Genomic DNA, 70,155 nt, shown 5'->3' with positions numbered 1-70,155 from the left:
CACATACCCACCCAAATACACAGACATGCACACGACAAAACACACACACAGACACATGGTGCACAGGCACGTGAGAGGGCGCACACCCGCACACACACTTTCCGCCTGCTTGCCATCGGTTCTCGGTTTTGTTTCCTGTCTGGGTTCCAGGCAGCTGCTCTCACAGCCCTAGAAGGGGCTGTCCAGCTATCTTTTCTGATGCTGACTTCTCTCATAATGGCCTCTCTTATTAATGGCTTCACGGTCATGCTAGTAAAAAGATCCATTATTGCTTTAACCAAGACGGTTACATTACAGGTCGCTAGACAGCTGGCTGTGAGCCACGAGCTGCGACGGGCAAGAACAGATTAGACAACAGAGCAATAAAGGCGGAGGGGAAACCGTTGGCTTCAGGCCACTTATTCAATTTCTGCCTGAGAGTGTGTGCAAATCTCCCAGTAACATTAGAGAAAAACCTTTGCCTTAAGGTAAAAGCAGAAGGATTCTGAACAAAGAGCAAAAAATAAACCACTCCAAACCTGACGCGAACTGGAAAAGAGTTGGGTGCTATCTCTGAAGCTTGCGCATTTGTATGGCTGACCTGGCTTTTCGACTCCTAGGCGGACACCCAGAAGAAACTCCTGCACTGGCACCTTAACAGATTGACAAGAATGTTCAAGAAGCAATGTCTACAAAAGCCAAGCCCAAATGTTTGTCAGAGGGGAGGGAGAGCCCCAGGAATGAGTCACAAACACTGACAAGCAGACGCGCACTGCAGCACGGGTGGGTCCCAGCACAGTGATGTTAGGCACAAAGTACGTCCAAAAGGTACCTGAAGCATGACGTCTCTTTTTATAAAGCCTTAAAAACAATAAAAATTACATCTTTTAGAAACATACGTGTCTGCTACAAAGCTCTATACGTGGGCTCTGCACCAGGGTCCCAGATGGCAGTTACCTCTTGGCAATCAGGTGATGGGACGGGTTCGTATGGTTAGGAGTCAGTGTGTCCATGGACGTTATAAAGAACAAAATAACCAGATGGGCCACCCCAGACCACGGCAGGTGTGCGGCCAGAGCCAGCATCAGGACCAACACAAACCTGCGCATCAAGGAGAGAAAGATGGAGAAACTCCGTGACGAGGAATGGCGCGGCGGGAACAAGAGCTGCAAGCAACCATGCACACCAGCAGCGACCCTGCAAGCCAGCTCATTCTGAAACGCAAATACAGTGTGACCCCATGGCTCCACGTGAGTAGGACGATGCACGGGCTTGCTGCCTGCCATCAGACAAGCACGCATGTGACCTCAGCCTCTGAGAACCTCCTCATTCCCACTTGGGACTGGAGCCAGGCTGATGAAGCCGCCCTGACAGGCTGGCTGCCCCCAGGGAGCATCTCTGGGCGCCCGGGCAGGGCCCCTCCATGCCTGGTATCTGAGGGCCTCCATCACCTCGGCAGGCACCGGGTCCCTGTTCCCAAGGCAGACAGGCAGTGCCTGAGGAGCGCAGTCCCTGAGCTCTGCCGCCCGCGACAAACAGCCTCAGAGAGCTAGCTGTTCACACTCGGGTGAAGCTTCCACGAGGAATCAAACAGCTCACCTTTTGTTTCTTTTCTTTCAAACATAAAACAATATATACAAATTAAGAAAATTTCGTTGGGTTATGATGGAGAGTATCATGGATATTTTTTAAAATGGAGGCTCCTGTTCCATACGTGCACAATGCTCATTAACTGTGGATGCCTTCCGAACAGGGGCAGCTTACCCCTGAATTACAAACATGACAGCAGAGCCATCATTTCTAGCCCGGCTGGCGGTAGCGCGGCACAAGCAATCTGAGACCAGGCTTCCCAGGAGCGGGGGCTGCTCATTGGCATTCGGCGCCCGCTCTGCCAGGAGCTGTAAATCTGGATCTGCTGACAGTTAATCTCACACATCTCGAGCTTCCAGACCCAGAGCTGGGCAGGCGAGGTCCCTGGTGACCCAGACCCATCTCCAGGATCCAATGGGGACCAGGGACACCTGGTGCGGTCAGCTCAGAGGACTCCAGCAAGCAGCAGCACTGTCCCATGGTGACTCGGAGTCAGGGAGGACACTCCAGCCAGAATGGGGCTGACCACACAGTGGGGACTTGGTCTAGCCAAGCAGAAGGGATTTAATCAAAAAGAGGAAGAGTTCTTTACAACCAGAGGTGGGAGGAGACAGGGATGGACGACCACATGCAAAAAATGTGCTTCAACTGAAAACACGCACTACATGCAAAAATAACTAAAATGGATCGGGGATATAAATGTAAGATATAAAACCACACAATTCTAGAAGGAACCATGGGAAAAAATATTCGTGACTTTGAATCAGGCAAAGGCCAACAAGAAATGCACAATCCATTACACAAAAAGTTGATAAGTTAGACTTCATCAAAATTAAGAACTTCTCTTCAAAAGATACTCGTAAGAGAATAAAAAGACAAAAGAGAGATCTGGAGAATATACTTTTGGATCATATAGCCAATCAAGTGTGTACCTGGAATACATAAATAAGTCTTAAAACTCAATAAGTAAAAAGTAAACAATCTAATTCAAAAATGAGCAAAAGATTTGAACAGATACTTGACCAAAGAAGACATATGGATGCACAAAATCAACACATAAAAAGATGTCCGGGGGCCGGCCTGGTGGCGCAGCGGTTAAGTTTGCATGTTCCACTTTGGTGGCCTGGGGTTCACCGGTTTGGATTCCGGGTGCGGACATGGCACTGTGTGGCAAGCCATGCTGTGGTAGGCGTCCCACATAGAAAGTAGAGGAAGATGGGCATGGATGTTAGCTCAGGGCCAGTCTTCCTCAGAAAAAAAGAAAAAGGAGGATTGGCAGCAGTTAGCTCAGGGCTAATCGTCCTCAAAAAAATAAAATAAAAAAAGATGTCCAACATTACTAGACAGACGTAAATTAAAACCAAAATAATATACCACTACACCCCCATTAGAATGGACATTAAAAAAGACAGGTGCTGGCCCGGTGGCGCAGTGGTTAAGTTTACACATTCTGCTTTGGTGCCCTAGGGTTCGCCGGTTTGGATCCCGGGTGCGGACATGGCACCACTTGGCAAGCCATGCTGTGGTTAGCGTCCCACATATAAAGTGGAGGAAGATGGGCATGGATGTTAGCTCAGGGCCAGTCTTCCTCAGCAAAAAGAGAAGGATTGGCAGCAGATGTTAACTCAGGACTAATCTTCCTCAAAAAAAAAAAAAAAAAAGACAGACCCTATCAAATATCGGTGAGGATGCAGAGCAACGGGAACTGTCATACATGGCTGGTGGGAATGCAAAATGTACAGCCGCTTTGGACAATAGTTTCTTATAAAATTAACACACACTTACCAATCCTGGGTATTTACCCAAGAGAAATGAAAACTTGTATTTATACAAAACCTGTACATGAAGGTTTATGGCAGTTGCACTCACGAATGAGAAACAAGCAGATGTCCTTTGAGACTGGGTAAACTGTGGCACGCCCATGCAACAGAAACGACTCAGCAACAAAAGGAGCGAACCACAGAAACAGAGAGAATCTTCCGTGCACTTTGCTAAGCGAACAAAGCCAAACCCCCAAGCTACATGTTCTGTGTACACATCGGCTGTTCCACTTACATGACTCAGAAATCCAGGGAAACAGACCAGCGTGGCCAGGGGGTAGAGGGTGGGGTGACCACAAAGGGCGACAAGAGGGAGTTGGGGGCGAGGACACCGTCCCATGTGGTGACGGTGGTGGACTCATGCCTGTGTCAAAATCCAGAGAACTGGGCACCACACACCGTGACCTTTACTGTGTGTGAATTAAAAAAAAAAACAATCTGTGTGGGCAGTCCATATGGAACCCAAGCTGTAACCAACGAACCTACCGGAGGGGGCGGGAAACAGCAGCACCAATCCGAGTTGTTCTGGAAGAGTGTTTTGACTGGACACTCTGAGGCTGAAGATAAAAGGAAATGCACACAAACGTACCCAGGTTGTGTGTTGTTCCTCACAGGGCATGTGGCTCAGCGATTCTGAAACTACTCTGTGTGGATACCAGGGGTGAGCAAGTAAGAACGTGTAGTGTGGACAGGGAGAGGCACGTCTCCACGCTGCCAAAGAAAGGAGAACACGGGAAGGCTGGAGTGAAGCTCGCGTTGTCAGCCCAGAACTCAGGGGTCCTTCTGGACTCACGGTTTCACAAGAGACACGCGATAGATAGACAGCCAGATAGATAGATGGAATGGATGGTAGACAGACGATAGATAAAGGATTGATAGATAGACGATAAATAGATGATTGATAGATGATAACTAGATGGGTGCAGAAATAAACAAAGCAGCATGGGCCAGCACGTGTTAGCACACACACGTACATTTCTAACGTCACCCGGCAGCAGTGAGCACACCCAGCCCCCAGAGAGGCTGGTCCTAAGCCCCACTCTCCAAGCAGAGGAACCAGGCTCCTTGGAGAAGGGGCTGATTTCAGGCCTGGGGCGGGGAAAGTGCAAGATGACCTTGAGAAACCTGTGGTGACAGAAAGCAAGAAAGCGCTCAAAAAAATGGAAGAGGGCATGTCAAAAGGACACAGGAGCTAATGGGAAAGAAGGCTCAGGGGCTTAAGCTGGGACAACTACATCAAGAAAATAATTAATGATGTTGTTGGACTAAAACCCATAAAATAAATTAAATATCCATGCGTCCTTACTGATATAAATAACTGGATAAAGAAAGAAATGAAAGAAAAATTCTAATAGAACAGAAGAAATGTGGGGAGCAGAACGTCACAGCTAGAACAGGACAGCGATCACGGTCGCAGGAAAGACCCACGCATGGCCGCTAACACGAGTGGACAAAGCTCAAGGAGAAACAGGCTTTTTGCACGGTCTCAGAGTATCTTCCCCAAGGTATTTCCTAATTACAAACGACAGCTTTTTGTGGAGAGCTTGCAGGCGCCGCCTCAACCTGGTGAACAAGGCTGACATCGCCTGTGATAAAACGTTGCGACACTGTGCAGCCCGGATAGGACGCACTCAGAAGGGCGCGCTGCTCCTGGGGTCATCTCGACAAAGACGCACAGCCTCCACCTGATCATGAGAAAACACCAGACACATCCGACCGAAGGACAGGCCACCCAGTGACTGACCAGTTCCTGTTAGTGTCAAGGTCAAGAAGGACGAGGAGAAGCTGGGAAACTGTCACGGACCGGGAGGGATCAGGGAAACAGATGACTAAGTGCAGTGTGGGATCCTGGAACAGAAACAGGACATCTGCCAGTAGAAAAACTGGTGGGATCTGAGCGAAGCCTGTGGACTGGGGGAGTTTCGAAAGTGTGCGATGATTATGCAAGATACGAGACCAGGGGAAGCTGGGGAAGAGTCTATGAGAACTTTATACTATTTTTGCAACTTTTCTTTAAATCTAAAATTATTTCATAATAAAAGTTTTAAAAATTTTTAAATGCTTGACGTGGAAGCACGGTGGCTCCCGTATCGCAGGTACTGCCGCAGTGGGTGCGTGAAGCAGCGGTTCACAAAGACGCCCGCAGCGTAGAGAAAGCCCCACAGCCCTGACTGTTGCTCCCAGTGACAGGGGCTCCTTGCTCTCCACGGGCGATGGGGTCGGCGGTCCTGGGCTGGGAGGGGGATGACAGCACAAAAGACCCCTTGCTGGCTGCAACTTAAGATGGCAGGTCTTTCCTGATGTCCTCAAACCCACCCTGGAGACGGACCAGCTAGAATGTGGTGGGAGGGAGGCCCTGAAAGGGTCAGCAGAGTCCCGTTCCGCTGTGGCCGTAGCCCGACGGCCCCCAGCTCTGTGCCAAACTGCCTCCCCACAGGCAGCCTCAGGGGCTCTCTGTTCTCTTGCCACTTGACTGACAAATTCAAAGTGGCACTGTGGTCTTAGCTGTCAGTCTCCCATTACAGGGAGTTACCGGGCCGCAGGGACGTCCCTCACTGACCGCCCAGGGCTGCTATTTCTACATGGTGTGACAGGACGGCTTGGTGCCAACTGTTTCACGCATTTTTTTCCTACTCTGGCCAGGGTTCAAGAACTCTCTGCCTGATTCCTGGAGGCCGGCAGCTGGGCGGAGGGGCAAACGGGCTTCTCCCATGAGGCTTTGTGTCAAAAACCTTTGAGAGGGTCTGACCCCGGCAACGAGGCTGCTGTGCAACGCATCCTGGCACGTGCCACCACTCCTCGCCAGCCCTGAGCTGAGACGTGAGTACAGCTCTGTGCCTGCCTCAGTGATGCCCGCTGCCCTCCACCCTGACTGCCCCAATGGGAGCACCCTGGGAACAGGAGCTGGTCCAAGTCACCCTGGGTCTCCACACTCACGAAAGGGCTCTGCACAACAAGCCATCCATGTTGGGTCCTAAGGTCACCAGGGATGGGGGGGCGGGGAGTGGTAGGAGGGACCCTTGCCCCAGAGAGGCTGTGCCTGTCCAGCGCCCCCAGCCCCACTCTCGTGCTCCCAGCCCTCCTTACCTGGCCCTGGCTCCCCTCCACAGGTGAGACATGCTCAGGGCTCAGGGGGCACGGAGTGGCCTTCCAAATCCTGGTAGGTCTCCCCTGCCCCGCACACTGTAGAGCCAACAATGGCCACAGGCAGGCTCACCGGGGAAGGCTGCCAGGAATGATGCTGACAAGGCAGAAGCAACTCTGCCCACCGCGGTGGCCTATCTGGGGACTCTGGGCAGTGCACCTCCACACAGGTGTGGGCGGCTGTGACGTACAGCGTTGATGGTCCTTCACGCTGACACAGGTGACCTTGGAGGCCAGGCCATGCCTGTGGACTGTCCCCGCCAAGCAACTAGGAGTGCAACAGCGGTGCGTTCGGCAGTTTCCTGAGTGTGATCGGGCACAGCCTGGGGACTCTGGTGAAAGTCCTGGAAGGCGACCCCACATATGGCCCTTGGGCGTCTCTGGGACCAGAGGGCGACCAGGTAGGTTCTCGTTGGTTCCAGAATAAGCCTCTAGAGTGACCTTCCTAGCCAAAGGCTGTGCTGTGCACCCCTGGGGGACACAGGGGCTAGATCCCGCCTGGGCCTGGGGTCCTGTATCAGGCCCACCACACACAAGATGTGCCTCTTGAAAGGAGCAGGCACCCAGATGTGCTGCGTGAGCAATGAAGAGAATGCAAAACAGCAGAGGCGGCCTCTCCCCTCCTCCCCGCTCCACCTTGGCCTGCCTCAGCTCTTGCTCCCTTCCTGCAGGCCCTGTGGCTCCTGGGGGACCCCTGCAGCTCTGCTGCTTGAGGATAGGAGGCTCGTGGATGGGGAGGGGCGGGAGAGGCACCCGTGGGCCCACCATCACCACCCTACAGATCCAAAGAACAGAACCTGCTCAGCTCCTGCAGAGCCTCGCCACACCCCACAGAAACACCCCCCACTAGGAAATCCTGCTTGGAAAGAAAAGCTCAACAATGGAGTGCCCGCCCCCCATCCTCCTCCCTGCTGGGAGCCCTGCCTCCCCAGGGAATGCATGGGTGGGCCACCTGAGGGCCCTGGGGGCAGAAGGAGAGGCAATGTGGGCGAGGTGGCCCTCATGACTTTAGGGGGCCGTAAGGGAAGCCTCTCCCTCCGAGCTGGGAGCCCGTCAGAGGGGGAGTGTTCCACAAGACAAGATAGGAAGTGTTCTCTTTCTGGAGTTTCTGGGGCCAGCAAGACGGGACATGGGTGGAGAAGGCCGATGGCCTTGGCAGCGGCTGGAGCCCGTGTTGGCGGAAATGGCCGAGTGCCTTTGAAAAGTTCTTCCCTGCTGAGAGGGAGCTGAGGCCGTCCTGGTGGCTCCAGGATAGTCTCCATGGTAGGTTCACAGGTGGCTTGGGGAGGGCTCAGCTGGCCTCAGGGGGACTGTCCTGGGTCTGGGCTGAGAAGGCCCACAAGGGGGTCAGCACGTGAAGGGCCAGAGAGGAGCCCACAGACAGACGCCCACAGGGAGCCGCCTCTGGTCTAGAGGTGGAGGTGGGAGGTGAGCCACCCCACCTCTCCCCACCCGCCCGTATAGACACCCGGGGGAGGGTCTCAGCACATGGAACCACATTTTAAACGGGCCACACTGGACAAAGCGGAATTAGATGAGGTGGAATCCAGCACATGAGGAGGAGGAGTGCCAGCACCCTGCTAGGGCCCTGAAGAGGGCAGAGGGAAAGCTCCATCTCTGATGGACGGATGACAGCGCCTTACCTGCTCGCCACCTGGGCGTCGGGCTCCCTTCTCACATCTGCAGGACCACAGGGACATTGCTGGCCCCTCGCTGGGCACTGCCCCTTGAGTGCAAAGGCTGCAGCTCCGGCTGGGCAGCTCGGCCACGCTTGGCCCCCTGCAGCCGTGGGCCTCGGGGCTGTGGGTGCCGGGCGCCCAGGGCCCCGTGGGGTCGGGGGCTGCATTGCCAGAGGTGGCCTCTGGCCTCCGCGATCTCTGAGAAGGTCAGGCCCCTTTCCAGTTGGCCCATCCCTCTCTCGTCCACCTCCTATTATCATGTCCCTAACCCTCCCTGTGGTCAGTCCCACCACATTCCTTGGTGGTGGCTCAGGGCCGGACTTTGGCCTTCCTGTCTTGGGCAGGGTAGGAGGCGGAGGGTTGACAGCATGGAGCAGTGAAGCAGCCACGCTCTCGTCTGTTCCCACGGAGTGATGGAGTCACAATCAAGGGAGGGCATCGGGACGTGGCCATCAGTAAGTGCTCAGGACCCGAGCGAGCGAGTCACAGCATAGCCGTGGCCCACCAGAGGTGTCACGGGGAAACCATCTTCAGGACATCCCTGACAAACCATCCAGTTTCCCTGAACGAAGGTCACCCCTGCAGCCACAGCTGCCGTGCTGTCATCTCGTGGGGTGCCCGCGCTGTTTCCGAGAGTCCTCCTCTGAGGCACATGTTGCGGCTGAGGGAACCGAGAGGTGAGTCCAGGGCCAGGTTCGCTCGCGCTCCTGCACAGAAGCGGCTCTCTGCACCTGCTCAGCAGGGAACTCGCACATCCCTGTAGCCGGGATGGAGGCTGCGTCCGAGGAGGGACCCAGGGTCCAGCAGCCAAGACCAGGCCTCTTGCAGAGGGGCCCAGTCAGAAAGCTAGTTCTAATTCTGGCTCATCAAAGGGGGCAGCTGCCCGCCCAGAGGTGCTCAAAGCCCCCCTTTCTCCCTCTTCCTCGTCAGGAGGGGGTCCGCAGAGACCAGACCCTCTTGGATCTTCAGAGGTGAGACGGGGCACCTCGTCTGGCTGCCTGGGAACCCCCTGCTCTCTGGTCCAGCTGGAGGCACGGGATCCAGCTGCTCTGGGGGCTGGAAGAAAAAAGACGCAGGACACACGTCAGGGAGGCTGCCTGGCGAGAGGGAAGGGGCTGGAGGGAGGAGGGCCTCTGGGAAAGGATGATCACTGCTCTCACAGGGAGGGCCCTCTCCCCCGCGTGTGAGGGAAACCTCGACATTTCTGGCTGGACGTCCACTGTAACCCACGCTTGTACTCAATACTAACTCCAGAAAGTCCTGCTGCACCAGACAGCTTCCAGGGACGCCCCAGAGGCAGGAGCCTGGAGGCATCAACAGAAGGCACATGTCCCCTCCTGGGGCAGGTCCTGTGGGAGGGAGGCAGTCCTCTGCCCTCCTTCCTTCTCAGGAAAGGCAAGCGCCCTTCGCCCCCTCTAACTGTGGCGACCCCTCTGAACCCTGACCCCGGGCAGGCACTGAGGTCTGAAGGCTGCGGGCAGCTCTGGAACAGCCCTTGGAGAGCCCTGGGTGTCGCCCCCTCCCAGAACAGCAGGCAGCAGCTCCCCAGGCGGTGCGGGGACCCTCCTGGTGCCCCGGGAAGCAGAGCGGGACCCGGCTGGGAAACCCAGTTGATGAAACACTCACCACGTCGGGGTGCCCAGGAGAGCTATGACCACAGAATGAAGGCTAAGGAGAAAAATAAGAACAGAAATAGAAACTGAAAAGGAAGGGGGGGGTGGGGACGTGGAGGGAAAGAAAGAGAAAAGAGAGTTGGTAGGGCTTCTGGCAGGAAATAACGTGTGACCACAGACAGAGCAAGACGGGGCTGCCAGCAAATCCTGGCGTGCTGGCGCCCAGCGGTTAAGGGGCGTGCTGCCAGGGGCTGTGAGGATGCCCTGGCTCTGAAGCCACCGCCTAGAGACACATTCTGGGGACCTTGCCCCAACCAGAGGCTGGGCTAGGGGCAATGGTCAGGAGGCCTCACGTCCAGAGTGTCCCCAGCACAAGCGAGCCTCTGCTGGTCACATCGCCTCTCGCCTCTTCCTCTGTAGGGTGGGACCAACCACCTGCACCTGTCTCCGGGTGATGGTGAGACCACTATCTGGCTAGTAATAATGATGGAAGTCTCGTGCGTGGAAAGACACTCCCAGCGCCAGGCATACACGAGAGCTCTCAGACAATGTTTTGGTCTCAGTCCCATCACAAAAGATAAAGCACAACCAGCATCCTGAATGGACTTCACATGTGGAGCCTCATTTGGGGTTGGGGGGAACGGGACCAGGCCAATTCAGACACAAGAGAAAATCTGGCAGTGGTACAATTGATTGGAAATGCAGAGTTGCTTTAGTGAGAGTAAAAGAATAAACACCCAATTTAAAAAATTCTAGTATTTGGGGCTGGCCCCGTGGCCGAGTGGTTAAGTTCGTGCGCTCTGCTGTAGGCGGCCCAGTGTTTCGTTAGTTTGAATCCTGGGCGCGGACATGGCACTGCTCATCAGACCACGCTGAGGCAGCGTCCCACATGCCACAACTAGAAGAACCCACAACGAAGAATACACAACTATGTACCGGGGGCTTTGGGGAGAAAAAGGAAAAAAAAAAAAAATTCTAGTATTTAATACAAACAAATGCTCTCGCTTTAAGATGCAAAGGGAGAAAGACATTCATCTGGGGGGAGAGAATGTGCCCACTGTGAGGCCAGAGCCCCGAGAACAGCGTGTCCCCTCCCAGCCTCCTTATTTCCCAGGTGGCGGGCGCCCACGGGGCAGGCAAGTCCTGGTCGGCACGTTGTGCCCTGCACGGTTCTAGGCACCGGACAGAAGCACCGGCACAGTGGATGTGCACGTTTACTGTGACAATTGGCAGTAAAGGGCCCAGGGGAAGGTGGGCTGCTGTCATTGATGGGGGGTAGCCAGGGCAGGTGGGCGGTGGGAGACCAGCTGTAGGAGGACAGCTCTGGGGAGGAGCCTCATGTCCTGCCTCCGCTGGCTGTTCCTGGGGCCAGGCTGAGGACCTGCAGCCCACAAGGGTCCCATCCAAACACAGGCCTCTTGTTCTCTCTGGAAGGGACGAGCCAGGGAGGTGGATCCCACTGGCTGCCTCACTCAGTGCTCGGGGGCGGCAGTCATAGAGTGAGACCCACCCCACAGGCAGGACCAGCCGAAAGAACTGAACAGTCTGACCCCTAGAGACCAGTGAAGCATCCCTAAATCACATAAAAAGAGCTGCCCTAAAACTAAGCAAAACCCCTAGGAGGAGCCGGGTTCTCTCCGGGTGCGCTCTGTGCACCTTGATTTGGGGAGCACCAACTCGGGCTGTTGCCGTGAGTAGACAGAGTGCCCAGGACCCCACGCCTCACAGAGCCAGGGGTCCAGGAAAAGAGCCAGACAGTCCTCCTGGGGCCTGAACCAAGTGCCCCAAACTAACGACCTGGCAGCACCCGGAGTTTCCTAAACCTGGAAGCTATGTCTTTAAGAACCAAAGCTAAGAGACCCTTGTTCACCGACAGCCCGCCCTCAAGAGGAGAATTCCGGTGCTCAGGGACCTGGCTTCTGGACCAATGTGCTCGGTGAGCTTGGAAGAGGACTCAAGTGCTCCAGCACAGCCGTCAGCACTAAAGGGACCCCAGGTTGCTGCTCTGGCACACTGGGGAAACTGAGGCTGAGAGAGACACAGCCCTCTGGGGTCACATGGCTGGGTCATCGCAGAGGCGGTGTTCCCAGACCCTGGCTCCCAGCTCCTGGTCCAGATCAGATGCCACCCTGAAACCTCGTTCTGTTTGACCGTGCCCCAATCTCAGACCTCACGCTAAATGACACCCGGGGAGTTATCGTCCTTCTCTTTACAGAAGCTCCCAGAACAAAAGAAGCCCAGAAATGTGCATTCATTTTACCTTTTCCTCCAGTTCCTTTATTTGTCTCTTCTGAGCTTCTATTCTTTCTTCTAACTCTTTAATCCTCTGCAATGTTAAAAGCAGGAAAAGCTTCAATAACCAGAGCATTTGGGAAAAAGCCTGTCTGAATCTTCACTCATGCACCTGTTGGACCCACAGCCACAGAGCAGCAGCCGTGTGGGCAGGGCCCGGGAAGCCGTGGCTGACCACATTTTCACCACTGTCTGAGTCTTATCTGCACCGTGAGGGGCCCAGGAGCCTCGGTCTGTCCTCTCTCTGTGGACTTCGGCTAAGGAGAGGGCTGCGCTTCCTCGGTTTCCCTTACAGACATAGCCTTTCTCAATCTGCTGCTTTGCTCCAACAGAAGAGTGGACAGCCCTCCCCCTGGCCACACCTCCCGTGGCAGGAACGATACCCTCCCGCCTCCTGCAACTTCAGCCCATGAGCCACAATGCTAGCAGTCCAAGGGAATAGTACGGAATCAATTCAGTCCTTCTTAAACACCATGACAGCAAAGTGACAAGCAGCAGGAGGTCACAAAGCCAGTCACAGGGACTTTCCTTGCAGAATGACATCACGTTTTGAACCCACGGTCTTCACTTTGGTAGGCAATGCAATGCTAATTAGATGCAAATTTGCGTGTCCAGGCTGGGTGTGGATCCTGCGCCTGGATGCTGGAACCAGCTAAGCTCTGAGCACAGCCTGTCTGATGACCACCGTCCTCAGACTGACACAGATCTGGCGGTGGGTGTCCTGGGAGCTGACTAATCCTCTGGTCAGACAGCAGCCCACTAACATCCACAGCAAACCCTGCCTTACTTGTTTATCTGACTTTGCAAGTTGAGTCTGGCATATGGGGTGGACACATCTGGAAAGGCCCCTGCAGGTCACGGCGGCATGCACGGGGGTGGAGACATGCCTTCACACCAAGGCTGTCCACTCTGCCAGGGCGCCTCACCTTCTGTTAGAAATGGACTGGCCGGACTGACCTGAGGTCCCCAAGCGCCCCTAGGCCAAGAGAAGGCCAGGGGCCGCTTCCTGAATGCTGCCTTCACTGTGCCCTTCCATTGAGGGAAGAGTCATGGACGAGACTGGGCAGTCAGGGCCCCAGCAGACAGGACATGCGCCCAGAGAGCTGGGCAGTACGACCCTTGAGGCTGGTCAGCAGAGGCTGCAGTCAGCCAGGAGGGCTAGGTGGGGCGCGGCCATGGGAGGGCATGGCCACCGGCAGGCACCGAGGTTGCAGTGTGTGGTTATTGGAAAGCACAGCCACAGGAAGCCGGGCCTGAACCGCCCCAGCGCCCCCCAGGCCCCACACCTGCTGCGCCAGCTGCAGTAGCTCCATGCGCTCCCGCAGGATCTGGGCGTCCCGCTCGCGCAGCTCGCTCATGACCTGGCGCTTCCACTGCTCCACGGCCACCTTGAGCTTCTCGCGCTCCTCCTCCGACAGCAACTGGGCCACCTTGGCCCCGGCCTCCTGCTGCAGGGCGTCGTACAGCATGGCTTCCAGCTCCAGGATGTGCTGGGGGCAGGAGGGGAGAGTTAGCCCTCGCCTTCTCCCCGAGGGACTGCCAGGCCTGAGGGGGGCCTGGGGCACCCCGAGAGCCCTCGGGGTTACAACGTCTCCAAGCCTCTCCACAGAGGGGACTGTTTTCTTCTCCACCAGCTTGAATGATGTTCTTTGAGTGGAAACACGGTTGGGGCAATTATTTCAAGATCACTCCCTTCTACGGGATTTTTAACCTGCAACGAAAGTTCAGCGGCAGAATTCTTACATCGTGTTAACATCGGGGAAAACGTGGTCAGCAGGTATTTGAGACCAGAACAGGATGATGGCAGCAGGGGCGGGTGGGGTGGGCAGAGGTCCCTTGAGGGAAGAACAGAGTCTCCCTTTGCCCACAACCTTCTCACACCCTGGGTCTGTGAGTGCCAACGGAGGGAGGGCACGCTCACAAGGGTTTGTCTGAAGTTATAACAGAAGGGGGCAAGTCCCTGACTTCCCAGCCACCCCCCCAAGGCCAGGCCACTGTGGGGCTCAATTCCATCCGGTGAATCGTGTCCCCAAAAAGATTCATTCAAGACCTAACTCCGGAACCTATGGATGTGGCCTTATTTGGATATACGGCTCTGCAGATGTAATCAAGTTAGGACGAGGTCATGCTGGGTTAATGTGGGCCCTAATCCAGTGACTTCTGTCCTTAGAAGAAGAGGGAAATTTGGAGACCATCACAGAAGACAAGGGGAGAAGTCATGTGATGACAGAGGCAGAAATTGGGGTGATGTGGCCACAAATCAAGGAGTGCCTGGAGCCACCAGGAGCTGGAAGAGGCTAGAAGGAACCTCAGAGACACCTGGATTTCCAACTCTGGACCCCTGGCTGTGGGGCAGTTCTGTCTCTCGGCTGCTCCCTGCTGTCTCAAACATGCCCTCACCTCTTCTTGGCATCAAGGCCCCACATGCCTGGCCTCTGCCCGTCTCCCAGCTTCATCACCTCCACTCTCCCGGATGAAAAGCCTGAGGATGCCCACAGCCACGGCGCCTGGTAAGACTTCACCTCTGCGATGTTCGTCAGCCCCTTCCATGAAGTAGGAGCTCTCATTAGGTCCAGTTCACAGATAGGGAAAGTGAGTCACGCTGATGAGACAACTTGGGGTGAACAACTCGCACAGGGTCCTGCTGGGGGCAGAGCTGGGGTCTGGACCCTGCAGGGGACTCCAGAGTCCACGGTCCTCACACTGTGGGGGCTCCGACATGGCGAGCCCACCACGCTGCTGGTCCCAAACACGCGTGACACCCCACGCTTCCCAGACCGTGCTCATGATGTCCCTCTGCCTGAAGCCTGACGAACTCCTTTTCATCCTTCAGAACCCACCTTTCTGGCCCAACCTGCTCTGCCTGTGAGCCCCTCTCCTTTGACAGCAATCCTGCCCTCCTTTTCGACTGCTGGTTAATTCTCTCTGCTGCCAGGCTGAGGGGTCTGTCGCCCTCCTCGATGCAGTCCCAGCACAGAGCCCACTCATAAGCAGACACTACACGTCTACTGAATGACAGATAAATGAATGAACACAACCCTACCGGGAGAGGCTTCTGATGTGTTAGAACCATTCACACCTAGCATAAATTGATGCCATTTACTGAATCAGGTAAATTTATGAAATAATTACATCATCTGTGAAATCAGGTAAGACATCACAGGCAGTAATCAGCTGATCACCTTAATTCAAGAAGAAACAGAGCTCTGGGGCCTTGATGCCCCCAGTGAAAGGTCCGAGGCCGGCGCAGCTCAGCCCTCGGGCCGGAGCACTTTCCCTTTTGGGGCGAGCAAACGGACCCTTCTCCCTCTCCTGCTGTCAGGAGGCCCCGAGAGGGAGCTGTTGATGGGGGACGGGTGGGAGGACAGGCAGATGTTTAACCAGGACACTGTCAATGGCATGTGGTCAAGCTGAGTGACGAGAAGAGACTCACGTCAGCGAGAATTCCAGAGGTGATCACCAGAGCGGCGCCCACAGAAAACAGACCCCGCGGGCCCACCACCGGTCGGTCCGAGGAGTGGACGGCCAGTGAGGGACAGTCACCAGAAGCTGTGGGAGAGACGCTGGGCGCCACCCTGGCCCTGGGGTGCAGACTGGGGGTGCCTCCAGCCCTGAGGGGTCGCCCAGGTCCACCAGCTGACCTCGCTGGCGGCTGCACCACCCAGCAGCTCCGGAGCCCTCAGGAGCTCTGCGCACAGGCCTTGTTTGGTGGACGGCTCGGGTCTGAGTGCCGACCAGGCCTTTCAGGAGGAGCCACAGAGGCTGGGCTCCCCACCAACTAGAGAGAAGGAGGACAGGGGACAGTGCTCACCACGGATCTCAGGGGAAGAGCCCAGAGCCCAAACCCCTACCCATGAGAAGACCTGAGAGGGGCAGAGAGCCCGACCAGGCTCAGTGGGAGCCAGGCCCTGGAGTCCCCAGGTCGGGGCCATGCCGAAGGAGGCGGGCAGGACTGAGGGGAGGCTGGAGCTGGTGGGCAGCGAGGGCCCGGGGTGGGCCGTGTGCGGGGACGCAGCGAGATGGGAAGAGCTGAGCAGGGCATGCTCGGCCCCTATGCTGCCTTCCAGAAATCCAATTCGTGACCCAGAAACTACCATGCAAAATGATCCCATTGCTATCACTTAGCAGCCAAAACACATACCTCGTTATAAATTCCTAAGGATTTAGCAATTTGATCTGAAGTACTTTTAAAGCTTTTTCCTCGGAAGATTTTATTGATACACTTTGAAAAAACCAAATTCTCAAACTACAGAAACTCATAAAAAATGTAATATCTTTAGAAATAAACATTTCCTTTTCTTTAGGCAAAATGATTAAGAAAAGTCCTTTGGCTTAGTAGACATTTTAGGAAAGGGGAAAAAAAAAAACACTTTTGGACCTCACTTACATTTTATTGTTCTTGACAGCCACAAAATAAACTGTCCCCAGCTGTCACAACCAGCTCACACCCCATGTCAACTGCCGCTTCTTAGAGCAAAAGAGCTTAGTGTGTTTAAGATAAGCTCCAGCATTTAAAAATAAACGGGCTGAGCTTGGGGCTTAGAATTAACATCACAATGGCTTCACAGGAACCTGGGAACCGGGATGTCCCCGACCTTCCCCACACGCGTGGGCACAAGCGATGGGCCACCTGCAGGACTGTCTGCGCACGCCCTTCTCCCCAGCCTGTCCGGGTCAGCAGGTCTGCTGGCAGCTTCCCAGACAGCCATCATCCCATCCTAGGGACCATCCTCACCTTCCAAAGCCCAGCTGTGGCTCTGTGCTCACAGAGCAGGGAGGGTGTGAAACCCGGCAGGGGCCCACAGGCTGCAGCCCCCAGGGCAGCCCGGGCCAATAGGTGCCACCCTCTGCACAGGGTTTCCTGAAGGACAGATTCGACGGCTGATGGCCCAGAGGAAAGTGCGAGCTGGCACAGTGATAAGGAAACGAGAGTGAGATGGCCAAACTCGGGTCTTTCCTGTTGGAATGGGAGGAACGGACCCCCAGTCATCACCCAGGGAGGTGTCCCCAACAGCCGCACACAGTGAGGCAGGGCAGGACCAGCCACCTGCTCCCCCTGGGCAACGTTTCTCTAGCATTTCTATAGTGTATAGGGCTGTGTGTGTACACATCTGTGTTATAAAGCCGTCTCTCTGACACCATCTCAGTGACTCATCTTTTTCGCACTGACGTCATGTAATAAATTCCCGTGGTGCGGCTGTCTCCAGGATAATGCCCGGGTGCTAGCAGCAAGCTTCCTCCTCCCGGAGCGTGCCCAGGACGCAGGAGCAGAGCACAGGCAGCAGCAGTGCAGGGGCTGGGAGCTGCCTGGCTGCCCCCACATACTGTGAACACCCGGCACCTGAGTGAACTGGAAACACGGGCCTCAGCACGTATTTCTGAGGAGGTCCATCTGTGCCAATTCAGCTCTCCCTGAGGCCACCTCCTCTGTGGCTGCTCCTGCAGGCGTCAGACAAGGACTGGCAGGTCAGTGGGCCATCCTCACCATCATCACCCAGCAGAGGGAGCACTGCCCTGACCCTCAGGAAGCCCGCCCGCCCTCTGATGGGCACAAAGAAGCATCCAGCTGCTAGCTTCCGAGCCGGGCAGCAACAGCTGCCACTGAACACGCCGTTGTGACAATCTTATACTGTCCACGAGGGGCCGAGTCACAGGGGTAGGCTGACCAGCTGGCGGTGGGGCAAATTCCAGACCCCACGCCTGCTTTTGGCCAATCCTCGGGCTCCCTCGTGTGGGCCACTCGACGGCTTATCCTGAACTGGAGCGACAATGTGCTCTAACTTCAAGGATTCACAGTCTGGGGGGAGACAAAGGCACACCCAGGCAGGAAGGACCGTTCTCCAGGGGACGTTAATTTACAGGTGTAACTGATGGCCAGAAAGGCAGCACGGGCCTCGCTCCCCTGGGAAGTCCCCAGCAGGTGCCTCTGCTGAGCTCGTCTGAGGAGCTACGATGCAGTCCTTGATTTGGGGTCACCCCTTGACATGGAAAGGCTGCCTGAAGTTCAAGTGAAGTTTCTGTTCGGGGTCTCAAACAACCTCAGTGAGGACTGACTCACAGACAGAGGTGATGGCTACAGGTCCTCCAGATCTCGGCGTTCACCCCACGTGGGGACAGCCCCTAGGTTGACTGGGGGGAAACCGCCCCGTGGGGAAGCAGATGTGCAAAGGACGGGCGGACTGGCTTTTCTCGAGTGTTACTTACACTCAACTGCGTTCACTTAATTCGTAAATGCATAGTTTTCAATGAATTCTCTTTTCTCAACTCATTTCAAATATCCGATTGAGTTCTGCTTGTGTGCCTGCATTCACAGGGAAAAGGGTTTGCAGACAGGGTGGTAAGGCCTCCTGTGAGCTCACCAAGCCGGGCGTCTCCAGAGGGAGAAATGCAGAGAGTGACCCCACACCAGCCACGCAGGGCCCAGGCTCTTCCCGGGCGGGGGTCTGAGGCCCAGCCCGCACAGACCCCGAGACACACCACTGGACGTGTGAACAACTTTCCCTGTTTCTACCCCAAAGCCCCCACCCCCTCGGGGGTTCCGGCAACTGTATTTCTCTTACTTTGTGAGCTTGGTCCAAGGACTGCTTCCTGTAGTCCAGCTCCTCATCCAGGTAGCCCTTCTGTTTACTGAACAGCTCCTGAAACACAAGAGGACCCACGTCTTGGCCTCGGGTGCCGGACCGGGTGACGCGGTGATGCAGGGCCGCATGGCGAGATGCCCACCTACCTTCTCGCTCTCCAGGTCCACCATCTTCCGCTGCAGAGCTGACTCCGTCTCTTCAATCTGCTGGAGCCACTGGACACACACAGGAAGAGCAGGTGACTGTGACCTCTCAGGTCACCACACAGGCACCAAAGCCATCCATGGAGACAGCCTGGGAGAGGAGGGAGGGAGGCCTGGCCCCTCTCCACCCTTCCCATTCTTCCTCCAGTGGGCGAGAGCCCAGCCCTTGCTGGGAGTCAGGGCTGGGATGGCATCGTGAGCTCCGTGTGCCCAGCGTGCAGGCCAGGTCCAGGTTCCACCCCACACCCTGCCTGGCGTCCAGGAAGTCTGTCCCCCACCCTTCACCAGGGAGGGGAGGGTCATTAGCTGGGGTGCAGCAGGGGCAGCTGCACCTGAGAGCTCTGCCAGGAGATACTGGGAGGGCAGCCTGTTCTCTCTCAGTCCCCTCCCTGAAGCCCCATTCACTGGAACACCCCTTCCACTTCCTGCTGGAGGACCACAGGAGGGAGTGCTGACAGCAGGTTCTGGCTATGGGGGTGGGACCAGGAGCAGCCTGGCAGCCCTGGGAGCAGGGAAGCTGGGGGGCGAGGGAGCCCAGGTGGGTTGGGGGACGCCCAGGGAAGGGTCCTGACAGGTCAAACAGAATAATGACAGTTTTACAGACCCACCACATCTCCTGGCTTTGGGAGTAAACCCAGGCAGAGTTGGCCTTAGGGCAAGTTCTGGCTGAATCTGTCATTTGAAAACACGCGTGGTGGGTATTTTGACCTCCGCCTGTACCAGACCTCCCACGGCAGACAGGATTAGTGGACCCCCTGCTCCCCATGGCCCCTCCTCCCAGGGAGAGCATCTTCTCTGAGCTGAGCACGGAAAGGGAGACCTGCGGGGAGCTGGACCCTCTCCCAAGAGCATCCACGCAGTCACTGTTACCTTTTCAGCCAAGGTTAGGACCGTCCTGGCTTGTATGATGACTACTTGCTCCTCATTGGTCAGATTCTGCACCCAAAAGCAGAATACACATATAGTCAGGGGCAATGCCTTCAGGGCGGCCAGGCTGAATGATGGGTGCTTGGTGGTCGGAGTGAATGATGGGTACTGGGTGGTGGGGCTGGATGATGGATGCTTGGTGGTGGGGCTGGATGATGGATGCTTGGTGGTGGGACTGAATGATGGGTACTGGGTGGTGGGGCTGAACGATAGGTGCTCGGTGGTGGGACTGAATGATGGGTGCACGGCAGTGGGGGTAAATGGTGGGTGCTTGGTGGTGAGGCTCAGTGATGCCTATTGGGAGGGGCTGAATGATGAGTGCTTGGTGGAGGGGCTGAGTTATGGGTACTAGGTATAGGGCTGATGGGACAGGCATGGGGGACCTGGGGCCACAGTTAAAGGTCAATTTTACTAAAACCCTGTCCCAAGTCTGACACCCCCTACTCTTGACCCTGTTCACTTGGGGTGCACCCTCTCTTGGTCCCCTCTTGTCCTCTCGCCGACAATAACCGTGTAACAAGCAGGCGGGCAGTGATAAATACATCCCCACTCTCTGTCTCTGTGTCCATCTTTGTTTAAAGCCAGCTCGCTGCATATACAGCCGTGAGTTACTAAAACACCACTTATGAATATAGAGCGAAGATCAAATATCCATGGCTGTGGAATAGTTCCAATTCCAGGGGGTTTGTCTTTTTTTTCTACATCTTACTCATGCCTTGTCCCAAGATGCCCACCCGGGTGGTTGCTCTGGGCAGGCTGGGTCTGGCTTTGGGGCCAAACGAGCATCCTCGGAGGATGTGGGCACTTCACCCGCTCAGATCCTGACGGCCACCTGCATCAGTAGCAGGGCGGGAGCTAGGCTGTCCCCACTGCTGGGCCCCACCTTGTGGACAGCCAGGAGCGGGGCGGGGAGAGCACGGGGAACAGAAGCTGGAGCAGCAAGGAGCCTGCCGGGATCACTGTGCCCCGGAAGAGGGTGGCCCCGCTCCACACCCTAGAGCTGCCCTGATTCAGGGTCCACTGGGAAAGCCCTGTCTATGTCTCTTGCCCTCTGGAATGTGAGCTCCCCGAGGGCAGAGTCTCTTGTCGTCCCCACCCCATGCAGTCAGCACAGGGTGGGGCCAATGACCAACCTCTGTAGGCACAGAGGCAGGCTCTGTCCTCAGGGCTTGTGCACTCCAGCTGGTGTGGGGCTGGGGCCAAGTGCCCCTCATCCCTCCTGCTCCCAGGGAACCCAGCCAGGCTGCCCACACCTCTCCCTCCTCCCAGGGTAGGGCTGGTCTGAGGGGCAGGATGGGGAGTCAGGACCTGGCTGAGCAAGCGGCTTCAGTGTGAGGGAGGGATCTACCTGGACATGATTAGACCAGGCCGAAGGACTTGCGACGTCCTACCTGGTGAGCAGCCTCGCTGGGGTCCTCCTGACCCCTCCTGGAGGTGACCACGTCCTGATGCCCCAGACCCTGCTTTTCCTTCCCCAGGAGACCCGCCCCTCTGCAGGCCAGGCGCAGCAGGTGAGCACACTGCCCACCAGGGAGGACGGGCATCCGTCCTGCCCCCGCCAGCCTCTCTGCTCCACCCAAGGCCCTGACTCCTGAGGAAACCGAGGTCTGGGGCTCAGGCGCTCACACGGCCAGTTTGGAGGCTGCAGCTTTCTCTGGGGTGGTCTGGGGATGGTGGCCACAGCACTAGCACATCCTGAATGTGAAGGTGACGGGGGCCAGGCTGTCCCTGTCATCTGCCTGAAGTGTGCCCGTACGCTCAACTCTGACCACAGAGACCTGAAGAGACACCCCCCTGGCCCATCGGCAGGAACTGCCAAGGGTGCCCACAGGGTCTCCTGAGTGTGAAACCCGGCAGTGTGTCCTCCAGTCCTCAGCCACCTCTGCCCCTGTGCTCTGAGGCTGCACACGGGCTCCATGGAAGCCACGCTCACTGCTGCTCTTGGGCGGGCAGCTACAGGGTGCGGAGGAGCCCTGAGCAGGACTGGGTGGAGCTGGGCTCATCCTGCCTCTGCCGCTAGGACAGCTCTGGGACCTGGTGGGTCACCTCAGGGGCCTCAGTTTCTCTAGCTGTGAATAGGAAGGTTAATCAATATGGTTCCCAAGAACCCATGACGGGGTCTAATACCCAGCACTGGACCCCAGCGCATGCTCAACAACAGCCATCCCTGCTGGGGGCTAGCGCCTGCACTCTCTGCAGCCGAGACAGATCCCAGGCCTGAGTGAGGGGGCAGAGACAGCCCGAGGCCTCCCCACTGGGGCTCCTCTCTGCCTCTGCTCCGCATGGCTTCCCAGGTGAAGGGCAGGTGAGGGGAGAGGGTTCCTGTCAACACAGGGCCCCAAGCACCCCGCGGCTGCCGGGAAGAACAGCTGGCCCCGAGCATGTGCCTGAGCACCTGGGCTTTGGGGGGGGTGTGTATGAATGAGCACATGTGTGTAAGTGAAAACTTGTGTGAGAAAAGGTGTGTGTGAATGAAAACATGTGAGTGAGTGAGAACGTGTGTCAGTGAGAACGTGTGTGTGACTGACAATGTGTGAGAATGTGTGAGAGAACAAGTGTGAGTGAGAACATGTGTGTGTGACTGAAAATGTGTGTGAGAATGTATGTGTGAGTGAGAACACGTGTGACTGAGCAAGAACACTGTAAGAACGTGTGTGAGTGAGAACATGTGTGTGACTGAGAATGTGGTGAGAACGCATGTGTGACTGAGAGCCTGTGTTAGTGAGAACATGTGTGAGAACATGAGTGAGAACATGTGTGTGTGTGTGTTTGCATGCATTTGTTTCCCTTTTTTCTCCACCTATTGCATGAAGTGCATGAATTTGACTAAGTGCCTGGCTCTTTGTCGAGAACAGGGACCAGGATGGGGAGCCAAAGGCGCCTTATGGCTAGCCGTAGACTGTGCATTTGTTAGTACACCTTGAGGGGAAAAGTTCTAGGGTGTGGAGTGGGGCCGCCTTCCAGAGCAGTTGAGCCCTCTGTTGGACAGGGAGGGGCTCAAGAAGTGCAGGATGATGGATGGAGGGCGGATGGAGGATGGACAGATGGTGGATGGACAGAGGATGGAGGATGGATGGGTCATGGAGGATGGAGATGGATGGATGGGAGGTGGATGGGTGGATGGAGGATGGAAGGACAGAGGAGGGAGGGTGAGATGAAGGGGTCAGTCACTTTGCCCACTCAGTAATTAACATTCTTTCAAGGAGTTTGCTGTAGAAATTGGAACTCCGCCTCAAATGAGATTTGGAGATTATTTATAGGTTCTGCCCCTCCTCCAAAACCAAGGAAGTGGGAACCCCTAGGAGTCTGGAATGTCTAAGCTACTCCAAGGAGCCACAGCCCCCATCCCCGCTGAGGGGCTGGAAGAGCTTAACGGCTGAGAGGGATTCCAGAACCCGAGCACACGAGGCCAGCAGTGTCTCTGCTGGAAGATCTGGGGTGTGCACAGCAGAGGCTTTCCCTCCCTAGCGGAGCAGTAGCCCCGGATGCCGTGCTTCCCGGTGCTGGTGGCCACCCAGATGGTGCAGGAACAATGGGAGGAAGGAATGGAACTTCTCCCAAATGCTGGGCCCCTCCCAAGAGACCCTAGCCTAGGAGGGGGGCGAGGGCGCAGGTAGGGCGGCCTGTGGCAGGACCGCAGTGGGACTCACGGGGCCCTGGACCACGGAGGGGCTGGGACCTCGGGGTGGTTGCATGGGGAGGCATGCACAAGTCAGGAGAGCAACATACACTTACGGCGTTATCCCCCAGGATGTCGAGCTTCTTCATCAGCTCTGTGACCAGGATGTCCTAGAGGCAAAGAGATGACAGACAAGGTGAGCGCCAGCCGGGCGGGGGCCGGCGTGGGGCGGAGTCGGGCAGGGGCTTTACCGTCACGCCTTCCGCCTCGCAGTACGCTTGGAGGGGGCTCTTGCCGTCCACGAAGGGGGTGTGGTGGAAGTTGATGGCGGGCGACTTCCTCTCCCTCTCCTAAGACAGAGAGTGGAAGGCTGGGCATGGGCAGACTGCTCCCTCCTGTCCCCCGCCCGCCCCAGAGGGCTGTGCTGGGAGCCCATTCTAGGAAGATCGTGGGGACACAAAGGCCACCAAATGTGGTCAACATGCCGTTTGTGAAAACAAAGCCCTGGCTGCAGCAGCAGCAGCCTCATTGGACTTGCCCAAGAAGACAGGCCCTGTCCAGATGCTGAGAGGAGCGGGGAGCTCTCAGCATAGATGGGCTCTCGGGACCCCAAGAGCTGTCATCGTGAATCCCATAGGGCTGTTGGGAGGTTCAAGGAGCAGTGTCCCCCACAGGCCTGACAAGAGCAAGCCCTTGAGGACAGTGGCTGGTGGTGCTGCCACCGTCCTCATCCAGGACCACATGCAGGAGCCCCGGGGGCCCAGAGGGGACTGTCTCACACACACACACACACACACATGGAGTGGCCATGCAGCCTTCCTGCCCCCTCAGGGAGGTGGACCAGAGGATCGTGACAGGCAGTTCCATCCGGACTCAACCTGGTTCCTTGGCAGGCAAGTGGGGACCCCTTCCCCACAACCCAGGTGTGTGGGGACACCAGGAAACAAGACAGGCAGAAATGCTGGTGCATAAAAGCAAGTCAAGCTGGGTCCCAGTGTTGTAGGAGAAGGTGGTCATTCTTGCCAGTGACAGTCACGACCCCCTCATCACCGGGTGCCCTGAAGGATGCCAGGACCCAGAGGGAGGCCCCGGCACTGCGTGCAGACACTCGTGGTTTTTGTCTATTTTGTTTTGCTTCTGCTTTTGTTTTCCTCTACAACAGCAAGTGACAGGGGCCCAACTACAGCCCTCAATCACACCAGCTCACAGGGAAACAACGCTCCGGCCCTGGACTCAGCCCAGCTCCCACGCCCGAGGCGCACCTCCAGCTCTAGGATCCGGAACTCCAGCAGCTCATTTTGGTCTTTTGCATCCTGGACCTCGTGTTTTAACCGAGCCTCTTCCGTCTCCATTTGTTTAATCTGTAGAATAAAACAAGGAAGAGAGCCTGGAGGTCACAGGAGGTCGACTCCCCAGCTTTTCCAACAGCTGCTCACTGTCCGTGGAGACGGCTGATCAGCCCCAGGCACCTGGCCCAGAACCCTTGCTCCAGCCTGAGTCCATTTGGGTCCATCCTAGTGGGATTGGGCGAGTTTCTACTCCTCGGCTAAACCAGGGTCGGGGGACAGGGAACACAGTGCCAGATGCAGGAGGCGGGAGCTCTGGAGCCAGATAAGCAGCCCTGAGCCCGGCCTGGCCGTCTGAGCAGAGACGGAGAAGAGAAGGTGCCCAATGGGGACAGAGGTGGTAAGAGGTCCCGGTGAGGGCCCGTCTTGCTGTGGCCAGGAATGCTCCCTGGAGCCCAGGCTGGCCCAGAGCCTGGTGGACACTGCTGTTCTGAGGGAGTGGCCGTGTACTGTGGCTGCCTGGCCACCCCCCAGAAATGGCTTGACTCATTAGGGACTGTTGAACATTAGGTTTAATGAGTGGAGCCAATGCAGTAGGCCCACGCCTTCCCTGGGTAAGCTTGATTCTGCTTGTGGCAGGTGTCCTCAGTGGCCTTGTGAGGACAGGAAAATGCACCAGGAGGGTGTCCACCGTGAGCTCAGTCCATCCCCCCAGAACTGAACTTTGGGGGCTGAGGGGCCTGCTCTGACACTCAGGAGACAGGTCTAGATGGATCCAGGAGCATCAGCATCTTCCGAGTGAGTTGATGCCGTCGGGAGCTGGAGCTTTCCCTAGTGCTGTGTGTCACACTGCACAGCTGGGGCCACCGGGAGGCATCAAGGCATCAAGGGCCACAGATGTGACCCTGTGCCCATGATAGCCAGAGAAAAGCACAGTCTTTAAGTGTGCACATGAGCATTTAAGTGTGCACACAGTGTTTAAGTATGCACACAAGTGTATATATGTGCACGAGTGTTTATGTGTGCAAGAGTGTCATAGGCATGAGTAAGCATTTAAGTATGCACACAATTGTTTAAGTTTGCACTCAGGTTTTTATATGTGCACACGAGTGTTTATGCGTGCAAGAGTGTCATATGCATGGGTGACCATTTAAGTGTGCGCACAGTGTTTAAATGTGCACATAAGTGTTTAAGTATGCTCAGGATCATATAAGCCTGCAAAGCAGTGTTGATGTGTACACACAAGTGTTCATGTGTGCTTGTGAACATTTAAGTGTGCGTGTGTTTAAGTGTAATGCAAGTGCTTATGTGTGTGTCTGAGTATTCAAGTATGTACAAGGGCATTTAGTGCATACAAGCTTTTAAGTGTGCAGGTGAACATTTATGTGTGCACGCGGGCATTCACATGTTTGTGAGTACCTTTAAGAGTGCACTCAAGCATTTGTGTGTATAACAAGAGTTTATATGCACACACAAGTGTTCGTGTGTACACACAAGTGTTATGTGTGCACGAGTGTTCTGTGCATGTGAGCACAGAAACAGCTGTCTTGATTCACGATACATGTGGAGGATCCACAAACAGCATGTAGGAGTTGCTCACTATTCAAGACACAAACAGCACCCAAAGCACAGCCCAGTGATGGACTGCCAGCTTCGGTGGGGGGGGCACCACTGGCCTCTGGCCCACAGGCTTGGTTCGGAGGCTGCTGGCCTGCGTGAAGTGCTGGCATGATGGTGCACCTCGTGCTCGTGAGCTTGCAGCTAGCCCAGCTCTTCTCTGGATGGGCTGTGCCTGCCACGGAAGGCGCTGCCTCCTCTGCCTGTGGACAAGGCCAGCTGCTGGCGGGGAGGGTCGCGAGGAGCACCCTCACCAGGCATGGGGCTTCCGGGGCTGCCGAGAGAGCTGGGGGCCCTAGGGACTTCTCTGTCTCTGGACACATGGCCATGGCCAACTCCTGCCTCATTCCACGTGACCTGCTCAGCAGCTTTGGGGCCCTACCCCCCCGTGGCTGGTCCTGAACTGCCTACATCTAATCTGACCAACAGTCTAGTCTGTGGCCCTCTGGACTGTGAGCCCCTCCTTTCAGCTAGCCCCGAGATCAGGCTGGATTGGGCGGGTCATGAGGTGGAGGGAGATGCCCCAGAAGGGATGTCTCACCTCTAAGGAGAAGGGAAAGTGTGGCGGCTCCAAGCAGCAGCTCAGCCACCAAGAGAACAGCCCAGTTTAGTACTTGTCATCTACCCTACGTCAGACACAACCTTCCAGCCAAAGAAGCCCCAGCCTAGGGGTGTGGAGACAGGGATGACAGCATTTTGGGACCTCCTGTTATCTAGGGGCCAGAAGAGCCCACTGAGGCCACTGCCAGGTGAAGCTGTGGTCAAGTCAGAAACACACTCACAGTTGCTCGGTGGTGACAGAAACCAGAGCCCAGGCCTCCTGTGGACTCTCAAAGGAGCTCTTCCCTGAGGACCACTGGCTTTAACACGAACACTCTTAGGAGTAGAGCTCCCTGGCCCAACGAAGCCTCCAGTTGGGACGATTCCAGTGGTTTCAAAAGGGCAACTCTTTCACAAAGTTTTTCTAACCATCCCCAACCGCAGAACCCACCAGTCCCACCAAACACCGGATGGGAAGCTGCTATGGACACAGGGCTCCCCCGGCCCCGGGGACACCCCGTCTCCAGGAGGCAGAGAGGGGCACCCCACAGGAGCGAGAAGCATAGAAGGCCCGGACAGGGGCCATCAGGGAACCTCGGCCCGAGCCCCACCCCGCCCAGCACCGCGGGGCCCCACACACTCCCGTGAACACAGAGGAATTCCTGCTTTTCTCGGGGAAGCAGCCGGATGCTCGGCGGGCTCAGGCGCACCTTCTCAACAAGCTCTTGGTTTCTCCGATACAGAGCTTGCTTCTCTTCAATCCACTTCATATCCTTGAAAATGGAATTGAAATGGAGAAATAAACACACTGCAGGAAAAAATCGTAAAGCCAGCATTTAAACCATGATTCAGCAGGACGGAGGGTCTGAAGAAAGGACTCAACACCCAGCTTCTAAAGTAACCACCTAATGATGGTTTACGTCACCCAGCTAATGACAGCCTGTGATTTCACCCGTTGTCCTGGAGGCACCTGGATAGAGAGCCAGCAGAGGCAGCCCTACTTCTGCAGATCCCGCGTGCCTCCACGCGGATGCACCCCAGGCCAGGCGCCCAATGACACAGCCCTGTGCAGACGTCACAGGTCCAGGAGACCCTGACATGGAGCCAGTGAGCCCAAGGGGTCTCAGGCAGGCGGGGTGAGGACAGTGGGAATCCCGTCCATTTCACACACGGGACACATGGACGGAGGCAGGCTCTGGCTGGCGTGACACACATGTAGATACCCTGCTGCCCCATCCACGGTCAGAGCTTGGTGGAAGTCCAGTGTCTTTGTGTACCCCCTTCCACCTTGAAGCCCTGGTGTTCTCTCACCAGCAGCGTTTTGTCACAAAGCAAGGAGTCACGGAGGGGCTGGTTGCCCGAGACACTAAACTTGGTTCCAGATTCCTTTTCTGCAAAGTTATCTGTGAGGTTCTTTTCCAGTTTGAAAGACTCATCTCTGCAAGCAAAGGAAGTGGCTTCCTCCCCCTCCTAGCATCCCCCCACCCTCAGCGGCTGCTCCTTCTCCGGCACAGACTGCATGATGGTGGCTACAGAGGGGACCTTTGCTCTCCAGTCCAGGGTCTACGAAGGCCACGCACACACAGCTCTGGAGCGCCGCCCTGCAGGCCCGAGTGCACAGCAGCCCCAGAGGAGTCACGGGCGCGGAGGGCTGCAGGCCGGTCCTACACGTTTCAGGTGAACAGCTCCAGGTGCTGCAGACCGAATTCTGGGCCTCACCCACTCAGGTGAGGGATGTGGCAATGTGGCCAGGCAGCCATCCACGTCATTCTCTTGTCTGTCCATCCAGCTGTCCACCCAGCAGTTAACACCTTCAGGACCACTAGGGGTCTGCACTGGACTTGCACTTTCCCACGTGGACCCTGCCAACCCCACGAGGATGTCCTCCAACCTCGTCTTGGGTCCACCTGGAGCTGCACTGTCCAGCTAGTCAGTGGGGGGTGCTCAGGCCTTGTGGCCAGTGAGGATGGATGCCCTCCTTCCAGATTTGAAGAACCCAGAGGTGGTGGTGGTCGTGGGGGGTGAGGGGAGTGGCCGACAAACCCCGGGGACCTGAAACCCTGGCCCTGAGCTAAGAGCACTAGTAGGACCTCCCTGGGTCAAGTCCAGGGAGGCCATATAGTGATGGTCAGGCGGACTCCTGCCTCATCCAAGGCTTCTGTGGAACTTCTTTAGCACATTCCTTCCAGTTTTCAAATGATTTATTGAGGGGTGATACAGTAAGATGTGCTGAGGGCTCGCTTTCAGTGTGCGGCTGAATCATCTTTACCCACGACCACGTCCACCGACCACCACCCTCATCAAGGGGAGACTCGGCAGCCTGGGGGACGCGCCCTCCCTGGCACCCCCCACCTGCGGCTGGAGGGCCTGGGCCACCATTCCAGCTTCCAGGGGACCCCGGGCCCCACGCACGCACCTGCCCCTGCTCGGCCAGCGTCTTCTCAAGGTCTTCTATCCGTGTCTGGGCCCTCTGCACTTCTGCTTGTAGCTGCTCACGGGTCTGTAGGATGGGAGGAGAGAGACATCAAATTTTCTCTAAAAGCCAGGACACGCCCACACGGACGGGGACTTTGAGAGGCCTGTGCGCCTTTCGGTTCAGCTAATGGAGAAACGGCGGTTCACTCCTTTGGAAGGAGCGCTCTGTAAGAAAGGAAGAACTTTAAGCCTTGTTTGAAGCAAGCGACCTGGCTCAGATTACAGGGCGATGATCTATAGATTAATTTTGAGGGATTACTAGGGAAAATCCTCGTGTACAGGACGAAACACCCCATGAGGACAATTAAGCCCAGTCAGGTGCTGGCCACAGGGGTAGTCTCTTGGATGACAATGACAACGACATGCACAGATGGGCTTGCTGAGCGGTCTGCCCAGCCAGACCCAAGACAGTACGGGCCCCTCCACTGGCCTTGTCTTCCCTTCCTTTTCCAGATTTTGCTTTCAATTAACTACTTCCCCGGGAGCCTGTCCCCCGTTTAGAAGACCCGCCCTCGGCACCCTGGTGTGTGACAGTCCCCCACAAGCACCACCTGGGCTTCTTGGGGGTCCGGGCTGCCCTCCCTTGAGTTAATTTGCTGTCGTGGCGTCCAAGCCACAGGGCACTCTATTCCAAAGTGAGCTCCTGCTCCCCCGTGAACAGCTTCCAGGGCACACAGATGGGAGGTTTGGGGCCAGCTGGGCACAGGGTCTGAGGGTCCTCAGCTAGGGGAGGCAGGTGTGCCCGCCCTGGTCCCAGCCCAGGGCAGCTTCCCAAACACTGGATCTTAACTGCCTCGGTGAGTGCTAGCCCGACAATAACTGTGGGAGAGCAGGCCCTGAAGGTGGAGCGATGCGAGTCCCCCTGCCATGGCCAGGGGTCAAGCAGGGAGGAGCCCAGCAGGAGCCGGAACGTCGTGGAGTAGAAGTCAGTTAGACCTTAACTTCTCGCTCTGCGTCCAGCGTCCCTCCGACCTGCTCCTGCAGCAAGGCGTACGCTCGCTGCAGGGCCTGGTACTCCATGGTCAGCTGCCGGAACCTCAGCTCCGTCTCCTCTTTGGCCATGCCCTGGAGAAGCGCACGAGACACATGGCATTAGAGCCCGGGCCTCCACCTGGGGACCCCTGGGAGGGGCGCCCTGAGGCCCTGGGGCCAGGGGCCTCTCAGGCCAGTGGCCGGGGCCAGGGGCTCAGCTGGCCTCCCGCTTGCCAGCCAGGCTGCCCCATCCCGGGACCCTCCACTCCTAACCAGGCTCACCTGAGGCTGCTCTCCCCAGTGGAGTCAGGGGAGGAGAGCTGGGTGCTATGAAAGGCTTACAGCCCCGGGAGGGCGTCTCCTCCCCACTCGCCTCACATTACAGGCTCCCTCCCTGCCTCCTTCTAGACACAGCAACACCTGCTGCCCCAGGAAGAAGGAAGTGGCTGCTGCTGCCTTCTGAGGGCCGCACTGGGCCCCGAAAGATTTGCTGCTCAGAGGAGAACAAGCCACAGTTCTGGTGTGGGAGGGGGGCAGTGACCAGGAGTGACCAGCATGTGCTCTTGGCCTTGGTGCCGACCCCCATCACTGGGTGTTCAGACTGCCTCACCCCGCACCTCTCCAGCCCTTTGAGAGGGCGGGAGCTCTCTGCACCGTTCTGCAGAGGGGGCACCAGCACAATGCCAGGCATGCATTCAAAGGAAGGGGCCGCACCGGCCACCAGGCAGCCAGCAATGGGGAGTGTTTCTCACTGGGTAAAATCGGGGACTACTGGGGGGCACAGCCAATGAGGGCCACCTAGCCTACCTCTCCAGAGAGCAGCCTCCAGGGAGCAGAATGCCAACCCGGATTCACCTGCCCCCACGCCCCGCCCGCCCAGGCCCGTCCAGAAACCGCTGCAGAAGGTACCTCTTCCAGGTCATCCTCCGGGGTGCACGGGGTCTGGTCCGTCCTGTCCGTTTGATAAGAGATGGAAGAACCGTCGGATTCCAGGGAAGCCTCTTCGTCGTATCCAAAGAAGGTTTCCACGACAACCGGCTGCTGACCAAAGAGAACTGTGTTAGGCCAAACCCAGACCCTGCCAGCAGAGCTGCCCGCTCCCATGGGGCCTCTGGGCCTTCCCCTGCCCCTTCCCCAGCTGTGGGGCCAGCTGCCTGGCCGTACCCCCAGCGCACCCTGGTCTCCATCCTCAACTGCCCCCTCGGGAGTCTACTCAGGGCTGCCCCACCGCAGGCCAAGGTGGCCGCCATCATGGTCTTTCTGGAAGCAGGCGCTGGTGGAGGGTGGAGTGGGAAGTAGGCCTGGACATCTGCGGAGAGGCAGACCAACCCTCATGGAGGGGAACGAGGCCCCTCCGTGGGGGACTCTCTCTGCGGTTCCTCAGGGCAGTGACGCTCAACCGTCTGCCCCTGTGCATGATGACATGACACGGGATCAACATGAGCACTGGCCTTAACGTTTAGCGTGTGATCGCTTTTCCAGTAATTCATTTTTGCTGCATTTTAAAAAGGATCAATCCTTGACAGGATGGAACAAAAATAAACAGAAAAGCAAAGGTAGGCCCTTCACCAGCTCGTCTGAGAGGCCCTGCCCGAGGGACGCCCCACGGCTCCCCTCTAACTTCATGATGCTGGCTCCCCTCCCTGCCCGCCCCTCTGCCTGCAGCTCCCCGTCCCCACTGGCTCTGCTCACCTCCCTGCCTTCCAAAAACTTAGGTCTCCTCATCTTGCTTCAGAATACCACAAAATCCAAGCCCACCATCTTCTCTGTCACACTCAAGGTCCGTTCCTTCCTGGGCGACTCCAGGAATCTGGCACCAGGTCTCCCTGCTGGTTCCTGTGCCAGGACCTTCCAGTGAAACGCCTCCCTGGGGCCCCTGGGACCACCTACTGGCCCACAAGCTACAATTGGTGGTGCAGCCTGGCGCAGAGCAGAGGGGACCGAGGCCACCTCCTCTGACCCCTCCCCGGACATCCTGTGTCCTCAGCCTCCCTGTCTCCCCATGACCGCCCCCACCCTGAGCACAGAGGCACCCAGGTGCTGACCGCCTGCTGAGGGGAGCCCCGGCCTCTCCCAGAAATGCTGCCCCTGTACCTCCAACCCTTTTCCAGACTTCTCCACAGAAACATCCAGAAAAGGGGCAAACTTAGCAAGCACAAACGTGCTTTGTTAAACGCCGCCCTCCTGCCGGCACCCCTGGTCTGGATCATCCAGCCTCAGCCCCGTCAGCCAGCGTGGCCTCCTCTACCTCCTCCTTTGCCGTGTCTGTCATCTGCTCTGACTACACCCCTCCTGTCCGTCTCCCGGCCACACTCTCCCTAGCCCTGGCCCAGATGCCTGCAGCAGCCTCCTGGGTCTTTCTGCTAAAGCCATGAAAATGATCCTGTAGAAACCTCATCGCGCTCCTTCATGTTCCAGCTTATGGAAGCTCACCGGCCTCTGAGGCTGGAGTCACTGTGGCCAGTGCTCCAGACCTCACAAACCAATCTCCTGTCCTTGGCCCCTGAGCCCGTTTTGCTCATTGACGGCTCCTGACTCGCCAGCTTCTCGCTCCTCCCGTCTCATGAAAGCGCCTGGACAGCTGGGGGCCCAGGAGAGAGGGTGGGTCTCCTCCAGCCAGTCCACTCTGTTGGAACTGCACTGTCAGGCTTCTGGGCCTCCAGATAATCTCTAAATTTGTTGTTAGTGCTGTTGAGTCAATTCTGACTCCTAGTGACCCTGTGGATAGCAGAGCAGAACCCTGCCTGGTCTCTCTGTGCTATCCTCGCCCCTTCCAGTGCTCTATCAGACAATGCTCCTCTGCTATTCACAGGGTTTTCATGGCAAATTTTTTCAGAAGCGAGCAGCCAGGTCCTTCTTCCTGGTCCGTCTTAGTCTGGAAGCTCCAGTGAAACGTGTCCACCAGGGGTGACCCTGCTGGTATTTGAAATCCTGGAGCCATAGCTTTCAGCATCACAGTGACACACAGCCGCCACAGTATGACACTCAACAGACAGGAATCTCTAAATACCCTGAAATAATCCGGAGGAGAGAGAGGCCCCGACACCCTCTCACTCCCCCTGCAGGCCTTTCTGAGGGCCAGACGAGCCAGTATTTGTTCCTAGGGGATATCTAATAGTTTGTATGAGCACCACTGTTGATTGTTCAAAAATTAAACAACAAAATACATAAACACACATTTTGCATAAAGCAGGACACAAGTTAGGTCCTTCAGGAATTTGTCCCAAATCATCTCTAACAAAAACCATAGGTTTGTCAAAAAGGATTGTACTGCAGGGAAACTAACCCAGGTCTTCAAATTCCCTAGGGGCAGAGGTCAGCCCTGGAGGGGCACAGACCGCCGGTCCTCGGGCCGTGTGTCCCAGGCAGACCCGGGAATCCAAACTCCTCTGCAGGAGGGCCAGCATCCCACGGCTGACTACTCCTCCTCACTATTGGCATTAATTCATATCTTCTCTTGGAAATTTAAAAGAAAAATGGTTGAATTTTTAAATTTAAAGTTATCAACAGAATATTTACTTTGGGTCCTGTTTTGGTTATTTCACAATAACAATTTTCAGAAATAATAAAATTATCTTCTTTTCACTTCTAAATAGAGTGTTTCTTACTATGTGGTTTCTTTAAATACATGTTTTATGTACACACAGGTCAACATTTTCCCACCTACCTTGGGGAGTTTCGCCATTTTCTTTCTTTGTTTCCGATATCTTAAAAGCTTATCACGCTCCTGCAAAAACCAGTGGAAGAGACCTTTTAAGGAGCTGAACAGCTCTATCAGTTTAATCTTTCCTGTCCTGATCTGAAGGGACTCAGAGGAGGACTTCAAGATCGGCGTATCGCCCATATTATCATAAATACACCGAAATGCAGGGCCCTGTCCAGGGCAGTTTGCTCTGAAGGTCTGGATGGCTCATCCTTCTGCTCAGGATCAGGACAAAAGGAGGGATCACCCGTTTGGGGGGCTCTGAGCTCACGACGCTCCATCATCCTCCAGCTTCCGTCTCAGTCTGCAGCTGGGGGCCCACGCGGGGGCCAGGGGATTAGAGTGGCACGTGCACAGAAATGGGAATTGGGGAGGGACGATGGCCCAGCCTCCTGCACACTCTCTGCGCTGATGTCCACAGAAATGGCGTACACGTGCATGTGGAGACAGACCCCCATAAACACGTAAGGAGACCAACGACCCGTTCTTCTCCAGGGAGCTATGCAGCATCTTCATGACTGTGATTGTGAACCAGCCAGGCCCCGACAACCAGTCAGTATGGAGGGGGGAGGAACCCAAGTGGGGAGAGTACTCCAGAGAGGGGAGCCATCCGACCTCCGGCCTTTAATAAAGGGGTAATGAGCAGAGCCGGGCACTGCTCCTGCAGGCTTTCCCAAAGGCCAACGTTCCCTGGCACCTGTCTGATCCTAACGAATGGGTGCTCTGGGTCACCACGGCAGAGCCTCTGGGCAGGTGGCGCTGTGAGAACAGGATCCACCCTGAATACTGGCACCGCTTCTATCTGGACCAGATGGGACCATCGGCACAGGAGGGGTCCCAGGGACAATGGCACCGGAAAATGGGTGTCGATGTCAGTAGAGAGATACTGAGTGGTACTTACTAACACACTCTTCACGTAGCCGGCGGTTTCCAGGGTCTAGGAAGAGAGGACAGCACGTCGGAGAATCAGAGCACAGACCTTGCCCCACGGGAGCCCCAGAGCCCTGCCAGCTGCCCCAAACCCCTGCCGCTTCCTGACTGCAGAGAGCATTGCTCTCCCCTCACCCTGAGAGGGAGGGTCCTACCTGGCCCTAACAGTCCTTCCTCCTTCCTTAAACTGCCCCCTGAGGGCACCATGAACCTGCAGAAGCATCAAGGGGTCTTCTGTTCAGGGTCGAGGGCCTGTCACTAGCCTTTCAGAAATAATGTGCTTTTGTAATTGACCAAGATTTCTTCCTTTTCCATAAATTCTCATTATTGTGGGGATTGACAACCACCGTGTTGTTGAAGGAGGCACGAGCTCAGACCTCAGGCACAGTCAGGGAAGGCTGCATCCGCGAGACCCCAGCCCACAACCGTGGGGCAGGGGCATCTTCCCATCCAGTCTCACGTCATTTTGGAGGCGACTTCAGTCATTGAAGCAAAAGGCCAGCACTTCCGGGCCGCGTGTCACACCAGAGACAGAGAAGGACACTGCCATCGCTTCCACTGTCCCCAGGGGACAAGAATGGCCAAGGCCACTCATTCTGCAGTGCTCTGACTAGGGGGCTGGTAGGGATCCCAGAAAGAAGCAGAAGGCGCCCCAAATCAGGATGATGGGAGGAGGGTTTAATGGAGGTCTATGCAAAATCATGCTGGGGGTGAGGGGCCACAGAGATCAGGCAGTGTAGACGGCTGGAGGGGGCCCCCAGGAAGATATGTCCACATCCTAATCCCCAGAACCTGGACTGTGGCCTTATTTAGAAACTGGGTCTTTGCAGGTGCGATTAAATTAGGGATCTTGAGAAGGGATTTAAGAGAAGAGAAGAGAAGAGGGAGACACGGAGAGAAGGCCCCATGAAGACAGCCAGAGACCAGAGTCATGTGACCGACGGCCACCGGGAGCTTCCTCGTGACACAGAACGACTACTCCCCTAGCCCCTTCGGAGGGTGCACAGCCCCTCCAGCGCTTGACCCTGGATTCTGGATTTTTCCAGACCATGAGAGGAGAAGCTGCTGTGTTTGAGGGCCCCAGCTGGGGGCTCTATTACGGCGGCCCAGGAACTAATCCCAGCAGTACTGCTGCTCTTGAGACCCCCAGCCCAAAGTGACGAGGACAGGAATCAGGGCGTTTTGGGGAGTGTCACCTCAAGCATGAGCAGGGTGGAGGGACCCAGCCCAAGATGTACCCCCAGGGAGGGAGAGGACAAATGCAGGTTCCCCCTCCCCCATCTCCTGCCCATTGGCCAGACCCCCAGAGCCGGAGGGTGAGGGGCCGAGGGTGTGACCTCTGTGGGGCGGCAGAGAGCCAGGACGGGTGAGGCGCCCAGTCACCTTGGAAAGCTCGTCTATGAGGTTCTGCTGCTCCACAATTTGAAGTTTCAAGAAGTCAACTTCTCTTTCGTCTTGACTTTGATCCAGATCGTTTAAGGAACTGGGTCTCCTTATGATTCCGGCTCTTTGTCTCTGAAAAACCAGCCAGAGGACATTACAAGGGTTGGAATGAGGTGGTCGCCTGGGTGACGGGGAAGCTGGGGGTCCCCTCGCTCAGTCTGCATACGCCTGAGCAGTCACTGGTCACCCCTTGGCTGTGGAGCGAGGGGGCCTCTCTGCTCAGGCCTTGGAGCAGCACAGCTACAGAGGCCCAGGGAAAACAAGGCCTGTGTCTCGGGGGGATCCCCGCAGCAGCGGCAGGACATGCAGCCTGGAGTGCGCACATGGAGCAACTCTGCACTCCAAAGACGAGATCGGGTGAGCTGCGTGTGCCACTTCACCCTCTGCTGCCTGCCAAACTCAGAGCGTGGAAAGATGGGAACTTCTGCAGAGAAGGGCTTGAGGGTCCCCTGCCTGCCTCCCCTACATCATGCTGAATTACTCTGCCTAAACTCTTGCTCAGGGCCTCCAAGGCCCTCAGGGCCAGAAGGAATGCACACGACAAGGCTAATCCCACACACTCCGCTGCGGCCACGGCTGCAGTGGAACCTCCCCTGCCCCGGGCTCCATGACCCGTGCCTGGCCTGCTCGCTCCCTCCCCCCACGGCCAGTGTCCCTGGGGTCCACTACCTCTGCCTGAGACTCTCAGAGTTGGGCGATGGCTCATCCAGGCCCCTGGTGTTGGACAGGGCGACAGGCCTGGAGGCGGAGGGAGTGACTTGCTCAGTGACCTCCTAGCGGTTCCGCGTCCACTCTGTCACTCCCAGAGGCAGGCACCTGTGACCCTCTGCCCTCACATATGAGACCCACATCTAAGGCCTTCTCCCCCAGGGCGCAGGTCTGCGCCGGTTCCTGTCCCCACAAATGTACGTGAGATCAGAGGCTTGAGTGAAAGCCCGGCCCAGGGATGGTGTTATCAAACCTTGAGTATGAGAAGCTGGTTACGCACCAGCGTGGGCACATCCTGCTGGCCCGCCAGACCCCATCAGGCCCCTACCATTTCTATGTTCTCCTGGGTGACAAATTTTAACTTGTTTTCCATTCGACGTAAAGTGTGGGACAGGTCTTCATTTTTCCGAGTAAGGCGCTTGTTTTTATCCAGCAATGGCTTGTACTGACTTTCAGCTTCTCTTAAACGCTTTAGCTGAAAGGCAAAATTAATTACACAGTGTGAGGTTTTTAAGTGTGACAGAGAACCAACAGCTCCAAGCAGAGTCAGAAAACTGAGCAGCACAACCTTCAGCTACAGCGAAGGGCAGCCGTGTGGGGCCCAGGCTCTATCTTGCCAATGAGGGCCAAAGTAAACCCACCCGGCTCATGACCGGCCATGACCACTTTGAGCAAGTCACACACCTGCAGGACAAATCACTCGGAAATCTCAGTGGTTGTAAGGACTAACAGTGATGGCGCCACCGAAGGGCGAGGTCCTCACACATCCCAATAATGTGCAGAACTCAGGATAATTTTGCCCTATAATGTGGAGCAGAGATCAGCCAACCAGCACCTGAGGCCCACATCTGGCCCCTCATCTGGTTTTGTTAATAAAGTTTCATTGGAAACAGCCCAGAGGCCTGGACACAACGCCTGCCCTTGTCACCATCACTCCTCCTTCCTACAAGGGATTTTGGAAGTGGACGCCCCTGGCTCCCCCCACGCTGCAGCCATAAAACCATAGGACCCAGAAGATTCCCCCTTACCCCCGCTGCCTCTCTGCCACTCACCAGCTCGTTCCTTTCTTCTGACAGCAAGGCATTTCGGTCCTCAAGTTTCCGAATGATTGCACTTAACTCTGCAATTTTAAGTTGGAAGCGCCGAGCATCCTTTTCATCCAACTGCTGTTCCTAAAACAAAAATTAACTGCAAATAACTGCTCATAGACACAGACATGAAAATCTTTCAAATCCCCACACACCATGGAAACCCAAGCACTTCCGTGTTGTGATCGCCCATGATTCTGCACGGCTGGGGGGCGCGGGTGTGGACCCTCCAAAGGGAAGGCGACTGCCTCCTAAGCGGCATGATGGGGACGGAGGGAAGGAGCAGAAATGTCCAGAAGTATGCAAATGTGGAGGGTGAGGGCGTGCGAATGCAGGCACAAGTGTGGGTGACACCAAGAAAAGATGGGAACCAGCTCCCTGCTCTCCCCCGGGCCCTGCTGCCTCCTTCAGGAAGGGGTTGCCCCGTGCTGCAGGCAGAGAGGGACATCATCTTCCTAGTATTAGAACACGAACACGGGAAAAGATATTCAACCTAAAACTTTCAAAAGTTAGTTTCCCAAGAAGACTGCTCCCTCCAATTGAGTGTCTAAAAGGTCACTTTGGAACCTTCACTCAAAAATCAGTGGAAACATTTTGATCCAGTTTCAGAATCTCTCTGGAGTTAACGCAATCTATCGAGCGCCAGAGCAGGAGCTGGTTTTAATTCAGCGAAGCCATTGATAATAAGATTACAAAATGTCATTTTCTATTCTTGAAATGTCACTCTCCTAGGGCTGGCTCAGCTCAGACACGGTTGCACCCTCAAAGAAAACAAACGCGTGTCCAGGAAGGACTGAGGGACGGTTCCTCGCTCAGCAGGTGCAGGAGAGGCCAGGGAGCAGACCCAGAAGGACCCCCGTCAAGGGTCTGTGGAATTTGGAGCCCCCCTCCCGGATTTCCCAGAACCGCTCCAGAGGGCTCTGAATGAGGAGCAGCAATGAGGAAATGGATGGTGTCACAGCCGTGTGGCTCTTGGCTGATCCTGCATTGTCATGGCAGCCCGAGGAGAAGCAGAAAAGTGGCAGGTCACACGAAAAGCAGGTGGGAGGGTGACTGGTGATGTGAGCAGCAGAAATCACTGTGTGAGGTCAAAGCCAGAGATGTGGGCGAGCAGGGAGCTGGGAGCCAGCCTTGCTGGGCCGGAAGGCAAAGCCTGTGCGTGGAGATGGAGGCAGCACAGACTCATCTCCCACCAGCCCAGGGCGGGAGCCACCACCAGCAAGTACCAGGGACCCTTAGCAACCTGGGGGCCTGGCGGCTCCAGCTGGAAGCCTGAAGCCTTGGGGGTCCATGGCAGGGCGATCAAGTGAAGGCCATAGTTATGCCACGTTGGCAAGGAAGGACGTCTGTTCGCCCTCTCAGCCAAACCAGTTAAGCCGAGGGGTCCAGGGCCTGGCTGGCCGGGTTGCAGACACAGTCAGCATCCCCAGGGCAGGAGCGCTCTGCCTCTGTACTCTGGAGCTGGGCTCTGGACTCCCCGGGAGCTGCCCGCACAGGCCATGCAGCCGTGCATGATGCTGTCTGTCTGTGACTCTGGGGTGGCCGGGCGGAGCATGAGGAGGTGCTTACAGGGCTTCCCGAGTGGTCTGAGGCGTCTCCTGCACCACTTGCATAAGGAAGTTCCCGTCTGGGGCTGCCCAGGTGCCGATCAGCCTCTTTGACCTGGGACAGCTGCTCATCTAAAGCCTCTTTTTGGAGCTGCAGTCTCTGAGCATGCCCGGCTTGAACCCCTAACTCTCTCTCCAGCACGAAGACTGCTCTGTCTTTAAATTTTATCTCCTCCATCTACAAGGAGAACAGAACACAATCACACACGCAGGCAGGATACAGATCTGCAGTTACCATAGAAACAGGCAGAGGACACTTGCGCACAAACATCGGGAGGGATCCTCATGGCGGCAGCCCTGCCAGCATCTCTGGGCTTTGAGAGGGGAAGCAAAGCAAGTAGCCCTGGACCAACAGCCTGGAGCCCTGCTGCCCCAACCACAGCATGACTCCCCTGTCCGGGCTGGCCTCTGCTCTGCCGGCTCAGACCAGCTGGTGCAGCTGAAGACCCCCTCCTGGGACTCCATGCACCCCTTCTCAGCCTCCCTGGGTGCCTTGCAGGACCATCTTTTCCCATGCTGGCCTATGAAGGCTCCTGGGTGGCCTGGGGGCTGGCATGGCCTGGCAGGGTCCTGAGAGGCTACCTCCAGCTCCTGCCTCCTGCTGTGCGTTGGGCAGAGCAGGGGGACTCCCTGAGATCCCTGAACCCCATCAATGGAGGGTATGATGAGCAAGGGTCATCTTAAAACAGGTGGGCTGTGACGGCGGAGAAGTAGAAGCCTGGGGCGAAAGGCCCACAGCCTCTTTCCTGTCCGCTCCGAGGGGCACCGGGCCTGGGAAGGGCTGGACAGTGTGTGGAGCCACTACTCTCGTCCTTCTGCACCCCGCCTCTCGCCTTTCTTCGAGTGTGGATGGGAAGCAGGGGTGCTGCCCGGTTGTCTGCAGGCAGCTGAGGTTCTGGGAGGGGCCCCTGGACACGCAACTCCAGGCGGGAGGACAGGAGTGCCCAGCGTGCCTGACCCACCCAGGCCTCTGCATGCCGCCGAGCTGGCAGCTGTGAGGGATCCCTGCCCACTTTCCCTACAGCGCCCAACCTATTGACAGCTCCAAGAAGCCCTTCCCGACACAGCTGCCACCTGCCTCTGAGCATCCAGGGCCCCTCATCCGGGCTCCGGGCCGCCAGATGTGCTTCCTAGGCCAAAGGGTGGGTCGCCGCCCTTGGAGGGGAAGGCGGAACAGGCCCCACTGCTGCTTCTTCAGACAGACAGACTTGGGCGCCACGGGAGTCATTCTACACAGCGCTAGATTTACAAGAAGACTCGGTTCAAAACATATTTTCAAACAACAGGCCAGGATAGGACATCTTCCTGCTCTACGTGCTGTTTACGGTTAAAATGAGCTAATAAATCTGCCACGTCAGCTTGGAAACAAAGACACGACATGTCTAATTAGCCCGGATCATAGAATTCATGGGCAAACGTTGAACTGAACAGAATAAAAGAAATCCTTAATTGCTAAATTCCTATTTACTGCAGCACACAGAAATAGGAAAGAGGCAACACAGTCAATTAGTGAAAACAAAGAGACCAGTGGAATAAAATCATATTAATGAGCAGCTAAATTCTGTGGCCAGCATTTACACTCTCATGCACAGACACTTTAGAAACATCACTTTTCTTCCATCAGGAAACAGGAGGAGAAGTCTCCAGAGACAGATCCCACTTCAATCAGCTATTTATGCAGATGGTTTGGACCAAAAAGCAGACCTCCCTGGGAAGTCACCTGGACATGTCCGGGAATGGGGCCAAGTTCGATGACCCACGCAGACATGGAGCTTCATGATCCGCTCACAAAGGAAATGAGAGGAAAGTGGCCTGCACAGGGGGGCAGGAGCTGATTTTCTGAAGATGGGAAACCACTTTAAGATCGGGGCAAGGTCTCCGAGGGGTCCTCCTGGAGCCACAGTCTCTCACGCAGCGTCTCAGTTATGCCTGAGATGCCAAGAGTTCTCAGCCAAGGGCGCGTTCCTACATCTTCCCATTCCGTTACTTTATGCACAGAGGCCTGTTTGTGAGGGAGAGCGAGCATATGCGTGACATGGACGCCCAGCTGAGGTGGGGAACATGCTTTGTGGGACCGTGTGGGGTCCCCACCTCACACACAGGGGGCTGTTTCCACCCCTGGCACAGATTCCAATACAAGTAATGGGATGGCACCAATGTCCAGCCAGGCCAGGGAAGCTGCGACGGGCAGCGTGGGACAGAGGGGCTGCACCCCTGCATTCGTGCTGCCTTCCTGCAAGGGCAGATTACCACAGTGTCCGACAGTGAAGCTCAGAAGCTCAAGGCTCTGAACCGCTGCCCTGGCCCCCCTTTCCCTCCCAGGGGGCTGTGGGGTCCTGGGGGACAGGGCTGCAGAGAGTGCCTGGGGACAAGCTCTGTCCTCCACCCTATGTCGCCGCCCACCCCATACCCGACCCGTGCCGGCATCCGGGTGACCAGCCCTCCCAAGAGCCCAGGACAGGTGCTTTCAAAGAGGAAACTGGGGTCACCCTATGGCCACTTTCCCTCACTCAGACCACTGCAGTGGCTTCCAACTGGTCTCCCTATGTCCACTCCTGTGCCTCCTACAATCTGCCCCCTCACAACCACAGAGTCGTTGCCAAAAAGCGAGAATCAGATCTGATCACTCCCGTGGTTTAAAAATCCTGCAAGGCTTTCCAGGTACCGAGAATTAGAATCCTTACTGGAGCCTCATAGCTTCCACACCAGCTCCCACCTCAGGCCCCCCCCCCCCCCCCCCCGCGCCCCCCCCCCCCCCCCCCCTGAGCTCCCCCAGCCCCCACCCCCTCATCCCCTGAGCTCCCCCAGCCCCCACCCCCTCATTCCATGAGCTCCCTCAGGCTCTCCCTCCCCCCACCCACTTACAGAGGGTGTATGGAAACCTGACTGAAGCCCTGGGGGTGGTGAGTCCCTAGGGAAGGAGTGTGCAGGAGGATGCTGAGGCCCGGAGGATGCCTCTGCTGAGAAAAGCTGTCCTCCCCACATGACCCACCCACCTTGACTCAGCCCCAAGCACAGAGGAGCTCAGCCAGATGCACAGAGCTGAAACCTCCAGGCAGAGCCTGGGAACCTGCATGTCACCAGCACCCCAAGTTGCAAAGCACACTGACAGGATCCAACACTGCCCCACAGTGCTGAGGTCCCCCTGCAACATGTCCCATCCCAGGGCACCATCGCCTGCCCCCGTGTGGCCACTTGTAGCTGTGGCAGCTCCCACATGGGGAACCACAGCAGGGAACCATGGGGCAGAGTCACTCCTGGTCCTCACCTGTGGGACCTCCCGCACCTGGCGCAGTGCAGGTGAGCACACACCTGCTCCAGTGAGGATGGCTCCCGAGAGAGCAAATACACACGAAGAGCCTTTGCAGCATCTGGCTGTGGGGGGCTGGAATTCCCATCTGTGACCTTCAGCAAAAACCCAAGAACTGCCCTGGAGCCACAGGCCCAGGGAGGTGACAAAGCTGCCTCCACACTGGATAACATCATTTCTAAGAGAGACCCGTGCCCAGACTCTGCGAGGCTCCATCAGAGGCTGAGGACCTCCCTGGATTTCGGCCCACCTCCCTGAGGCTGTTCACTCCCGCAGCCCCGCGGGGGCAGCCCCTCACTCCCACAGCCCTCTTGTCCTGGGCCTTGACGACTCTGCTTGTTAGATTCCCCTTCAGCTAGCTGCCTGGGCAGCCGGGCGAGAAGGGATGAAATACATCACAGAGTGTTAGGAGAAAGCCCGATCTGGGTTTTGCCTGTACTTCTTTGGTTTTATAGAATTTTTAATAACAGTCTGAGCTCGTATGTCAGCAAATGGACTCTAGCGTGCAGTCGCTGCATGCACGACAAATATTCCTCCATGATCCAGTAATGACAGGACATGAATGTGCCACGAGGCTGCTCTGGGGGCCCACAGCCACATCCGCTCCCTGCCCATTGGCCAGGAACCGCCCCCCCCAGGGGCCCAGCTTCTCCACCGATGCTATACAGGACAGACACAGCTGAGAAGTCGGCTCCGGAGCCTTCGGAGGCCCATGCGCCCCTTCTGTAAGATCAAGGGGCCCCATGCAGCAGAGTCCTTTGGGGCTCTAAAACACTGGGCCTTGGCCTCACCAGGGAGGTCCTGATCCCGCAATACTTTCTGGAATCCCCACTGGGGCATTCTGATACGTGCCCAGATGCAGAAGCACCTCTGGTCCCTCAGGTCCCTCCCACTGTGACAGGGTCAATGTGGGGCATCACTGAATCCCGTACAACCTGGTTTCTCTCACCCCTAGGGGCGGCCTCACAGCCCACTCCACGCCCCAGCACTGCCCTGCTCTGTCTGGGGTGCGCCTGCTGGTCCCCACCTTCTGACCCTGTCCATCTTCCACACGGCTTCTCTTTGAGACCTCTGTGCCCCCACTGGGTGTTGCACCTCCGGCCAGCACACAGGGTTCTTGGGTCAAGACAAGGATTTAACTGTTTCTCCTGGCTCTGGGTGGCGTAGCCTGGTTGTTCTGCTGGGCTCATGGGGGACCTGAACTGGCTCCACCACTGAAGCCAACCCTTGGAGCGCCTCCTGTGTGCAGGGCACCGGGCTGGCCACGTCACTTGTGTTTTTCATTATTTCATTTAAATCGCACAAAAACAAAATATTATTTTATATATTATATAATGCTGTTGGGCTTTGGGGAAGAGTGGCTGAGGTGGGTGAGGGGAGCTGTGTCTTTGATGCCAGCTGGGGGAAGCTGTGGGCAAGGCCAGCAGAAGAAAGCGCATCCCAGCCGCCATGTGGGACCAGCCTCTCACAGAGACACCTGATGGAGGGGGCGAGCCTGGCGGTGGGTGGAATGCAAGCCCCCAGTGGACTCCCTCCCCACTGGACTTGCATGACATGCAGAGTTTTGGACTATTGGGGTGGATGTCTCAAAGGGGAAATATTGCTCTTCTTGCTAATTGTATGTCTTCAAGCCCTGAAATGATAAATAAATGAGATTCCCTAAATTGATTATGAATTCTACAGGGAAAAATTGTGGAAGACTGAAAAGAGCAAGAAAAGATTTCTGGCTCCTTTTTCTGGGAATGCTGGAGCCTCTGAGGGCTGTCCAACCCCACAGAGGTGGGCGCCTTCGTCTCTGAGGAGGCTGCACTGAGGTTGTGGAGCAGACGTCTACCTGGAGGAAACAGTCGGTAATGCAAACACGTCCTGTCCACAGACAGGAACAATTCCTGTTCGTGGCATCGCAAATGATCTTTGCCAGGTAGGGAGCATAAATCCTGTTAGATCAAATCCTCATTTGAATTGGTTGTAACTTTTTACTTGTTTCCTCCCTAACTAATGAGTTAAATAAAATTTTTGACCTGGATTTATTGTATATTGTATGAGAAGCATGATTATACCCTCTGTTAAAATGGACCCTTTCACAGTTTAGTTACAATCCCAATAAAAATTCCAGCAGTTTTTTCTTTAGGAAAAGCAACTCCGAGGTTTCTACGGAAGTCTGGAGGGCCAAGAAGAGTCAGGTTACTCTGGAAGAAGAACAAAGTGGGAAGACTTGTTCCTCTGGAAGTGGAGGCGTTACAAAGCCAGAGGGACAGATGGGGGAGGAAATTAGAAAGCTCACTCAACACATGACAGAGGTGGCACTGTGAATCGGGGGCAAGATGGTCTTTTAGTAAGGGCTGCTAGGACAATTGTGTATCCATATGGAAAAAACCTAACTGGGTCTCGACTTTACAACACGCACACAGGCATGCACACACATACGAGCACACAGTCCAGATGGGGCAAGGACTCATGCAGGAAAGACAAAACCATGAGGTTTTAAAAAGATAAATCTTCCTAACTTCACAATAAAAGGATTTCTTAAGCAAGACATGATAAGCACCAACCCTAAAGGAAAAGATGGACAAGTTAGACTATTTTAGAATTTAAAGCTTTAGATCACACAACGACACCACCAAGAATGAAAAGATAACCCACAGAACAGAGGGAGATGCTTGCATTTTTATATAAATTTTGGAATCAGCTCGCCTATGCCTGCAAAAAAGCCCGTGGGGATTCTAACGGCATTGTGCTTGCCCTCTATATTAATTTGGGGAGAATTTCCATCTTAACAATGTTGAGTTTTCCAATCCATGAACATGGGATCGCTGTTTACTTAGCTCATCTTTAGTCTCTCTCAGCCATGTTTTGCAGTTTTCGGTGTACAAGTCTTGCACATCTTTTGTTAAACTTATTCCTAAATATTTTATTCTTTTTTTATGCCATTATGAGTAGAATTTAAAATTTTATTGTGGATTGTTTGTTGTTGTTAGTATATAAAAATACAACTGATTTTTGCATGGTGATTTGTATCCTGATACCTTGCTGAAATCATTCAACAGTTCTTTTTTGGGAAATTCCTTAGGGTTTCCCACATACAAAGTCATGTCACCAGCAAAAAAGACAGTTTTAACTCTTCCTTCCAATCTGACGTCTTTAATTTCTTTGTTTTACTTTAGCATGCTGACTTGAATTCTTTGATGGGAAAAGACAAAAAAAGATAAAAGGAAAAAGTCCCCAACAGAGTGGCAGCACTTCTTCCAGTTCACCTTAAAGGAAAGACCCCGCTTAGCACACCGGGCCTCCTGTCAGGTCCCTGCCAGGACGTGAGGGGTCCCCGTTCACTCAAGGAAACCCTTCAACGTGAGCAGCAGCAGCCAGCACGAATAAGAAGCAAAAAGGGCCCCTGAAGGAATATGGACGATGAGAGGAACCCAAGAAGACTTTTTTCAAACAGCCAATTATAATTCTTATTCTCAGAGAAATGAGGTCACACCTATGCGATCACATCTATGAGTGAGAGGCGAATCCCAAAAGGATTTTATTTCAGAGAATAAACATTTTTGAGAATGAAATGTATGATAGTATAAATAAAAAATCAAACAGAAGAGTTGGAAGAGAAAATTGAGGACGTTTCTTAGAAAGGGGAACAAAAAGCCAAGGTTGGAGAGAAAAATAAGAAAATAAGAATATCAGTTCCAAAGTCCACCACCTAACTAACAGGAGTTCTGGAAGGAAGAGAGGGAGGAAAATGACAGAAACAACAGAGCAAACCTTTCTGGAGCATAGGGACACGGACTTCTGGTTAGAAAGGGCTCCTGACAGGAACAGACACTCACATTACAGGCGCTCCGCCATAAGACCTCAGGATGCTCTGAGCTCTAGGAGAAGACCCTATAACTTCTGGTGGTGGGCAGGAAGAGAAACAGGGCCAAATGCGGGATCAGGAATCAGCATGGCATCCAACTTCTTAACAGCCACCCAGGGAGTTAGAAGACAATGCAGAAATACCGTCACGTTCCTGATGGAATTAGTTTCCGACCTATAGCTCCATAGCCAGCCAGAACACCAAGTGTGAGGTTAGAGCAAGAAGCTCATCCACACGAGGTCTCACAGGACTTATTCCCCATCCTCTCTGTTCCTGGAAGCTGTTAGAGGACATGTTCCACCAAGATGAGACGTATACATCAAAACAGAGGAAGATACGGGAGGGAGGGATCTGACACCGGAGGGATAGAAGGTGTTCCCAGGATGTGGACAAAGGGAATCAGGACAAGGGCAGGCTTAGGGAGAAAACAGTGGAGGTGGAGACAGGAGGAGAGGGCGCTCCAGGAAGGACGTCTCAAAGAAAGGTACGCGGATGGATGTCTAAGGTTTTTGACAATATTGAGAGGAGATTTACCCTCCCGTTGTAAACTCGGAGTGAATTAGTGACATTCACTTAGAAAATTAAGCAAATGAAAAAATTAATTCCAAGGAAAACAAAAGTGCATGCAAGAAAGGTAATGTAATTGTGAGTCACTTGGGTCTTTCATGAATGACAGAAGTAGCAATAACAGTGCAGTAAAGATACAGACAGCAAATATCCACGTAACTCAAGATGAAGTCCCAAGGACAAGTGACAGTGACAGCCTTTCTCTATGCCCCCCTAGATCCACTGCCCACCCCCTCCCTCAGCTCTGTGCCCAGGAGGTTGGCCGTGTGCTCCTACCTCCTGACTTCTGGTTGTGTTTGGCCAACAGGAGCATGAAAAGCAGAGGTGGGAGGATGGGAGGTCTGGGTATTTGCTAGCTTTGGCTCCCTGGTTGGGCTGAGCCCACGCTCCTGTCCCATAGCCCTTGCCAGAGCTGCAGCCCTCACGCTGTCCTCTTCCCTCGGGCCATGGCTCGCCCCAGCTGCGGTCACCACCCACAGTGGGTCTCTGCCCGCACCTTTGTGAACTGCCCCTTCACTAAAGTCTCTTCTGTTACCTGTTTTGGGCGCATCATCTGCTCCTGCTGAGACCTGGCCAATGGAATTTAGGGGGTGGCCGGAGTGGGGGGCAGGGCAGAAGGCCATGGGGGAGCAGAGGAGGAGCTAAAATTGAGAAATCAAGAAGTAGATGTTTGAGCACGTTTTTGAGAATTTGGAATAAAATCCATAAGAATCAGCTAGAAGAGTTGCAGGTTGTTGCCTCTGGGGAGTCCAAGTCAGGGAAGCGGGAGGACCAGAGGGAACCGCTGGTTTTGTTTTAAGCCTTTGGTCACAGAGATAAGGCCACCTGCCTCCACTGCGAGCACTGAATCCACAAGACAGAAGAAGGGTCGTGTGGACCCAGGCAGCAGGTGCTGACGTGGTGCCAGCACATGGCTCAGGGATGGATGGATGCAGAGTTGTATGGGGGAGCTCAGAACAGGACACCCTGGAAAAGGACAGGGGACCCTCCAGGTTGGGAACATTTGAGGGCCCCCAATGCACACCATGGCAAAGTTGTATTTGCTCCACAGCTCTCCATTTCCCTTCTGGGCTGTGGGTCTAGAATGATGGCACCCTTTCTGGGAAGTTCAACATGGGGTACAGCCTGGAGGCACTTTGGAAAACAGGGTCCCAGGGAAGTAGAGAGAGGCGGCCTGGGTATACAGCTGTGCTGGTTGGAAAGCTGGCTGCACCCCATTGAGGGGCATCCTGGGGACTCCGAGTATGGCCAGCAGCAAAGCTAGCTGAGTCCTGATGAAGCCTACAGCAGGGGGCATGGAGCACACTTCTAAGGCAGAGCTCACGTCCCTCAAATTACCAAGGAGGACCAGGCTCCAAGTGATGAGGAGAATGAGGAGCAATCCTTCTAAGAAATTGAATATTCTCTTCAACTTCTAGTACTGGGGTTCTGAGAACACTGACTCTACCCGTGTCTGCCACGGGATGCCTGGTCTCTGGAACCATTAGGGTGTACCAGATGAAGCTGCCAACTTTTGACCCTTCCTGACCTGCAAAGATGGCAACTTCAGATGGTCCAGCCTAAGAGCAATGCTATCCCCGATAGTGCTCACGGCACAGGAATGTCAGGAAGGCCTCTGGGACCCATGACCATCCCACTGTGGGCCTTCTGGCCTTGTCTCTCTGGATCCAGTGAGCTGGACGGACTGCAGAACCTGCTATTTATGGAGCATGCCATAACTAAACCTTGGTCCCTCCTTGGCTCCGAGCTTAACCTAGGACTCTAAGAAGAGCGATCCTTTAGTAAACCCTTTTGAGGGGAAGGGGGAACATTAACTTGAAGATGTCTTGCTCTGACCCAAACTAGAAATGACAAGTAAAGCTGGTGTGGCTGGTAGGGGTGGGGCAGAGGGCTGGAGCTGTGCCTGCCCTGTGCGTGCCTGACCGTGTGCTTTCTGAACCATATCCTTTTAACAGGCTCTCATCCCTGCAGTCCTCAGAACCAACAGAGATGATGTGAGGTGCGCTTTGCTGATGAAACAGGCCCGAGACCCAAGCAGAAGAGCTGCCCCCACGCCGCCCCCCGCCACCTCCACGCCCCACACCACGTACCAGCCTGCGGATCTCCCGTTCGCACTCCTTCTTGATGCGGGAGATCTCCTCCTGGTGCAGGTGGTACACGCTCCTGATTTCCGCAGCCTTGACCTTGTCGGCCTGGATCGCCAGCGTCAGCGCCTCCTCCACCTGCTTCTTGGCTCCCTTGAGCTCAGAGATCTCCTGCTGCATTTTTATCTTCTCCACCTCAAACCCCTTCTTGGCCTCCTCCTTCGCCTCGGACAGCAGCACGGTCTTGACCTTGTCGGGGGCGCCATCACGCAGGCCGTGCAGCAGCGCCTGCAGCCGCTGGTTCTCGTTGTCCTTGATCTTGATGACCCGCAGCAGCTCGGCCTCGTGCTGCCGCAGCAGCGTCTCACGCACGGCCTGCAGCTCCTTCATCTTCTCCTCGTGCAGCTTGGTCTTGAGCTCCGTGAGCAGCACGGCATTCTTGTGCTGCTCATGCTCCCGCACCTGCTTCAGCTCCTGGTTCTTCTCCCTCTCCACTCTGCTGACCTGAAAGACAATAGCAGGACCTATGTGCTGTTTGGGAACTGACCTCTGCATTTTCTGAAACCTGATCACAAATTTTAGAAAGTTTTGTTTTTGTTTTTTTCAAACTTGAGTGCTATCTTCCATTCAAGAATGTCTCCTTAAAATGGGGGTTGAAAATGGAATCAACACTTATGGGTGGATAGTGTGAATATGCACCCAAAGGTGTCCACAGGGGAACTCGAGGCTGGAAGCGCTGCTAGCCTGGAAAGTAAGACCATAGACACACAGTCCACAGAAATCTGCTTGGCTGCTTCATCTGGGAACAGGCCATGCAGAGGAGGGCAAAACCATCAGCTCTGAAATGAATCTTCCAGGAGAGCGGGTGGGATGCTCTCGGCACAGCCCTGTAGGGGGCCAGGCTCCTGCCCTCCAGCCGCTTTGGCCCCACCCCCTTCGGCCCAAATAACGAGGGGTGCCACGCTTACCTTCTGTGACATTCTTGGCAAATGGGGAAACCCATCTAGCAGCTGAGCGTCTGTGTGGAAGATGTCTGATACCTGGATTTTTGGAAACACTCAGGTTTTTTTACTGGATGTTTTATTTTCATCTAGAAGCTTCGACCTTGGCTAAATGACCACACTACCTGCCATCTGGCACAAAGTCGATGCTCAAAATCTATTTATGGAATGAAAGAATGGCTGGAATCCAGATCCGCCCTGGGTCTACAGTCAGGAGAGGGCCCGCTGCAGGCGCACCGAGTTCAGCCCCTCACTGCCTCCCTCCAGGCATGCCTCGGGTGCCATCTGCTTCCTGCTGGGCCCAGAGACAAGCAGCCACTGACAGACACCCCACATTTAATGTGTCCAAACAGACGTTCCGTTGCCCCCCAGCTCCGAGGTCTCCATCCTCAGTCCATGGCAACTTGCGTGGGGCCATGGTCCTCAGATCCCATCCTTCCCTCCCGTCCCACCCCAAACCATCAGCAAATCCTGCCAACCCCACCTCAGAGTGCACCCCGAGTCTATCCACCTCCCTGCTCCCCCGGCACCGCCTCCTGACACCTCCCCGGCTCCCACTCTCTGTGGAGAGAGCTCATCGCTTGGGTCCCTGCATAAGCCTCTTCCCCGGCTGCCAGTGCATTTAGTATAAATGTGGCGCTCTCTCACAGCTGAGGAGGAGGGCATCATCCATGCATCCTCCAGCTGCCTCCAGGGGCGGATCCTCACAGGAGAACAAGCCAGAGTTTCAGCCACGCTCCACGGGCCTGGCACCCCTTGAAGTCTGGGGTTCTTCCCCGCAGAGCTGTGTAAGCTCTGACCCCACAAACCCTGGACACGCCTGCCCTCCACCCTCCTCGCTCACTCTGCCCCAGCCAGGCCCACTTCCCCCCTCCTCAGGGCCACTCCCGCTGCCCTCAGTGCCCTCCTGCAACCTTGGCCGGCAGCCTCTGCAGCAGCCCGCGGTCAGAAGCTCTTGCGCCCAGCCTGCCACAGCGCCCGCCCTTATTACGTTGTGTCACTTTCTTCTCAGCAATTATCACTCCCCAAAAGTGTCTCAGCCATCTCTCTCTGACTGTGCCAGAGCAGATCCCCCTGGGAGAGGACACTGCGGCCATGTCAGCCTCGTCCGCTCTTATTTTCCCATTAGGACGGACGTGTGACACTGACTCGCTCAGCTGGTGCTCGCCGACCAGCAGTCCTATTGTCTGGTGGGATCCCACCCCGAGTCTTCCCTTAGGATGGCTCAGACCCCAGGACGCCTGAAGAAATCCTAATAGCTGTGCTTCTCTCTTAGACTCTCCCAGGGCCCCTGACACTTCCCCAGCAGCACATGGGGCAGAGTGACCATCAGTCCAGCTGTTTGGGTTTCTGGCTGGCGAACTGAATTGTTGCTAAAGGCCTAGAGCAGAAAGATATTTATCCATCTTCCATTTAAGATGAATCACCCTTTTTTCCAGTAGAAATTGAGTTCAAGACAGCAAAATGCAAGATTTTTGACAGTGTTTCCCAGTCATGTGGGGGTGACAATTAATAATCCTCTACTCTCTAGGGGAGTCCACTGGTGCCATTTCAGAACATGCTCTGGGGGAAGGCACTACTGTCCCCACCGTGAGGTGTGGACGCTGAGGGTCGGGGGCAGCAGGTGGACGTGGCGGAGCCAGAGGTGCCGCCTGCACCTGCCGATCCAGAGCCCAGCTCTCCTTCCCTCACGTAGAGGAGGTGACGTTCATCTCCGTGAAAACTTCTTGGATGGCAATGAGCAGACAAAAGAAAAGAGATGCAGCCTGTGTCACAGAGCAGATCTTTTTTGGAGCAGGGAGGGAGAGCAGAGGAGGAAAGAGTATCTGCGGAAGAGTTCAAGGTCAGATGGGGCTGAATCCTCGCTCCGATCCAACCAGTTCTGAGTGATAACACACTTGCTCACGGTTACCCTTCAGTCCAATGCCCATGACTCTGCCAGAGTCAATACCAGACACGTGGGAAAAGCCCGTCAAGAATCAAACCAACACGCCCACCCTCCCTCCCTCCCTCCGTCCCTGGTCCCAGCATGGCCTCCAATGTGCCATCAGCTGGTTGGAGCAATTGGCTTCTGTCGGCGCAAACGGTGCAGCGGGGCTCCCCTCGGATCCTGCATCCTCCACGAAGGCTGCCTTGGTTACGCAAGCTGGATGGGAAGGGATTTGGCAACTGAGTGAAAGAGGAACAGGCAAGACACGTGACGTTCCCAGGAGACACTTCCTGCACCGAAGCATCGTTGTTAGGCTGCCTTGCTCACCTGCGATTCTGAGCAAAACGTGCTAAAGATGAAGACGCAGTCCCTTTGGCTCCCTGGGAGGCTGGCTAAAAGGCGTTCCATAAATGCACGGGGCTCCCATCTCTGCCGTCCCTCACCACTCATCTCCAGCAGCGGGCTTTTCTCTGAAGCTCCATCCTCTAAGTGGACCGTGAACTGCCAAGCTCCCTGGTACCATGGAGACTGATGGATGGAAGGGACGTGCTCGTGGACCAGGACACTGGGGAGTGCGGGCTTCAGCTGGCAGGAGGGGGAGAAAGTGGGTGGAGTAGAGACAGCAAGAGGTCTCAAAACAACATGTTGGGGGTGGATCAAAGGCTCCCCTCCCAGAAAGAGCACTGAAAAGAGTGAATTAAGTAACCTAAACAGCCCAGCCAAAATAGCGCCACATGACTCAGATCTTTTTAGGGACGCACCAGCTTCATAACAACTTGTTAAAAAAATTGTTCTGCCAAAGAAGCTTTTGGGATGTTTCCCTGAGATCCCACAACTGTCTCCTTCATGGACACCCACAGCCTCCCAGGACCTTCCTAACACCAGGGTGCTGGCTGATGTGGCCTGCGACCGCTCTGCCTTCTCGCCTTCTCGCCTTCTCAGGCGTCATGGGTCTGAGGAGTGTCTCAACTTAGGGCGGATGCTTCTGTTGGTGCCCAGGGGAATAGTGGGATAGACGCTTGATTCCTTCTTTTAAATTCCCCAGGTTTCAAGGTATGAACGGCTTCCTTGCCAGCCTCAGAAGGGAAACTGTTAACTGTTTTGTTAGGAACATGTGGATTTAACACTGCTGATGGCTTCAACTCGTCAGTCTTCGCGGGGCTGAGAGGGTCCATTTGTGGCTGGTGGGAACGTCTTCCAGGTGGCCCTGAATCCTTTGAATGTGACGTGACCCTAGCAGGCTCCCGTGCTCTCTGGTGAGTCAAGATATTCCAGGCTCTTTGTGCTCATTTCCTGCCCCAACTGTTCTCCAGTCGCCCTGGTCTCTTTTAAGGGGAAATGATCTTTCAAGATTAATCAGGACCTGAGGGCTGCTCGCTGCTCCAGTGTTGGTCACAGCCGTAAGGCCTTTCCAGGGGACAGACACACAGCTTCCATCATTAAGCATATAAGCTAAACAGTGTAAGTTCCTATTGACATGTACAGCTTACAGTTGAAAGTACGGCTTCTGTTCAGCTTCCCCATGTCACTTCTAATCTCCATCCTTTCACACTGAGAGTCCTTGTTCTCAAGGAGACAGAAGACGACAGAATTAGAACATCCATCATTACTGACTTCTATCCACGGTAGACGTACGACAGTTTTAAAATACAACGGTTATAGTATCAATTCTGTCCCCACTGATCACGATTCCTGAAAATGGTTGGCTTTCACGTTCCTCTGTTCTGTTGGTCATGTTATGCCTTGTGTGCACGGTCTGCTCACACGGCCATCACGCACCATGTTCTCTCCCTCTGCTCACACAGCCATCACGTATCGTGTTGTCTCCCTCTGTTCTCTCATTTAGTTCTTTTCCTGCGGCATTCTAAAGTATATCATTTTCCCAATGAATTTGCTCAGACAAATCCTACCAGGCCACCACTAAGCCCAGGTCGTGGGTGCCTCCTAGGGCCTCCCCACCAGTGAGGTCTCATTCACAGAGTCACCCCACCTTCGACGTCACTCTAGTGGCCCGGCGGTCTGAGGCCCCCTCTCAGCAGGCCCCTGGACGTGATCACGGAACAACGTCCCCTGACTTCCTGCAGGTTGACGACAGCTTGTCCACGCCCCTTCCACCTGAACTTCAGTTTTACTGGATGTAAAATCCTCAGCTCACATTTTTTTTCTTGAGTATCTTAAATATGTTACTCATTCTTTTTCCGGCATTAAGCTACTGCCGTGAAATATCTGCTGATGATCTAATTTTCTTCCCTTGTAAGTCACATGTTCTTTTTGCCTCGATGCCCACATTTTCTTTCCTTTGATGTTACTCAAACACGTCTCAGTGTTGGTTGTTTCCGGTCCTAGTTTCAGGCCTGTGGTTTGCTCTTTGCATAAGTAGTTTCTTCTTGTTATTATTTTTTTTAACTTTAGCGCAGTTTTCTTGAATTACAGTTTTCAGTATTTGTGCTGTTCCTTGCGTGGGCTTTCTTCTTCAGGACCTTCGATTATCCATATGTGGGATTGTTTTTGCCCATTTTCAATATTTGTCATTTTCTTTCAAATCCTTTGCTCTTTCTTGTTTTGTTTAAATTTTCCCTCATTTTTACCTCTATCCCTCTTACAGCATTATTTGTTGTGTTTGTATTCTCTTGTGTTTCTTCTAGTTTATTCTTTATTTCTAAAATTTTTTTTATTTCTATTTTTTTGTGTATCCTGACACATTATTTACACATTTATGCTTTTGTTTATGTCTTATCTCATGTTCTTGATGTCTTTTAGTTCCTTTTGAAGTTGTCCCTCATAGCCCCCACCTGTCCTAGAGGATGTCATGCTGGGACGCTTTTTGTCTGTAGGGATGTTTTCCGCTTCTTATTCTTTTTTTCTCATAGTAACTGGATCGCTCCAACCTGGACATTTTCCTGTCTTTCATTGTGATTATTTCAGTCTTCCTAAAGTTCTCCTGAAGAATCCTAACTAGGTTCTGCACCATAGGACCCCTTGCTGATCCCATGCCATGGGTTCTGGGGTTCGTTCCCGTCCATCTCCATTCTCCACAGGGGGGCAGACAGCTGTGAGCCACGCAGCCATGGCCTCAGCATCCTCTGGGTGGGGAGAGGCAAAAGGACCGCTGGAAAAACCAAAATGACCCACTGCACAGGGCGGAGCTGCCACCTGCCATTTCTTCCAGCTTCAGCTGCATCTCTGCCCCGAGACCCCTCCCCACCCTGAAGGCCCTCTTCTGCTTCAGGCCTGTCCACCTGGCCAGAATCACCCATCCCTCCCCTAGGCGCCCACGGTGGTCATCCACACGTGGCAAATAGCTGCATCCTAGCTCCTTGTGGCCGGCTGCCTGGGAGCGAGGCGGGCGCAGGTCCCAGTCTCGGCTCCCCTGAGAGCCGGCCTCCTCTTCTCCCCACAGGTTGGCGGCCCCGGAGCCTTTGCTCTGAGCCCCTGCGTGTGGCTTGCTGGCGGGAGCCCACGTTAAGGAAGGGACCACCGGCAGGAACAGCCTGTGCCCTGGGGCAGCCTGCTCTGTGCCCGGCTCGTCCTTCCACCCCCTTCGGAGCCTCATCCTCATTCACTTTCACTCCACGCTGTGTGGACTCCGCTGACATCTGTGAAAGCATCGTTAACCGACTGACCACGCCTTCGTGTACCAGCCACAAAGGCTGCGTTTTCCTTCCTTACTGAAGCGAGGGATTTGTTGACCTATGGTCAACAGGTGCTTGACTATATTTCTCATTTCAAATGCCTCAGATCAATGCGAGTGTTTCCAATGAGCTTTCATGAAACGAAACATGCTGAAAAACACTCGTGTTTTTCTTTCATCCTTGCAGGGAATTCTCTGTCGGGGGCCAGCCCAGAAGGCCTGGCAAGGGGTGTGCACACTCCGGATACGGTTGTGGCCAGGCTGTGTGCCCAAGCGGAGGCCTGGACCCTTTCCCGCCAGGTGGGTGTCATGGACTTCAGTCCCTGGGCCCTGAAGCTCTGGTCTGAGGCCATCTCAGGCCCCCAGGTAGAGCAGTGGCTTCTGTCCCCCTCACACAATGCTCTTGGGCAACCTGGATGCTGGATGGAGGCATCTGTGACTCTGGTTTCCTGAGATCACATTTGAAAGGAGGAAGGAGTAGCTTAAAGTTTCCAGGAGCCTGAGGACAGAGGTTTGATGTGGGGGATGCTGGGACCTCCTTCAGGGCCCAGCTGAAGACCTCCAGGCCGTCCACCCTGCCCTGGGGTTGGAGGCGGGTCACGTACTGACCGGGGCCAGGGCGCTTTGCTGGGCCTGTGCCGGGAGCTGCATGGAACTCCTGATGCTCGCCAGGGGCTGAGCAACTCTCTGGGCCCAGTGGTTTTGGACTTGAAAGCCAGAGGGAGGTCAGGCAGATTCCCAGCCCACAGGACCCCAGAGAGGAGAATATGAAGATGCACGGTATTCACGGATCCAAATCTGACTTTCTCTTCACACCCAGCTCCAGGGTGGCTGCCTCTTGAGGGCCACCCTTCCCCAGTGCCTGCTCTCCAGCTTGGCCTGAAGCCAGCTCCACTTCCCCAGAACTCATGGACCTTGAGTCCCAGCTCTGCCTTGGACCTCGAGGAGCCAGATGACCACACACTCCACAGAGGCTGCAGGTAGGAAAAGAATGAGAACCTGCTTTTCAGACGGTAAATTCCTGCGCACAAACAGCAGCTTTATCCTTGTCTCTGAGCACATTTCCCCTCTCTGCCTCGTGTCATGGACTGACATGTCTTGCTTCCCTTTTGGAGCGAGGGTGGCGACTGGGGCTGATTCACCCTGGTAAGGTGTCAGCAGCGGGGGGTGGGGGCGAAGGATGGATTTGCCCTTCAAGACTGATCGTCCTCGTGGAGCCCCTGCTCCACAAACCTGCATCAACAGCCTCTCCTCCAAACCCCAGAGGTCCTCATGAGCCGCCACCAGTGATTCAGCTCAAAAAAGACGTGGAGTTGTTGACCCGCAGTTTCTGACGAAGAGCAGGGCTCTCCGAGCAGGGACCCTTCAAGGCAGTGGTTCTTGGGCTTGGCTGCACATTGGCACTGGGGGAAGCTTTACAAAACACGGATGCCTGGGCCCCTTGCCCAAAAATGATAACATATTGTCACAGGCAGAGAAGGTAGCTTGGGTCTTGGGAATCTTCTAAAATCTCTCTCTCCCCAGGTGAGGCCGAGGAAGAGAGTCATTGGCATTCCACACCTGGGGTCTAATGAGGAGTCTTGGGAGCTGGGGGGCTGCAGAAGGCCCCCGGGATGCAGTGCCAGGCCCTTTAGTCCTGCTGATGGCTCAAGACAGCCCCCCAACCTCTGGTCCTCATACAGGGTGCGCCTCCCAACATGCACACACATCTATCACACGTGTCCATGTGCGTGTACATACATCAACATGCACACACAGTGGATTTTGGAACTCTTGCTGTTACATGGCATCATGGGGTTCTGAAATATGTGAATGGGACAGTTAAAGTTGTTTCGGGAATATCCAATAAACCTCTAGGAGTCGAGGATGCCCTTGTCCCACTCCTGTCTGCCCAGACGCAGACCCGGTTGCACAGAAACACTATGAGTTCAGATGCGATGGACGCCACTTTTCTACTAAAAAGGACATTTTTCTGTATGATGTTTCCAGGAAAATAATCTTATGCTAACCTCTTTAGAGATCAGCCATTTCAGGACTAGCTCCCTTACAGGAACAGACAAATAAACACTGGAGCAGAGCGCACACACACCCTGGCATGTGTGCAAGTCCTCGCTGGCCTCACCCACCTCCTCTCATGGTCCGGGGCACGTACAGCTGCAACTCCAGCACGGTCTTACTTCTCGGCGACATATAATAGAGCCTGCCTCTGAATAAATGGATGCACGCCCCCTCTTCCACGTGAGCCTCACACCCCTCGATTCTGTGAGTTGCTGTGGCCTTTCCTCACATTAGCCTAGTTTCCGGAACGCTCTCTCACTTCTTTTTCTTCCAATGCCTTAAGGGGAAGGCATCCTTCTCTCTGGCTCATTATTTTCTTCAATTGTGTTGTTTCTGCAGTGTTTTTGTCTACAGAGTCCCACGGGGCTCTGCTTCCCCAGAGATGTATGTGAGTGTCTGACTGACGAGACAGAGAGGGTCTGCAGCCTTTCCAGGGCCCCGGCACACGGTGCTGGGCGACGCTGTCCCACGCCCGCAGCAGTGGAAGCGCATTTCCCAAAGGAGTTTTGGAAATAACTGCGTTGGGGGATTTTGAGGTTATTCCCGTTATCTGTCCCCACATCTCTGCGTGGACAGAGCAGGTGTCTTGGCCCCCAGGGCCTGGTCCCGTGCTGTGGATGTGCCCCCCTTGGCCGGCGTGGAATCGTCTCTCCTGATCTCCGTCTCTCCCTGTCTGGCTCCCCCTTGGTTCTCACCGCTCATGACGAAACAGGGAAAACACTTGGTGTTTCTAGACCACCCACCTCATCAGATTTTGAAGACAGCGACTGTCACAGTGTTTTTAGAGGGCCCTACAGTAAGACATACAGTGACCTGTGACCAGGACACTGCACACACCTGGGCTGAAAGCAACTGTCAACTGAGTTAAGGTCCGCAAGTAGGTGTCAGTCTGCCTTAGGACCCTTCACTGTCCCAAGGGTCCTGGTCCAGACGGCACATCATTAGGTCCCCTCCACTGCCCCCCCGCCTCGCCGTATGGCCAACATGGCCTCATCTCTGGACCACCCTCCTGTCACCCTCCCCTGCCACCGGCTGCATTAGGCAAGGCGTGCTCATTCCTGCCTCTGGCTTCCTCACTCACCCCATCCAGAACGACCCACCCTCAGATCCACCTTTGCTGGCTCCTTCCTGTGGTCCGGGTCTCAGCCCAAGGCCGCCTCTTTAGGGTTGGGGAGGCCTTCCCTGATTGCCGAGCAGAGTGATTGCACCACTGCCCAGCAAGTCTGCTCACCTGGCTTCACCTTGCCCAGCTACCGGTTCCTGCTCCTTACATGTCCCCCTCCTCTGGGACACGGCCCTGGGAGCCGGGAACCAGCAGCCAGCACACGGATGCTCAGTAAGTACTTCCCGAGTGGCAGTCAAGGCCTGGAGGTGGGGAGGGGCCGCCTCCCATTCACAGCCAGAGGCCTGGACGACCCTCAGAGTGTTTCCTAACAGCAGGGTTCATGTCTGGGTGCATCTCCTTCATCCCTTGTGTTCACTCCTCGCACATGGTTCCAGGGTTGTGCATGACTGGGGTCACGGCCTGCCGTAGAGACCCCGTGAGTGCAGCCGGGGGGCTGCTCTGTGCCCACAGGAGAGCTGGAGCCTTCTCGAGTCTGCAATGGAAACATGGGTGACCCTGTCGCTCTGATTATTTTTACCGCTTCTTCCACTTTAAAGGACCCCAACCCCTCACTTTCTTTAAGACAATGTTGAGTGAACTTCGACAGGGCCTTCGTGAGGCTCTTCCCTCTGAGCTTCTCTCCCTGCCAGGCTGCCTCCCTCTTCCCAGAAGGCTCTTCTTCATCGGAGATGGGCCTGTTTAAACCTCCTGACAGAAGACCGGTAGCAGGGCGGGCCTGTTTATATTTAAATCATTTTTTCTTTACTGTCAAGTCTCAGTTCACTCAAGTGTCCCTCAGCGATGAATGAACCCTTGGCCTGAAATCTGAAACGCTGCGCTTGTCGCTGCCATGCTTGTGGGCTTCTTTCTGTTCTTAGCGGGGACCTTCCTTCCTGGAAACCGCGATCCTCGAAAGGAGAGGGTGCAGCTGCAGAATTCCCACGTGCTAGAAACTCCCGGGGAAGAGACAGGAGCCGGCACCCGGGAACTGAAGCTGCATGGGCCACCCGCGGGCGTGAGGGCCTCCGGGGTCATGGTCAGACTCCAGACCCGCTTGGGAGGGGCTGCTCTGTCCTGTCCAGGCATGCCTGGGGACCTGGGGAAAGAGTTGGTCTGTCCTAAGAAGGGTCCTTCTGGCCGTCCAGTGACTGCATCGTGAGGTCCAGAACTAGGCCCTCCTCCTCGGGTGCTTCAGGAGCATCTGAAATGAGCTGGAAATCACACAGAAGGCTCCAACTCCCCATGCGGGGTCCGGTCACATAAATCTGTCTGGTAGTTGCAATGAGGACTTTAGTTACCGCGCACGGGCAGACCTCGGGGGGATGGATGAGGACGGATGCTGTCAGTAGGTGTTGTAATTACCAGTGCTCTCTTGGATCCCCCACCTCGCCATGATGGAGGCACGCATTTTGCAGGCCAACAACCCGCCGCGTTTTGTGGGAAAGCTCCGGTCGCTGAGACAGACAAGCAGACAGAAGGCGTGGATTTCTTCAGCGCTTCCCGCAGCCTGGTCTCTGAGTGGCTGCACGAAGCCTCAGCCCTGAGCCCCATCTCAGGACACACAGAGGGTCAATTCAGACGTGTCCTTGTTTGAGAACTGACTGCAGGGAGGGAAGGGAACCCGCAGGCAAGAGCCGGAAAAGAAACACGACAAGGGGCAGCTCCAGCCGCCACAAACATCCTGAGGGTAAAGGAAACCAAGGGGCTGCTCCCAGCTCACCGCCCACAGGGGCAGATGCGGTGGCAGAAACCCCAAACCCCACCCCGTGTGCCAGGCACCATCGGGCCCCTTACGTGAGCCAAGCCCACGGCCTCCTCACGGCTGTCCCACAAGACCAGCACCATCATTTCCAGTCTCAGAGGAGGATGCTGAGGCCCAGGGAGGGCCAGCCCTCTCAGGGGGTGTGGGTGAAGCCAGCCTCGAACCCAGCACCTCGGCAGGAGGGTAGGGGGTCTGTGAGGTTCTGGGCCATTTATATTTGAACCCGAATGACAGCATGTGTTAATTCTGGGTGCTGGGTGCCAGTCTATCCACCATATTTTTTATCTGTACACACACGCATGCATGCACACACATGCTTTTATATTTTTTTTGGTGAGGAAGATTGTCACTGAGTAACATCTGTGCCTATCTTCCTCTATTTTATATGTGAGACACCGCCATAGCATGGCCCGGTGAGCAGCATGTAGGTCCACACCCAGGATCCAAACCCACGAACCCCCGGTCGCTGAAGTAGAGCACACGAACTTTAACCACTATGCCGCCAGGCTGGCCCACACGTGCATTTTTTTAAAACCTATAATGTATAAATGATGCTTGGCTGGGCAGGTGCAGGTCTGGCTTGGTGGCACCAGTGGGAGCCAGCAGGTGGGTGGGGCAGGGGGAGGGGGCAGGTTAATGACATTGGGGGAGACTCAGAGAATGTCCCAGGTCTCGGTGGCCGGGGGGCCCTCTGCCGTCCCTGGTCTACCTGGACCCCTCCTGCTTCCCCTACCCTAGCCCCTGCTTCTGGGCTAGCGACAGCACCTGGGAGTTGAGAAGACAATGAAGAATCATTACCTTCTACACCACCTGGAAGTTTCTTTAATGTAGGAAATCCAGGCCCTTCACCCCTACACTTCGGCTCAGCCACGGAGCGAAGCTGGGAGAAGGGAGGGAGGACGGCAGCCCAGAGGCAGCAGGACCTGAGGCCGAGCCTGTAGGGAAGTCGCGCTCAGCCTCAGAGCGGCTGTGGAGCAGCTAAAACACGGCCCTGCGCCCAGGGCTCAAAGAGCTCCTGATTCTGCAGGTCCAAGGTGAGGCTGAGGGCCCATATTTTTAACAAGGGTCACGGGGAACTCTGACACACAGCGAGAGGTCTGGAAACCGCAGCCTGAGGGGTCTTAACTAGAAAGAGCTATCAACAGAGGTAAAAAGATTTCAGAGCCCTTTTCCAAGCCAGGGCAACTAGGATGTCTGTAGGAAGGAGGGCCAATGTGCTGGGGCCGCCCAGTGCAGCCGGCATCTCGCCAGCAAACCCAGCCCAGTGAGGACCGGCCACTGCTCTGACTCCTGGAGCTTCCCTCTGCCTCCGCCTCGCTGAGCATCCACCTCACCAGGGGCCCTCTCTGATCTCAAAAGGCCCTGGTGCACTCTGTCAGTCATGCTCTGACCCAGCAGTCCCCGTGCAAGAATTTATCCTACAAGCGTCCTGGCACATGTGGGCCAAGACATGCAGACAGAGGCGTTCACGGCACGGCTGCTGTATCAGCCAAAATTTGGAAACAGCCTGGATGCAGCAGACAGGCCAACTGTGCTGGGCCCGGCGGAATCATGAAGGAGCGCGATGCGAGCTCCCATGTTCCACAGGGAACCCCTTGAAGACACTCTGTGAAGTTAAGAAGAGAAAGGAACTGCTGAGCCATCTGTAGCCATCATTTAAGCTTTAAAAAGAGAGGCTCACGCAGGTGCATTCAAGAAAGTGTAACTGGAACCTTCTGGGAAGGGAGCTGGGGGCATGGGACTCAAAGAAGAGGCTCATTCACACTGGGCCTTTTCCTTTGTTCCTTTTGAATTTTGTACCAAGAGGTTTTTCATCTTTTCAAAAAATAAATCAATATGTGTCGTATAAATAACAGGGTCTGGGCCGGAGGACCTCAGACACCAGCCCTGGGGCTCTCGCCTGGTGCTGGGAAAGCCACTAACTCCAACCCGCCAGACTGGGGCCTGTTGAGGGGTGAGGGACCGGCACACGCCCCCTCAGGATGCGGTGGGGTGGATGGGTTTTGACAAAACTGCATATGAAATATGTAGGATGCTGCTGCCATAGGTAGACAGACAATCTGAGCTGCGCACAAAGTGCTGTAGTTTGCAATTTCCACCATGTGGTGGCGATGTTTTGAAAAGATCATTGCCATTATATGCTTACCCAATAAAACAAAGGGTCTCATTGTCATTGGGTTCTTAACAAGTCATGTCTTCTTCTCTTTCATCTGCAAACGCAAGAGAGGGGAGGGCCAGAGGGATGTCTGAGCTTGGCCGGCAGCAGCTACAGTCTGGCCCGACAAGATGCTTGGAGTGCCTGCATGCCTCTAGGGCTCACAGTGGTGCCAGAACCGACAGTCTCTGTGTTTTGGGGTGACTCTCCATCCCAGGCCACTTGATGCTTGCACCCTCACCTTGTGCTCCAGCCAGGCAGTGTGTCTGGGCCTCCTGGAGCTGTCCTTGCTGACCTGGTGACTGCCTGGCACAGAGCTGGTGCTGACATCGATGTTCCCCGGCTCCCTCCATCCTGACCTCAGCCCTCTGCAGGCTCTGACTCTCCCACGGGCCCAGCGAGGTGGCCTGGCCACGGGAGAGGCCACGTGGTGGCCATGATAGCCACCTCCTAGCATCTGTGCTCCAGGCAGCAGGTCCTGTCATTGTGCCCTTTGTACAGAGCAGGGGACCTGAGGAGGGAGGGTAAGCACCCAGGACAGGCTGGTACGCATTTTCTGTAAAGGGCCAGATGCTAAGTATTTTAGGCTTTGTGGCTCAGTCTCTGCCACAGCTGCTCTGTGACAGTGTGTGGATGCACGTGCTGTGTCCTAACTACTGTGTTTACAGAAGCTGAAATCCAAATTCCACATAGTCTCACAGGTCACAAAACATTTCTCTTCTTGTGATTTAACCAGGAGGCTGGTAACTCAGAGGAAGCAAGTGGCCCCAAATAACCTGCCTCCCTTCCTCCACTTGCTCTGGGCAAGGACGGGGAGAGCTATAGCCACGAATCCGCAGCCTCAGGCCTTTCAAGCCCTCTGGGAGGGCATCCGGCCCTGGGTCGTTCACCCTCGCCCCACGCTGCCCTCTCCCAAATCCTCTCTTCTTTGCATCCCCTCCGGAGCCCGTGCCCACCTCCTGGTGGCTCCTGGGTGGGCGAGAGGAGAGAGCAGAGGTTATGGCGGAGAGGGAGGGCAGTGGGAGCCAGTGGACAGCCCACCTCGGGGCTGGATCTGGTGCTGAGCAGGTTGTGTCCTCTGACCAGCCCCTCCTAGAAGCCCCCTTCAGCCACCAGCACAAGCCCAGCATTCCCCACAGGCTGCAAGGACTCCAAGCGCTGGGTGTTGGGCGGGGGGGCCATTTGGGGACCCCCCCCATCTCTGTGAGCCGGCCCCAGCAGTTCTGAGGTCGGTTATAAGAGCTGATCCCCGACGCCTGGAAGCTCTATGCCCAGGGCCTGGCTGTTTCCTTTATCCAGCAGGGGGGCTACCACTTCCATCTGGGTTCAATTCCACTGTGGACAGCTCAGGAGGAAGGAGCGTTCTGGGGACGGTGCCATGGGACGAGGCCCCTCGGCACACGTGCTGGGAACCAGGGCTGCTCCCACGTGGCCGGGGCCCCCGTCTGCAGCTCACCTGTGGTGGGAGATACTCTCACGACACCTCCTCACCTCCCCGAGGGCCCCCCAAGAGCTGTCTGTCTTCCTGAGCTGCCTGGAGAGCCCCTCGGAGCCGCAGGACCAGCTGGGCGGGCACTTCCACAGAGACCTGGCTACACATGGCTCTGGGCAGACCTCGGGGGCCCAGGAAGGTGTGGAGAAGTGGGGAGGGGCAGGGGCATGGGGGGCCCACCTTGCTCTTCTCCTGCTGCAGCTCAATCTGGATGTCGGTGAGCTTGGCCCGCAGCTCCTCATTGGCGGCCTGCAGTGCGGCGAGGACTTCAGCCTTGTCCCCTTTGCCTCGGCCGCCTGAGCCCTTCTTGGACATGGTGAGGGTGGCCAAGGGCCGCCTGGGCGGGTCGCTCGTCTGGGCTGGGCTGTGCACACCAAGCTCGGGCAGCTGTCACCTCGCTGCGGCTCTGCTACATGGTCTCACTCACCTGGAGGGAAAGCACAGCTGGTGAGGAGTCTGCACTCCTGCCACCTCACCGGGAGCTCGGGGCCATGTGCGGGGCCTGCCCTGAGGATGCCAGCCCCAGACCACAGAGGCCGTGTGCCCTCTGTACAGCGCTCCTCACAGGGACCCCACGTGCAAGAGTGTGTCCCCATGCCTCGCAAATCACGGGCACTCGATAAACATTTATTCCTTTCCCCTTTGGAATGAGAGACTGGGGACCCAACTTTAAGGGCTGAATTTGACATACAAGTGTGTGTGAGCCTGATGGCAACAGCAGGTGTGAAACACGAGCTTCTCAGACAGTGAAGGGAGTGGAGGCTGGGCTCTGGGGTTCCTCTACGGGACCCATAAACATCAGCCCACGTGCCTGAGCCAACACAGCACGCAAATGCACACCCCAGGCACCCACAGAGCCGAGGCCCACCCTGGGCCGGCTCCTCCATCACCCAGCACGTCAATTCCTGAATTCCCGCTGCCTCCTGAGGCCTGGGCCTCATTTCACTCCTCACATGGCCCAGCGCCCAATGCCCAACACACCGCATGGGGAACAGGGGGAATCGACCCGCTGTGCAGGCACCATGGAGTCAAACAGGAGGCGGGGCCTGTGTCCGCTCCACACCTGCTCCCTGGGAAACCCTGTTCCTCAGCTGTCTCACCTGCACAGAGACATGCAGAATGTCCCTGCCCCACGAGGCCTCCATCCTGTGCTTTAGACGCCAGGAGAGTGGTCCAAAGAAGTGACCCATGCCACAGAGGTGTCCTGTGTTCCCCACAACTGTCCCCCACCAGCGCCCCCTGCCGGTACCCACCCCAGCTGACAGGCCTGGGAAGGCACCTTCAAGGCCTGGGTCATCAGGCCACAGATCAGCCTTTCAAGCATGAGGAAGGGGCTGGAGGGACCAGACCACAGGTTGGGCACAGCCCACAGGCATTGCAGCGGCATCGTCACCTCCAGGGCACACACTTTCCAGAGAAGTGCTCATGGCCTTTCTCTTCTTTCCCAGCTTGGTTCCTGAGGCCTCGTGATACAGAACCAGGAAAAGGCCACAGAATGGGGGGAGTTGGGGGGTATTGGGAAGGCCTAAGATTGACGCACACGTGAGAAGAAGGAACTGGGTAGAAAGGCAGGAGGAGCAGGAGGGCAGAGGCCCCCGCTCACTGGTGTGAGAGTGAGAAGAGAGATCTGAGAGAGCAGCTCCTCTCAAGGAAGAGAAAGGTAAAGAGAGAAGATGTAGAGATGTCTTGTTACATATCGGCAATGCACTGCCCTGGGGAGAGCTGGTAGCAGGTTCTTAAATGGCTTTGAATGAAGCGTTACAGAGAGTCAGCCGCGGGCACTACCTGGATGGCTGAGCCTCTCCTGCCTTCCTCTTCACGGCCCCTGTGCACTCTCAGGGGGTGAAGAACTCATTTGGGAAAGGGACAGGGTCAGGCCCTAGGCTGTCAATTTGGGGTATCTTTTCTACGTCACCATCGGTGACCATTTTGTGAGCTTTCCGCCTCCTTCAAGTCTTCGCAGAGCCTCTGAGGGACCCGTGGGCTCCTGCTTGCAGCATCTCCAGGCCTCCGGCTCCTGCTCCTAAAGGCAAAGCCACATGGCGATGGCTGTTGGGACAGTGCCCGTCCCCAGGCACCAAGCCCCGCCCCACTCACCGCCTCCCTTGAGGCCCTCGTGCGCTGCCACCAGGCTTCTCAGCAGCTGCAGAGCTCTCTCGCCTGGCGGCCGTTAGGGCACAAGCGTTCAGAGAAGAGGGACGTAAAAGGTGGCCAACGGGACAGCTGTCTTCCACACGGCCTCATTCTTGGAAACAGACAAGGCAGCTTCGGAAGAAGAATCCATTTTAAAAGGGCGGGGGGCTAATATCCTCTGACCCCACACAGACCCATCACACGAGCTAGTTTCTAATCATTCACTGTTTGCAGCATCTAATAGTTAATTTTTGGATGGCTTCAGGCAGCGGTGAGTGGTGGGTTTCCATTTTGGAGGAAGAAAAGCATAGATAGCTAAAACGCTTGTCTAAGCAGAGAAAAAGCCCCCTGGCTCTGGCCTCCAGTCGTCCAAAGCTCTCAGGGGGCCAGAGTCTCTCCCAGCAAGGGTGCGCCCATGCCCTGTTCTGCTGGTGGGTTACCTCCAGATCGCACACTCCAACACAGGAGCCACTCGCCGCTCTAAGGGGCACCTGCGCGCAGAAGCTGGCCCCACCCACCAGAAGATCATCACCAGTTCCGGTCCACGGAGCCTCCGCTCACCCTGAGGGCGAGAGGCAGAAATCCAAACTAGGACGAGTGTGCAGGGCTGCATCCGCTCACACCAGAGGCAAGGGCACAGGGACCTTGAGCAAGGCCAGGGTACCCCAACTCTGGCCGTCACTGGCAGGAAACCATCTGTGAAGGGGCAGAAAGCTCAGCGGGAGCATCATGGGACCTATTGGACGGTGCCTGAGGCCGATGGGGGGTGGTGCGGGGTAAGTGTCCATCTGCTCATGAAGGTGGGAGTCCACGGACCCTGGCAGGGCTCCCCGGGGCCCTGGGACCCCAGCAGAACCCCAGGCTGCTGGCCCCTCTCTCCCAGGAATGGGTACCTTCAGGTGTGAGCTCATTATTGTTTATGAATTACATTAATCCCTCCTAACGGGCCTGCCCTCCACTCACGTCCTAGGCCTGCGAGCTGCCCTGCTCTGTCTGTACCTCATGGCCAGAAAACCCAGGATTTTCATGAAAATGACTAGGAGAAATCATTGCCTACCGTTCAGATACCCGGGTGGAGAACTCCACTGGCCTCAGGAGCGGGTGGGAGCCACCCTGCCCGGGGCCGCTGCAGGTCTGTCCTCCTGATAAGGTTCTTCAAGGCTCCAGCCTGGGGAGGCCCTGGGGGGCTCACTGGTGCTTTTGGTCAGGGGCTTGGCGCTGCCAGACCCACAGTCTTTTGTGAGCAGGCCTGGGGCCCCACCTCTGCCCCCCAGTCGCCCCAGGCCCAGGCTCATGAGCGTCTTCCCTGGATCATGGCCCCAGCCTCCTGACCGCCCTCCCTACATCCTCTCTCGACCTTCTCCAATCTGTTCTCCACAGCGGCCTCCCAAGCAACCATTTCAAGACACCGCCTGGCCCCATCCTCCTGCCTCCCCCACCTAAAACCCTCCATTCTCCCTGCCAGATCTCAGTGACTCCCATCGCCTGTACGGCCTGCCTGCTGCCTTCCACCCACGCCATTATTCACTCAATGTTTTCTGTAAATGGATGGGCTCATTATTTTCTACTTATTTTTAAAGGAAGCTCTGGGGGCCTTTCCTGGATGGAGAGCCAGCATCTCCAGGCTCTAAAGAGGTAACTAACTGAAGGGTAAGATGGAGGCAGACAATCCACGTCTGGGTTTCCAGACAGACACCTGCCTCACAACCCTGAACCTGGACCCCCCATGGTGGATGACAGCAGGGGGGCCCTCCCCTCCCCCTGTCGCCTGCAGCCTGGCCTCCCAGTGCCCCCCATGCCACCTTTATTTACTCCCACAAGGCTCAGTGCAGACACCGTGGCCTCTGGCCTGGGCTCAGGACCCCTGCCTGTCGCTGCACCCCTGATCCTGGGGCTGAGCTGCCTCCACTTGGCACTGGCCACGGTGCATTCAGAGTTTTCCACGTAGCAAGGGCCCTCCAGTCTTAGCCTGGCATCTCCCCAAAGGCAGAGTTAATATTTTTCTCCAACACCAATTTGGGGACAAATACATTAAGTATGATAACTTCAATTCTAGGCAATGAATGGGAACAGAGTTGATCTCCCCAGAGCCCGCTGAGGGCACCGGGTGGGTCCCGCTCACCAGCACCTCAGGCTGGGGTTCCAGGGGGCTCCTCCTTCCTGCCCGGCTGCACGTCCTCCTGGAGCACTTGATAGGATTACTGCACGAGGAGAGGAAAAGGGGATGTCCACGTCTCACCCCGCATCCTATTTGTGCTCGGTGATATCAGCTTTAAGCCTCTGGCTGATGAGAGCTTTGGTAGACGGAGGTACCATGCATCCCCAAGATGTCACTACTGACATTAGGAGGAGACGGGGCTTACGTAAGTGATGGAGAGCTGGGGTGCGCCCAAGAAGGCTCCAGGGTCTCCTGCTCTGTTTTACTTGCTACTCTGCATCCCATAGCTTCGCCCCCCTCCCCACACCCAGCACAGCACTGGCTGTAATGATAGTGTCCAGGTTCACGGGTGCTGCATCTGTAACACGTGTTCCCACGCCTTTCCTGCCACCCTGGGAGGCAGAGGGCCGGATGCAGGGGAGACACAGAGGCCGCGGGAGTGTGAGGTCTCAGCCAGCACCGCGGCCCAGAACCCCACCTCGGGGCTGCCAGGGCTTCAGCTGCGCAGGAGCCAGTGGCTTGAGCCAAGGGCTCTGGAAGCCAAGTGGCAAACCCTGCATCTCATTCTGGGCTGTGGGGACCTGCAATTGGCCAACAGGGTGCAGGCCTGAGGGGACTCCAGCAGTACTGTCTGAGAAGGACATCGTGGGGTGCCCACTGGACAGAACCCTGTGACCGCTCTGTCTGCCCAGGTTGGGCCTGGATCAGGATGGGGGCCAGCAGGGACCAAGATGGGAGCCATGCATTCAACAGACCAGGTCAGGATGGGGCCTGCAGCCAGCAGGAGAGCCAACGGCTCTCCCTCCCCCGAGGAGACCCTCAGGCCCACCTCCAAATCCCAAGCACAGAGCCTGAGCTGCCCCTCCAGCGTGGCCCCTACAGCTGCACGAATCCTGCTGACGGTCCCAGGCCAGAGCAGACTGGGGCCACCTGCACAGAGACCCAGGTACTGCGGGGTCAAGATGGGGACCACAGGGGACACGCCTGTCCCTCCCTTGGGAGCATTAGAGCAGCTGGCTAAGTACAGACACATCCTCAGGAGCTCCACTTCTGCCCGTCCTCCTCTCAGCCACCCTTCCCAAAGGCAGCCAACGCCCCAC

General features: G+C 55.8%; 1 protein-coding gene across 1 annotated transcript; it reads right to left on the bottom strand.

Annotated features, from left to right (window-relative positions):
- Positions 1-9,860: 9,860 nt before the first annotated feature.
- On the bottom strand, positions 9,861-65,079 carry JAKMIP3 (Janus kinase and microtubule interacting protein 3). The gene is made up of 21 exons (XM_046654264.1): positions 64,945-65,079; positions 49,637-50,134; positions 39,779-39,994; positions 38,174-38,293; positions 37,450-37,596; positions 36,354-36,485; positions 34,942-34,977; positions 34,005-34,064; positions 31,247-31,375; positions 30,302-30,430; positions 29,307-29,390; positions 27,601-27,663; positions 24,710-24,808; positions 23,699-23,797; positions 23,564-23,617; positions 19,772-19,837; positions 18,845-18,913; positions 18,678-18,755; positions 13,404-13,607; positions 12,086-12,151; positions 9,861-9,911 (listed from the first exon to the last, which is right to left on the bottom strand). Exons 1-21 carry the CDS (start codon positions 65,077-65,079, stop codon positions 9,861-9,863), a joined length of 2,535 nt encoding a protein of 844 aa, XP_046510220.1.
- Between the last annotated feature and the right edge of the window lie 5,076 nt (positions 65,080-70,155).

Source organism: Equus quagga, chromosome 2 (genome assembly GCF_021613505.1).
Source record: "Equus quagga isolate Etosha38 chromosome 2, UCLA_HA_Equagga_1.0, whole genome shotgun sequence".
Lineage (NCBI taxonomy): Eukaryota > Metazoa > Chordata > Mammalia > Perissodactyla > Equidae > Equus > Equus quagga.
This window is presented reverse-complemented; position numbering and strand designations above follow the sequence as displayed.

Excerpts from the sequence above, each read along its gene's own strand:
- JAKMIP3 (XM_046654264.1), bottom strand. The coding sequence starts at position 65,079 with ATGTCCAAGAAGGGCTCAGGCGGCCGAGGCAAAGGGGACAAGGCTGAA. Across the intron at positions 23,618-23,698 it reads GCGAGGCGGAAGGCGTGACG|GACATCCTGGTCACAGAGCT; the intron begins GTAAAGCCCCTG and ends CTTTGCCTCTAG. Across the intron at positions 13,608-18,677 it reads CCTTGGACCAAGCTCACAAA|CACATCCTGGAGCTGGAAGC; the intron begins GTAAGAGAAATA and ends TCCTGCCCCCAG.